The sequence below is a fragment of the Malania oleifera genome, chromosome 13 (genome assembly GCF_029873635.1).
Source record: "Malania oleifera isolate guangnan ecotype guangnan chromosome 13, ASM2987363v1, whole genome shotgun sequence".
NCBI lineage: Eukaryota > Viridiplantae > Streptophyta > Magnoliopsida > Santalales > Ximeniaceae > Malania > Malania oleifera.
Window position 1 is genome coordinate 82,734,587 of NC_080429.1, and position 72,089 is coordinate 82,806,675.

The 72,089-nt window shown below is 34.8% G+C and overlaps 1 protein-coding gene across 1 annotated transcript; it reads left to right on the forward strand.

Moving 5' to 3' along the window:
• The first annotated feature begins 30,550 nt into the window (after nucleotides 1–30,550).
• Nucleotides 30,551–55,798, forward strand: LOC131146559 (agamous-like MADS-box protein MADS2). The gene is made up of 8 exons (XM_058096228.1): nucleotides 30,551–31,757; nucleotides 40,293–40,371; nucleotides 41,309–41,370; nucleotides 41,450–41,549; nucleotides 53,951–53,992; nucleotides 54,082–54,123; nucleotides 55,085–55,227; nucleotides 55,441–55,798. Exons 1-8 carry the CDS (start codon nucleotides 31,573–31,575, stop codon nucleotides 55,523–55,525), a joined length of 738 nt encoding a protein of 245 aa, XP_057952211.1. The 5' UTR covers nucleotides 30,551–31,572; the 3' UTR covers nucleotides 55,526–55,798.
• Nucleotides 55,799–72,089: the final 16,291 nt, after the last annotated feature.

Consider the following 72,089-nt stretch of genomic DNA (forward strand, 5'->3'; position numbering starts at 1 on the left):
CCTGAATTTATTTACTTTCGGTGAATATGCTAACAATTTCCTTAACACTGTTGTTTAAAGATTTTTTGTTAACTTGGTGCCTTAGCTTGCCACTCTATTTACAATTATTTCTATCAGCCTTTTCATCCACAACAAGGAAGTAAGAAAAACAGTCGCTATAGACATGATGATTGTTTGAGAATGGGTTCACGAGCCTTCGTGTGGTTATTTTCAAACATTCAACTCGGAATCTTTCCAAATCCCTGATATTAATTAGCTAAGATACAAAGACAGTTTCTTTCACAGTTGTGATCGATAGAGGATGCCAAGTTTAAATTCTCCTCATCAAAATCATCCCCAAAGATTTTGCTAGAGTTTAAAGCGGGCACACCTGAATGTATGTAAGAATAATGCAGCAGTCCAGTCGATGTTGGGTTCTATCAGAAGGACTCCCATGGAACAGTGTTCATATTATTTAGTCGATGGTGTTCTTTGGGGGACATCCAATTTCCACGGGTTCTTAGGATTGCACAGCTTGCAGGCTCTCTCAGATTGACGCGTGACGACACTGTCAGATCATTTTTAGAAGAGCAGAAGGGCGGCCGGCGTTTGAACGGGGTGGCCTTCGCAGTGGCAGAGGCAGTGTAAGAGTACTTCACTCACCTGAACAGTAAAGCATGTTTGCATAGACAGCACTTAATTAAAAGACGTCATCGTGCACCATTCGCTGCATATTTGACAAAACATACACCTTTATTTTATTTTTTTATTACCATATACTAACCCACTAAATATCAAATTTTTTTTTATTCACTATTTTATATATATATATATATATATATAAAATACAATACTCATAAAATAGTAAATAAATAAAGGGTAAAAAATACCAATCTTCCTTAAAATTTGACAAAAAATAACGACCCTCTTGAGATTTCAAAATTTTAGACTTACCATGTGATTTTAAAAATCTTAACGAACTTTCCTGAAGTTTGTTAAAAAGATATAAATATTTCTTTATATTTTATAAAAAGATAAATTTTTTAAGTGTCTTTTTTACGAACTTCAAGAGAAATCTTTGACATTTTTGAAATCTCATGGAGATCTCTATCTTTTTACCAAATCTTAGGAGATGTGAGTATTTTTTATCCTTATTTTTTTTATTATTGTACTTACTACTAAATATCATATTTTTTATTCATTATTTTATATAATTATATCATATATATTACAATACTCATAAAACATTGAATAAAAAAAATACTGATATTTAAAGTGTAGCATTTCTATTTGTACAAATATTAGTTACAATAATTTAGCTTCTATAAACTTATTTCGTACATTAATTTCCCAAGTAAAGAGAATTGTCTTTGAAGATGAGATTCTGCGAGCTAGTATCCTAATTGACTAGTTGTTCAATCCCATTACAAGAAGTTTTGGAATACTTATTATAAGTTTTTTTTAGATAAGTATATTTTTTTTTAAATATTCTTTCAAGAACGATTTATTGTCTAAAAAAGTATTTTAAAAGAAATTACATATTTAAGTATTGGCCAAATACTACTTATTGATACAAGTATTTAATTTAAGTACTTCTCATAAGAAACACTTATCTTTTAAGACATTGCAATAGGAGGACAAAATCATTTGGAACCACTTATAGAGAAAGTACGTTTTTGAAAAGAAAGTACTTATCTAAAATAGTATTTATCTAAAAGTAGTATGAAATTACTTATAATAAGTACCTTTTCAAAAAAAGTATTTTTTTTTAAAGTCTTTTAAAAAATACTTGTTTTTGTTAAAGATAAAGTAGTTTGGAAACGTATTTTTAAAAATGATTACTTATTCAAGTGTAAACCAACCATAAGTTATTGCGACAAAGACTTATATCTTTTATTTGAAAGACAATTACCTTTTATTTACCTATATATTTAAATGTTTTTTTTTTTTATAAATATTTTAAATGGAGACTTAGTCCATATATCTCCTTAGGACTTCTTAATAGAACATATTTTGGTTAATTTTCCAACCTGATCATCTCTTCTATTAATGCTCTTTATTGGTTATTTGGTGTCACTCTAAAAAATTATAGAAATGAAATAAAAAATAAAAAATAAAAAGTAAAATAAAAAATCAGTGTAAGAACCCGAATCGTGATATATGGGTTTAATTAATGAAGAGAGGGGTAAAATGGTAATTAAACAGGCTTCCTTGACGAAGTCAGAGTTCGTCGACGAATGCCTCATATTTCTTGTTGACGAGGAGTAGATGTTCGTCGATAAGGAGATGTTGAGAGGTATTGTGAAGTGCGACGAAATTCAGGGTTCGTCGACGAGGAGAAGCCGAGGGGTTTCGGAAAATCATAAATCCTAGACTCGTCGACGAGGTCACGGTCTCGTCGACGAGAAGACTATAAGGCCTTGTCGACGAGGTCGTAATTCGTCGACGAGAGTTGCTGAGTCAATGGTACTATAAATATCCATTTTCATTACTTATCAGCTAAGAAATCTCACTTTCTCTCTCTATCTCTCTAGAAACTCTTCCTACTCTCAATCTCTCTAGATTTCTTGGTCATTCGTCGCGAGAATCGTTAATTTGAAGTTACCATGAGGATCGTGGAAGGATTCTCTACAAGTTCTATGGATCGGGTTTTCGGTTCGGCCATTTTCGGGTTTTGTTCTGATTCGGTAGTTTTGTAGAGAACAGTGTTGTGAGTATTTTATGTACTGTCGGTTGTAGGTTTTGGAACTCGGTTCGCTGTTTAGGGGCCTTAGAGTTCGGGATTTGCCATTTTGGGGAAAGTTAAGGGGAATCTGTTTATGTCAATTATTTTCGAAATCAGAGTCGATAAAATTGTGGTTCACAGTCTTGTGTATGTTTTGGCTGCTCATTTGGGGGGATCTAACAGGGAAAACTATAGATTTTTCATGATTACAGTTTTAGGAAAAAGGGGGCGACGGGCTACATCCTTGATTTTGTTGAAAACCGAATGTATATGTTGATTTATATTGTGTTATAGGGATAGTTGTGCTTTGACTTGTTTAAACTGTATAAGTTTGGAAAACCATAATTTAGATTACCAAATGAGTATGGTTTGTTTGGTTATATGAGCATGCATGTTTATGTTGTATTGAAATGCGAGTAGGAACGCGATTCTGAATTTGTTGCACGTACTGAGAGTGTCCGACTCTATATTTGAGGGCGTGAGCCTTATCGGCTGATCACCGAAGGGTGTGGATCCACCAGTTTAGCGCCGGTACGATGCCATGGAATTATGGGACTAGCCATGTGTCGGTGGCATCGTGTTTCGTCGGTTGGCTACGTGCCAACGCCGTATGTTGCTGGCCAGGTTCGAGCCAAAGGATGTGACGACATCAGGATTTCTTTATCATGTGTGTGTGCATATATACACTGTTGTGAAATTAGTACTGGAACTGCATTTAACTGTACATGTATTGCATCATGATAATACTCAAATGTCACACACAGATATAACCTGCATTCTTCCTTAGTAAGAGGTGTCTCACCCATACTGTTCGTACATATTTTTCAGGTCCTTCGTGTAACCGGAACTAGCATTCTTGTGTCGTGAGCATAGTGGCCAGTATACTGCGAGTAGCGCTTGGGTAAGTGCTAGGACTTGTGTTTTGTGGGTTACCATTTTGAGATATGTTGGGCGCCTGGTTGAATGTCGTATGATAAAGCCTTGTTTCTGCTTTGTATAGACTCTGGTATGGTACTATGCTTGTATAGAAAGACCTTATTTCCGCTGGATATCTTTGGTTGTGTATAGGGTACCTGGTAACCCCACGGGATTGGACCCTCATTTATTGTATTGTATCTTGGATGATTTGTATGGCATAGGGACAAGTTAGAATACATTTTGACCCCTGGATTCCATTATCGGGTCCAGGGCGTGATAATCAGTCACCAATTTGGTTAATATTTATAAAATTAATATATTAAAAAATTATTTAAAAAGATATTCATTTTCATCTTTAAATCAAATAATTTTATAAAATATGATTAAAATAATTAAATTACAAATAATACACATTAAAGAAATAGTCTAATAAGAAAAATTATTATAACTATTGTACTCAATTGTTATACTTTCAAATTTTACATTTTAATAAAAATTTAATAGGATATGACAATAAAAATATAAAAATATGCTATTTATTTTTCAAACCGTCACTAATAATAGAAAGTCATCACTAATACTTATTAGTGACAACTTAGTGATGCTTACGGAGTAGTGACTATAACGGCGGTCTCAACTGACTATTAGTGATGGTTTTGAAAAATCGTCACTAATAATGGACTATTAGTTACAATTTTCCCCTATTAGTTATGGTTTTCCCCTGCCACTAAAAGAGTAAGATCATCACTATACACTACGAAAAAATTGGTATTTAGTGACGAATTAAATTTCGTTGATAAAAAGTGGGCATCAGTGACAGTTTTAGCAACCGTGACTAATACAACACTATTTGTGACGGATTTGTGTCCATCACTAATAATTTCGTCACTAAACCCCAGAAAAAATTGTGGGAAAATATTTTTGGTGCGGTAATAATCTCAGGAAAGTATTAGCAACGATTTGTGTGGTATTAGTCACGGATCTGGGACCGTCACTACTGCTCCTTTATTTAAAAAAAAATAAAAAAAATTTGGAGGGCGAGTATTCGTGATGAATGAGCAGATTCATCACTACTAGGTCGTTATTAGTGACAAATATGAGACCGTCACTACTACCTTTTTATTTTTTTAAAATAAGAAAAAATTAGAAGGAGAGTATTAGTGACAGATGTTTGATCGTCAATACCGCGCTTTTATTTAAAAAAAAAATAAAAAAATTTAGAGGGTGAGTATTAGTGACAAAACTGATCATTTGTTACTATTAGATTGTTATTAGTGACAGACATGGGACCATCACTACTGCTCTTTTATTTTAAAAAAAATTAAAAAATTTAGAAGTAGAGTATTAGTGACGAATCTGGTCATTCGTCACTTCTAGGTTGTTATTAGTGACGGATATGAGGCCGTCACTTCTGCCCTTTTATTTAAAAAAAAAAAATTGAAGGAGAGTATTAGTGACGAATGTTTGACCGTCACTACTGCACTTTTATTTAAAAATAAAAATAAAAAAATTTAGAAGGTGAGTATTAGTGACGGAACTGATCATTCGTCACTACTAGATTGTTTTATTGGTGATGGATGTGAGACCATCACTACTGCTCTTTTATTTAAAAAAAATTAAAAAAAATTTAGAAGTAGAGTATTAGTGATGAATCTAGTCATTCGTCACTACTAGATCGTTATAAGTGACGGATATGGGACTGTCACTACTGCCCTTTATTTTTTAAAAAAATAAATAAATTTAAATGGTGAGTATCAGTGACGAATTTTGACATTCGTCACTACTAGGCCGTTATTAGCGACAGATTTGAGACCGTTACTACCGTCCTTTTATTTTAAAAAAATAAAAAAATTTAGAAGGCGAGTATTAGTGATGAATCTAGACATTCGTTACTATTAGGCCATTATTAGTAACGAATTAGGGACCGTCACTGTTGCTATATTATTTAAAAAAAAAAAGTAGAAGGAGAGTATTAGTGACGGTTTTGAAACTGTCACTAATGCCCAAAAACTCAAATCCCTTTTCCGCGGCATATTTTCCCACACTTTCCCAAATCCCCTCCTACTCCTCGCTTCTCCTCCTCCCTCCTGCTCCGGGCTACTCCTCCTCCCTGCACACATCGTCCTCCTCCTGCCATTGACTTTTGAGCAATCACTACATGTGTCCCCCGTCGCAGCGTCGCTGCATTGCAGCCCATCGCCGCGTCGCACCGTCGCCACTCGTCACTGTGTGTTTCCCTCTTGCCAATGTCGCCTCCGCCGCTCTTAGGTAAGACTTCCTCCTCCTCCTCCTCCTCCTCCTCCTCCTCCTCCTTGTCTTCTTCCTCTTCTTCTTCTTCTTCTTCTTCTTCTCTTCAAATTTAATTTTAGGTACCTCTAATTTTTATACATTTTCTCTTACTTTCCCTAATCCTCTAAAGAGTTTTCTTCATCCTCACTCCTTGCACTCTCTTTCTAGAACTAGGGTTTGATTGGAAATTGCTGGTGGAATTGGAATATTTCAATCATGGAGGTATTCTTCCATTAGTTTTATTTGTTATTTATTGTAAAAACAATTAGAAAAGAAAATGACTTATATAATAATTTATGTTAAAATTTAGGAAGAGGAATTTGAGAATGATTATTGCTTACTATGAGTTTATTAGAAATATATATTAATATTATTTGCTCTATAGATAATAACACAAAATCTACCAAAATTTTTTATTGTAAACGTTCCAATCTTATAAATAGATATTCCATTAACAAAACGTCGCTTAAATATCTTGAATAGTCCATCTAATTATAAAGCATATATTAACTATAAATAAAGTAAAATAATAAGTTAATATCTATTTTAGATCTTATATTCTTATTTAATATAATTAAAAACTATACATGTTAATTTTATTCAATTAAAATTAACACCTAGAATAATTTAAAATTATTTACAAATTAGAGGATGGCAATTTAAAAACTCTTTCGGCTTGCAGATCAGTGGGGCCTTGAAAAGGATTTTTTTCTAATTATATATTACTTAAAAATATAGTCATAATTAGAAGTTGTAATCACTTCACAATTAAAATTATTTTTGAGGATCGGCTTCTAGCAACTACTGACTATACAACATATTCCGATAGTTTGATATTTTGTATATGCTTTAACGAAATTCATAAACATGGTTAGACTTAATTAATATGACAAGTATACTACACGAAATCAATAATTACAAGTTAGCAATTGTACCAAAAAAAGATATATGTAAATTGAAATAAATTCTTATTAATAGTAAAGAAATTATGTATTGTGCTCTATAAAATATAAATGGAACAAAACGTCTAGAAATTATTATATATAGAGCAGTGATCCACCTCCATGAATTATAGTACTATAGTATCAAAAACTTACTAAATATACAAAAACATCCGCCTTATGTTTGGAGAAATCTTGAATTTAAATTTGCAGTAGATTTAAATAAGATACGTAATATAAAAATAGACTAAAATTTATACTAATCTATCGTGATCTAAATCTAAAGCTTGAAATTCATCGTCTCAATGTTTAAGAAACCCTAATTTTGAAAGGTCGACACATTTATGGTTTTATATTTGCTTTTTTATTTTTTGAAGAAAAAAGTAAAAACAAAAATAAAAAAGTGTTTCTAAATGATGATAAATTGTCCTATACATATCCTAAGCTCCATAAATCTTATGAGAGGGAGGGGGGGAATTAAAGAAAGAGAATTGGAGTTAGATGGGAATGAAAAAGAAAAACCCAAGCATGTGCATTGTGCACATTGCTTACAATCCCAAGGGGTTTAAATTCCAATTGAGAGGGATGGACAGGTGAGGTGGAAGGTCTAAACTCTTTTTTTTCCTTGAGATATTATTTGGTACTTTGCCTTAAAAATGTTAAAAATAAGTCGTGGAAGGTCTTGATTGCATCTATTAATAAATGCAATTTATGAACTGCTAAATAGAAATTTCCAAATTCCAAATAGATTTTGAGCATTCTTCCTTATCGAGTATATATGCACGTAGGAATATTATTTGCTGGTACCACCACACCATCATCATTCAACTAATGTTAGTATTTTAGTGACACATTTAATTTTTAAATGATGAGAGTGTTGGCTTTCTTTTCATTGAGACCAACCACTTTGTGTTTGATTCCCTATTAAGTAGGCAACTTGGCATTTCATCCTAAATCCAGCGACTTATAACTCCTACAAATAAAAGGACCCTAGTATTGATGCAAGAAGTATGCCTCACCTATAAAAGGGATTCCTAGGGAAGGTAAGGGAAAAAAAACACATAATGTATCTTTTTATTCCCATCGAAATTAACTAGTTATCAAATTTAATCAAAATGAATACTTAAATGTTGGAAATCTTGTCTTGATGGATGGTGTTATGTGATATGAATTGCAAATTGAACTACTGAAATACATGCTTGTATTGAACGCCAACTAGATGACTGATGCAGTATATTGTGAATTGCATGCTAGTAGTGGATTTAGGTTCTTGCATGCTCAAACTCACTGGTATTTGCATGATGCGTATTATTGTGATTTGTTTGTTTGAATCTATCATGTGTTTAGAGTATGAATTTTTTGGAAAATGGCCAATTTATAGACGACATGCTGTCGAAATTTCGTTATAAGTTTTCCATAATAAAACTATGTACAAAGAAACGTATGCATGATCAGTTAAAACTTAAAGTCATTCTAACTCGCGCCTCTCACGTGTTGAAATTCATAAGAAAAGAAGTGATCTTAGGCTTATCATTCAAAATCTAAAACACTTGGCTAATAACAACAATGTATAGAATACAGTGAAAGGTCAAGAACTAATTGAAATATGAAGTAAAATTCCAAATTAATTACTTTCATTTCATGTATTCATTGAAGCTTAGACCCGTCCAAGAACGATTACCATACATTCATACCTAATCGTACATGTGAGACAAATGAATTGTTCTAATTCAATTGATTATTAGTCATACTATGTTGACTAATAATCAATTGAACGTGTTAATTATTTGTTTCACTTACTATTAGTAATGTTTCTATTTCAACCATTCTTACATTGTCCAATTTGGATAGTCCAGGAAGTTGTATTTACATTATTGTCATTGTTCACACATTGTGAATTGTCATTATATATTTCGAGCGCGTCTCTACTTGTGATCTCTAGGTGCATAGTGGAGTGTCGTGACAATTTGTTAATGATGGAAAACTAGCAACATGTTTACTGCCCCTATCTCGTGTACTTGGAGAGCCATGGGGAGATGCTGCCGAAATTTATAATGACTACGACGAAGGAATTTGAGCGATTGATCGCAATGTAAATGCAACATTCCTAAATGGGATAGGATCCATACCCTTTAGAGTATGATGGTTGATTATATGATTCATGATGCATGCGTTATAAACATTATGAGAATGTAATGAACAACATTTACTTGAACATGTTATTGGGTAATTAATGAACATGGATAAGAGTTGGATGAACGCTCGGGGTAGGGTTTTTCCAAAATACGTGAAAGGCGTACATGATTTCATAGAGTTCGCACGTCCTCGTGCAGACAAATCTAGTAGAATAATGTGTCCTTGCAAGAAATGCCAAAGTATAACATTCAAACACATTGATTTGGTCCATTCACATTTATTAAATTTTGGAATAGAGAAATGGTATACAAGATGGGTGTTCCACAGTGAAGATTACACAGTTCAGAGCGATGATAAAATGACGAAGATGAGGGGGCAAATATAGTAGGTGGTGATACATGTTTGGAAGGGTTAATTGAAATGTTAAGTGACTTGCAAAAGGGGATTATAGTGGACACAAGCGATGTCGGTGTGTCGCGTACTGGTGATAAATCTACTTTAGCAGGTACCATACCTTGCGATCCTAGTACGTTGAATCAACTCGGTAAACCATTTTCTAATATCATGAGGGATGCACGGGTGCCCCTATATCCAAACTGTAAAAAGTTCTCAAAATTAGAGTTTCTGATAAAGTTGCTTCATGCAAGGACAATGTATGGGTTATCTCAGAGCACATTCAACATGCATTTAAGCCTTATTAAGGCAGCATTGCCTGATGGTGAAACACTTCCATATTCTTTTTATGAGGCGAAGACATACATGCGTGAATTGGGTCTCAGTTACACTCTAATACATGCGTGTAGGTATGATTGTGCACTCTTTTATGGTGAACATGAAAATGCAAACGAGTGCCCATAATGTAGTGAATTGAGGTCTACAACTAATTAGAAGAAGGGTAAAAAGATCCCCAAAAAAGTTTTGCGATATTTTCCATTAATTCAGTGGTTGCAATGATTGTATATGTGCAAAAAGGCTACTACAGATATGAGATGACATCAAGAGAAATGTCTTCAAGATGGAAACAACCTTAACCATCCAACGGACCCCGAAGCTTGGGCTAATTTTGATAAAATGCATCTATGGTTTGCTAGTGATCCTCGCAACATCAGACTCTGCCTTAGTTCAGATGGGTTTAATCCTTTCGGTAACATGAATAACCTGTATAGCATGTGGCCTGTTATGATGATGCTATACAATATGCTGCCATGGCGATGTATGAAAGAACCTTTCATTTATATGTCTCCGCTCATTCCCGGACCGAGGGCACCTGGTAATGATATTGATGTTTACCTGCGTCCGTTAATTGACGAGTTGAAAGAACTATGGGAAAAATGAGTGGAGACATTCGATGTGAAAACCGGGACAACATTTCGGATGCATGCTGCAGTGTTGTGGATAATTAATGATTTCCCCTCTTACGGCAACCTGTCAGGTTGGAGCACAAAAGGTTACTTGGCATGTTCACTATGTAATAGGGATGTTGGGTCCTTATTCTTGAAGCATGACCGCAAGTTATGCTTTATGTGTCATCATTGTTTTCTACGAACTGGACATCTTTGGAGGATGCATGGTGTCAGAAGCTTTAATAAAAAACCTGAATGAAGGTCGCAACCAAAGCGATTAAATGGGGAAGAAATATTAAATCAGCTCAGGTTGATCGGAGATGTGAAATTTGGGAAACCGCCGACCAGTAGAAAAAGAAAACACGTTGAGTGGGAGTTGAATTAGACAAAGAGAAGCATCTTCTTTGAGTTATCATACTGGAAAGATCTTCCCCTACGCCACAACTTGAATGTCATGCACATCGAAAAGAACATTTGTAAGAATGTCATTTGTACATTACTGGATATAAATGGGAAGACAAAGGATACTGCAAATGCTCGCCAGGATGTGGAAGATATGGGAATACGGTCTGAGTTGCACATGTTTCGTGATGGGGACAAAATTCTAATGCCATTAGCTTGTTACATATTTTCGAAGGATGAGAATAATAAATTCTTAGAATGGTTGAAAGTAGTGAAGTTCCTTGATTAATATGCATCGAACATATCTCGATGCATAAACACGAAAGAAGGGAAGATGTTAGGAATGAAAAGTCATGACTGCCACATCCTTCTACAACGGGTTCTACTCGTTTTCCTTCGTTGACACTTGACTGAAATGTTCGCTCGGTGCTGATTGAGCTGGGGATCTTTTATTGACAATTGTCTCCAAAAATTGGGCATAAACGTACTTGAACAGTTAGAGGATGACGTCGTGATCATACTATGCAAGCTGGAGAAAATATTTCCGCCAGCATTCTTTGATGTAATGGTCCACCTAGCCGTCTATTTACCAAGGGAGACCATAATTGGAGGATCGGTTCAATATCGTTGGATGTATCCTATTGAAAGGTAAATTATAAAGTCCTTGTATATTGGTCACGTGATTTCCTTTTTTTTTTTTTTTTTTTTCTACAAGTCTATAATGCTATGTAGCACGTGTCTTCCTCACTTGTTTGGAGAGATCCGACCCAACCAGCAACCTAGAACCCAAATCCGCGACCCGGAACTAGGATCCGTATCCGAGACCCGACCCGCTTCCGAACCACGCCCAGTCGCCGACACGCGGCACACACAGACACTGCCACGTAGCCTAACGATAAGCACTAACACCATTTAAACGGCCGTTAAGTTAAACCGACCCTGTTTTAAACCACCAGAACTTCCTATAGCCGGTTCAGTGATTTTTGGACCAGTTCTTTGCAACCCAAAATCGGTTCCTAATGTTTTTCGACCTTTTGAACATATTGCTGGCATCAGATTTGCCAAAATCAGTCCCCATATCTTTTTTTTGATATATTAAATTCGATGGCTAACGGTACTGCACAAACGGTCATTCCAAAATTGACGCGGGAGAAATATGACAACTGGTCTATTCAAATGAGAGCCCTTCCAGGTGCTCAGGATGTCATGGACATTGTTGAAGATGGGTACAAAGAAAGTCCATCAAAAGAAGCCGAAGCAGCTATGTCAGATGCTCAAAGAATGACCTTGCTAGCCGATCGAAAGAAGGATTGCAAGGCGAAGTCCATAATCTACCAAGGCCTTGATGAGACAACGTTTGAAATCATCACCTCCGCCAAGACATCCAAAGAAGTTTGGGACTCTCTCCATCGAACACACAAAGGTGCAGACAAAGTGAAGAAGATTCATCTTCAAACATTGCGAGGTGAGTTCAAATCTCTAAAAATGAAATCTATTGAATCTATTGCTGACTACTATACACGAGTTATGATAGTATCAAATAAATTGAGAAGCAATGGACAGACTCTCAATGACAAGAAAATTTGTGAGAAAATTTTGCGATCTCTAGATCTAAAATATGATTATAGAGTTATGACACTGGAAGAAACAAAAGATTTGGAAACCATGTCCGTAGAAGAACTTGTGGGCTCACTCTAAGCCCATGAGCAGAAAGTCAATAGAAGGAGTGATGATAAAGCACTGGAGCAAGCCCTCCAAACGAAGTTGTCCCTCACTGCAGATAGATACGAAAAAGGGGGGACATCACAGCAAGGAAGAGGACGAGGCCGATGATCCCGTGGAAGAAATTATGGAAACTTTGACTCCAGAAGAGGTGGCAGAGGCGGAAGATGTCCCACTAGAGAAGGACGCAATCAACAGGACTATGTTCCATGAGGAAGAGGACAAGGAAGAAAAGGAGGATACAATAATCGTCTGAACGTAGACAAAAGAAACATTCAGTGCTACAACTGCCTAAAGTACGGACACTACAGCAATGAGTGTTGGGGGCGACAACAAGAAAAGGTTAGCAAGGAGGCCAACCTTGTTGAAACTGAACATGCAGATGGAGAGTCGTTGATGCTGATGGCATACAATTCAACTCCCCAGGACCAAAGTGTTTAGTACCTTGATTCTGGAGCCAGCAACCATATGACTGGTAGAAAGAACCTATTCTTTGAACTTGATGAGAAAGTTCGGGGGATATCTCTTTTGACAATAATTCTAAAATCTCAGTCTGTGGGAGAGGATATGTTTTGATTAAATAGAAGTCCGGAGATCATGCTTACATTTCCAACGTCTATTAGGTGCCAGATATGAAGACTAACATCTTGAGTCTCGGACAGCTCGTGGAGAGAGGCTATCGAATTAGCCTTAGTGATAAGAAGATGGTGATTATAGATGTTCGAGGAAAGCTTGTTACTCGAGTTCAAATGGCAAAGAATCGAATGTTTTCGCTCGCCATCCAACATGATACGCCAAGGTGTTTGAGCGCTATCATCAGAGAAAAAGATTGGCTATGACATCTAAGGTATGGACATCTGAATTTTAGAAGTTTGAAACAATTGGAAAGCAAGAAGATGCTGAAAGGCTTACCCAATATCCACCATCCAAATGTAATATGTGAAAGCAGTATTCTGAGCAAGCAACACAGAAACAGTTTTGGAAAACAAGCCGACTGGAGATCTACCATGCCGCTCCAGCTAATATACACAGACGTGTGTGGTCCACTAAGACCATTTTTGAATGGACAGAATCGATACTTCCTAACCTTCATCGATGACTACAGCAGGAAGATCCCGGTCTACTTCCTAAAAAGGGAGTCGGAGGTGTTCAACAAGTTCAAAGAGTTCAAAGCTCTTGTGGAGAAACAGAGTGGCTACCGCACCAAGTCACTCTGGTCAGACCAAGGAGGAGAATACAAAGATGAAGCTTTCTTGGAATTCCTTAAGCATCAAGGGATTCAAACACATTTCACACCGACCTACACTCCCCAGTTGAATGGTGTAGCCGAAAGGAAGAACTGCATAATCCTTAACATGGCCAGGAGCATGTTAAAGGATAAGAATGTGCCCAAGAGTTTTTGTGCAGAAGCAGTGTTATGTGCAGTTTATCTGCTCAATCAATGTTCTACGAAGAGTCTTGATACAAAGACACCACATGAAGCCTGGAGTACTCACAAGCCCAGTGTGAGTCATCTTAGGGTGTTTGGCTCTATAGCCTACGCCAAGATCCCAGAAGCACACTACAAAAAATCAGGGTACTAGTGATAGATAAGATTCGTCACTAAAAGTCATAAATTCGTCACTAATAGTATTAGTGACGAATTTATGAGTATTAGTGATGATTTTAAAATAGTTGTTATATGTGACGTTACTACTAACTTTTAGTAACAAATTTAATTTTCGTCACTAATAATGGAGTATTAGTGACGGATTAAATCCGTCACTAAAACCCTAACACCGTCACTATATAGTATATTACGTCTCAACTCAAATTCGTCACTAATAGTAGGGGTATTAGTGACAAATTATAAATTTGTCACTACTAGTAGGGTATTAGTGATGAATCAGAAATTTGTCACTAATAGTAAGGTACTAGTGACGAATTTGAATCCTTTACTAATAATTAGAAAAATTAAACAACCTTTTATACTAATTTTATTTAACCATGAATTCTTATATAAAAATCTACAATTACATTTTCGAATATATAAACTGAAACCATAATTACTACAAAATTCGTAAATCATTCAAAATTTCAAATTTCAATACCAATTCAATTAAAATGAAGAAATAACATATGTTTAGATAACAAATTTTTTTAAAAAATGTTCAAAATTCAAATACAAATACTAATACAAATTCAAATTAAAATACAAAAAATCCATTTTTTCAAATAACAATAAAAATTATAAAGAAATAGTCAAAAGTTGCATGTGACGACTGTAGTGCATGCATGCATGGCATCATGCTGATGTTATGACAGCCGCGAATCCTACAAATTAAGAGTCATTAAAAAAATTTAGTATTCAAAAATCGAGGAGAGCTAACGTTAAGAATAATTAGGAAAAATAATTATATGATATAACAAATTGGCAAAGATTTCATAATCATGCATATTACATAATTTGTACAGTAGTTATATCAATAATGAAAAATGTAACGTTGCGTTTGAGAGCATAGATTTCGAACATTTGAATGGATTTAGACAAATTTTAATATAATTTAATATTACATTTTATTTAAATTCAATGTAAATTCAAGTCCAAAGTGTCTCGAAACACGAGGAGCATAATTTATATTGAAATTTATTAAAGTCTATTTGAATCTAAACTTAAGATGTAAAATGCATGCTTTCAAACACAGCATGAGATTAGTTTATGGGGGATTTGCACAATGACTCAATGAGGTATTAACATTGTGCAAGGAAGGGGATGCAGCGAATAAATCCAGTCGGGGACACGTGTCCAATTAGCATGCTTTACTGTTTCATAGACAAGCATTATTGCTATATTTGAAATAAAACTCTAAACAGTGATTGTGGGGTTTGCAGAGGAGGGAAATGGGAAAATTCATAGAGAAAAAGGTCATGAACTTGCAAGAGCAATTGTGTATCTTGTCAAGCCTTAATGAGAAAATATTATAATAAAATAAAATATGTGAGTCAAATGGACATGAAATTGGTCCTTTGTTTGGTGGCTGAGAAAATTATGGAAAATAAAATATGCCCTAGGCACTTTCATCGGTGATCTCGTGCATGGACCTTTTTTCTTCACTTTTTTTTTGTTCTTTTCCACAGTGACATTGCAACTCATATGTCCAGACGAATCCCTAATTATACCTTTTTCAAAAAATTATGAAAATGATGCTCCTTGTGAGTTATGTATATATTCAACTTATGTGTTTTTTAAATTTTCAAATCCTCAGCCAAGTGTATATAATATTTTCAATGATTTCGGCACGGCAATGAATGCTTTAAGCTTACCGGACCAAAAACATATCAATGAATGTCTGTTCTAAATGAACTAAGTCTACATTGCCTCATTTATTATGATTCCTAAGTTTCACTCATCCTTTCAAAAATATTTTAACATTAAACTAAGACTATCATTTCTTTAGGACTTTGGAAAATTTTAACAAAATTTCGGCAACATGCTGTCAGTAAATTGGATGTTTTCCCATAAAACCTGCACTTGATAGGTTAAAATAGATCATTTATAAGATGTTGAAAGCACACGAGAACCTATATCCACTACCAGCATGCAATACACATCAACTGCATCCGACATGCATGAGGCATCCTAGACTAGCATGCATTCATGTAACATATTTACGACAGTAATACATGTAACCATATCTTAAATTCAAAATACAAATAGCAGAGAACAGTGGATAATATTAGGTTCCGTGTAGTATTAATGTTATTCATCTAGAAATTTTGACATGAACGTTATGAGATGATGAGAGCATTTAATTTAAATAATTATGAAAATGATGCTCCCTGTGAGTTATGTATATATTCAACTTATGCGTTTTTCAAATTTTCAAATCCTCAGCCAAGTGTATATAATATTTTCAATGATTTCGGCACGGCAATGAATGCTTTAAGCTTACCGGACCAAAAACATATCAATGAATGTCCATTCTAAATGAAGTAATTCTACATTGCCTCATTTATTATGATTCCTAAGTTTCACTCATCCTTTCAAAAATATTTTAACATTAAACTAAGCGTATCTTTTCTTTAGGACTTTGGAAAATTTTAACGCAATTTCAACAGCATGTCGTCTGTAAATTGGAACGTTTCTCATAAAACCTGCACCTGATAGATTCAAATAGATCATTTATAAGAAGTTGAAGGCACACGAGAACTCATATCCACTACCAGCATGCAATACACATCAACTGCATCCGCTATGCAAGAGGCATCCTAGACTAGCATGCAATCATGTAGCATATTCACGACAGTAATACATGTAACCATATCTTAAATTTAGAATATAAATAGCATAGAACAGTGGATAGTATTGGGTTCAGTGTAGTATTAATGTTATTCATCTAAGCATTTGGACATAAACGTTATGAGATGATGAGAACATTTAATTTAAATAATTATGAAAATAATGCTCCCTTTGAGTTATGTATATATTCAACTTATGCGTTTTTCAAATTTTCAAATCCTCGGCCAAGTGTATATAATATTTTCAATGATTTCGCCATGGCAATGAATGCTTTAAGCTTAATGGACCAAAAACATATTAATGAATGTTCATTCTAAATAAACTAAGTCTACATTGCCTCATTTATTACGATTCCTAAGTTTCACTCATCCTTTCAAAAATATATTAACATTAAACTAAGCCTATCTTTTCTTTAGGACTTCGGAAAGTTTTAACGCAATTTCGACGGCATGTCATCTGTAAATTGGACGGTTTCCCATAAAACCTGCACCTGATAAATTCAAATAGATCATTTATAAGAAGTTGAAGGCACAAGAGAACCCATATCCACTACCAGCATGCAATACACTTCGACTGCATCCACCATGCAAGAGGCATCCTAGACTAGCATGCAATCATGTGGCATATTCACGACAGTAATACATGAAACCATATCTTAAATTCAAAATATAAATAGTAGAGAACAGTGGATAGTATTGGGATCAGTGTAGTATTAATGTTATTCATCTAGGCATTTGGACATGAACGTTATGAGATGATGAGAACATTTAATTTAAATAATTATGAAAATAATGCTCCCTGTGAGTTATGTATATATTCAACTTATGCGTTTTTCAAATTTTCAAATCCTCAGCCAAGTGTATATAATATTTTCAATGATTTCGGCGTGGTAATGAATGCTTTAAGCTTAATGGACCAAAAACATATCAACGAATGTTTGTTCTAAATAAACTAAGTCCACATGGCCTCATTTATTACGATTCCTAAGTTTCACTCATCCTTTCAAAAATATTTTAACATTAAACTAAGCCTATCTTTTCTTCAAGACTTTGGAAAGTTTTAATGCAATTTCGGTAGCATGTCATCTGTAAATTGGACGGTTTCCCATAAAACCTGCACCTGATAGGTTCAAATAGATCATTTATAAGAAGTTGAAGGCACACGAGAATCTATATCCACTATCAGCATGCAATACACATAAACTACATTCGCCATGCAGACGGCATCCTAGACCAGCATGCAATCATGTAGCATATTCACGACAGTAATACATGTAACCATATCTTAAATTCAGAATATAAATAGCAAAGAACAGTGGATAGTATTGAGTTCAGTGTAGTATTAATGTTATTCATCTAGGCATTTGGACATGAACGTTATGAGATGATGAGAACATTTAATTTAAATAATTATGAAAATGATGCTCCCTGTGAGTTATGTATATATTCAACTTATGCATTTTTCAAATTTTCAAATCCTCAGCCAAGTGTATATAATATTTTCAATGATTTCGGCACGACAATGAATGCTTTAAGTTTACCGGACTAAAAGCATATCAATGAATGTTCGTTCTAAATGACTTAAGTCTACATTGCCTCATTTATTATATATCCTAAATTTTGATCATCATTTCAAAAATATTTTAACATTAAACTAAGCCTATCTTTTATTTAGGACGTAAGTAAAATTTTAACGCGAATTCGGCAACATGCTGATTGTAAATTGGACATTTTTTCATAAAACCTGCACCTCATAGGTTCAAATAGATTATTTATAAGATGTTGAAGGCACACGAGAACCCATATCCACTACCAGCATGCAATACAAATCAACCACATCCGCCATGCAGGAGGCAACCTAGACTAGCATGCAATCATTTAGCATATTCATGACAGTAATACATACAACCATATCTTAAACTCTATATATAAATAGAAAAGAACAGTGGATAGTATTGGGTTCAGTGTAGTATTAATGTTATTTATGCAGGCATTTGGACATGAACGTTATGAGATGATGAGAGCATTTAATTTAAATAATTATGAAAATGATGCTCCCTGTGAGTTATGTATATATTCAACTTATGTGTTTTTCAAATTTTCAAATCCTCGGCCAAGTATATATAATATTTTCAATGATTTTGGCACAGCAATGAATGCTTTAAGCTTACCGGACCAAAAACATATCGATGAATGTCCGTTCTAAATGAACTAAGTCTACATTGCCTTATTTATTATGATTCCTAAGTTTCACCCATCCTTTCAAAACTATTTTAACATTAAACTAAGCTTATCTTTTCTTTAGGACTTTGGAAAATTTTAATGCAATTTCAGTAGCATGTCGTCAGTAAATTGGACGTTTTCCCATAAAACCTGCACCTGATAGGTTCCAATAGATCATTTACAAGAAGTTGAAGGCACACGAGAACCTATATCCACTACTAGCATGCAATACACATCAACTGCATTCGCCATGCAGGAGGCATCCTAGACTAGCATGCAATCATGTAACATATTCATCACAGTAATACATGTAACCATATCTTAAATTCAGAATACAAATAGCAGAGAACAGTGGATAGTATTGGGTTCAATATAGTATTAATGTTATTAATCCAAGCATTTGGACATGAACGTTATGAGATGATGAGAGCATTTAATTTAAATAATTATGAAAATGATGCTCCCTATAAGTTATGTATATATTCAACTTATGTGTTTTTCAAATTTTCAAATCCTCAGCCAAGTGTATATAACATTTTCAATGATTTCGGCACGGCAATGAATGCTTTAAGCTTACCGGACCAAAAACATATCGATGAATGTCCGTTCTAAATGAACTAAGTCTACATTGCCTCATTTATTATGATTCCTAAGTTTCACTCATCCAACTAAGCCTATCTTTTCTTTAGGACTTTAGAAAATTTTAACGCAACTTCGGTAACATGTCGTCTGTAAATTGGACGGTTTCCCACAAAACCTGCACCTAATAGGTTCAAATAGATCATTTATAAGAAGTTGAAGACACACGAGAACTAATATCCACTACCAGCATGTAATACACATCAATTGCATCCGCCATGCTGGAGGCTTCCTAGACTAGCACGCAATCATATAGCATATTCACGACAGTAATGCATGTAATCATATCTTAAATTCAGAATATAAATAGCAGAGAACAGTGGATAGTATTGGGTTTAGTAAAGTATTAATGTTTTTCGTCCAGGTATTTGGACATGAACGTTATGAGATTATGAGAGCATTTAATTTAAATGATTATGAAAATGATGCTCCCTGTGAGTTATGTATATATTCAACTTATGCGTTTTTCAAATTTTCAAAACCTCAGCCAAGTGTATATAATATTTTCAATAATTTCGACATGACAATAAATGCTTTAAGCTTACCAGACCAAAAACATATAAATGAATGTCCGTTTTAAATGAACTAAGTCTACATTGCCTCATTTATTATGATTCTTAAGTTTCACTCATCCTTTCAAAAATATTTTAACATTAAACTAAGGTTATCTTTTCTTTACGAATTTGGAAAATTTTAACACAATTTCGGCAGCATGTCGTCTATAAATTGGACGTTTTCCCATAAAACCTGCACCTGATTGGTTCAAGTAGATCATTTATAAGAAGTTGAAGGAACACGAGAACTTATATCCACCACCAGCATGCAATACATAGCAACTGCATCCGCCATGCAGGAGGCATCCTAGTCTAGCATGCAATCATGTAGCATATTCACGACAGTAATACATATAACCATATCTTAAATTCAGAATAAAAAAAAAATGGTTATCTCGAGTAATCCGATAATATGCTCGTTACAAAGCTTTTAAATGACCTAAACATATCCTGAAAAATCGATGTGAGACCCAAATAGAGCATGACAAGAACACATCTCATGTCAATCTCATCCACATAAGACATGAATCTGCTTTGCCATTATCATACTATATACAAAATAACATGCCTCCGAATCATCTGATTCACTCCTCTCGTATCATGTAAGATCTATACCCATATAAGTATAAAAACATAATTTAACATGAAACTTAATTTGTGATCATAATACCTTGTAATTAATCAGAGGAGCCACCCGCATCATCTAGTCCAGATTGGCACATCCTTTCCTCTAACCGCGTTTGCCTATCCATCATGGCTTGCATCTGGGCTCAAAATCTGGAGACCTCCGTTCTCAATTGTGCATTCTCCATTTCCATCATCTGCATCCGTCGAGCCATCTCCTATTTATCACACTCGGCCTCTCGACGCTATCGTTCCATCTCTACACGAGCCGCTGCACCCATGGATGATGATTCTGTTGGGGCAATGTATCCACTTCCAAGACCTTTCACCTAGGCCCCCGCTCGTTGCCCAAGCACTTGGGAAGTGATCTCGAAATCTGTCATGTGCTGACTCCCCTTTAAAACAGGTGCATCCCTCAGCTCGACCATCTGTGCCCAATGTTAATCATGAAAATGATAAAAAGGAATAACTAAGACTACAACTTTGATGTTTCGAATAAAGTAATAAACTAAATCTTTTACTTCACTTACATGTCTGTCCTGTGCACCTTCGCACCACTCCCCCGATCGCCGTTTGTGTGTTCTCTGATATAAATCCGACAGCGGCTCCTCTGCGCCAGTCTCGGGATCAGGCCACATTATCATATAAGACATCATTAGTATTATGTCATGTAATGGTCAGATAATTTTATATATAGTAATTACCTGGCAATGATTTACGAATAGCCTCGATCCACCGCAATGCGTCGTAGGGAGTTTGCTGCGGTGTGCAGCATTTGTTTCACATATGGCCTACAAGGAAGATGTAATGATGACTTATTAGTGACATCATTGTGAAAAATTGGTGATTATAATACAACCACATCACCTGATAGCGTGGGTCGCGGAAATGGTGACATACCACCTCCCAATCCTTTTGGGATATCTTATCGTACTGCCGCGCTTGTGCTTCATCTCCCATTGCTAAAAAATAGGAGCACATTTTTTAGCGATAGCTCTTAAATTTATTACACAATTGGACATCGACCACCCTTCTCACATGGTCATCCGTGAGGATGTCCATATCAAACTCCTCCTGCATATATAGGTAATACTATTACAATGTTAGACAGTTGTTAACTGGCTAGTATATCAAAAGTAAAAAAACATTTAAATTAAAAACAACTTCATAGGGTTTGGGAACTTACCAAAATGTGCATGTAAATAACCATGTGCTGCTCCTGAGTCACCTGGGGCTAACTGAATGCGGTGACTAGAGCATGCTGTCGGCATATAATGTTGAGCTCCCTCGTCCACGCGGTGTACTAATCGTTCAACGGGGCGGTGTATCCTAGATGAATGTAAATCCTAATCCACTATTTTTTCCTATCTAGGTGCTTCTTCAGCGACATAACTTGCGGCCATGCTTCAAGGATAAAGACCCAACGTCCTTATTACATACTGGACATGTTAAGTAACCTTTTGTGCTCCAACTTGACAGGTTTCCATATGCGAGGAAATCATTAATTGTCCACAAGACTGCAGCATGCATCCAAAATGTTGTCCTGGTTTCCACATCAAATGTATCCACTCCTTTTTCCCATAATTCTTTCAACTCGTCAATTAACGGACGCAGGTAAACATCAATATCATTACCAGGTGCTCTCGGTCCGGGAATCAGCAGAGACATATAAATGAAAGGTTCTTTCATACATCGCCATGGCGGCATATTGTATGGTATCATCATAACTGACCACATGCTATAGGGGTTGGTCATGTTACCGAAAGGATTGAACCCATCTGAAGCAAGGCCAAGTCTAATGTTACGAGGATCACTAGCAAATCACGGATGCATTTTATCAAATACGGCCCAAGCTTCAAAGTCCACTAGATGAGTAAGGGTGTTTCCATATTGAAGACGTTTCTCTTGATGTCATCTCATATCTGTAGCAGTCTTTTTGCGCATATACAATCGTTGCAATCGTGGGATTAATGGACAATATCGAAAAACTTTTTTCGGGATCTTTTTACACTTCTTCTTATTAGTTGTATACCTCGGTTCACCACATACTGGGCACTCGTTCGCATTTTCATGTTCACCATAAAAGAGTGCACAATCATACCTACACGCATATATTAGAGTGTAACCGAGACCTAATTCACGCATGTATGTCTTCGCCTCATAAAAAGACTTGGGAAGTGTTTCACCATCAGGCAGTGTTGCCTTAATGAGGTTTATATGCATGTTGAATGCGCTCTGAGATAACCCATGCATTTTCCTTGCATGAAGCAAATTTATCAGAAACTCTAATTTTGAGAACTTTTTACAGTTTGGATATAGGGGCACCCGTGCATCCCTTATAAGATAAGCGAATGGTTTACCTAGTCGATTCAACGTACTAGGATCGCAAGGTATGGTACCCGCTGAAGTAGTTTCATCACCAGTACGCGACACATTGACATCACCCGTGTCCACTGCAATCCCCCTTTTCAAGTTACCTAACATTTCGAATAACCCTTCCAAACGTGTATCACCACCTACTATATTTGTCCCCTCATCTTCATCATTATCATCATCGCTCTGAACTGCGTAATCTTCACCGTGGAACACCTATCTTGTGTACCTTTTCTCCATTCCAAAGTCTAATAAATGTAAATGGACCAAATCAATGTGTTTGAATGTTATGTTCTGACATTTCTTGTAAGGACACCTTATTCTGCTGCTTTGTCTACACGAAGACGCGCGAACTTTATGAAATCATGTACCCCTTTCACGTATTCTAGCAAAAACCTACCCTGAGCATTCATCCAACTCTTATCCATGTTCATTAATTACCCTATAATATGTTCAAGTAAATGGTGTTCATTATATTCTCATAATGTTTATCATGCATGCATCATGAATCCTATAATCAACCATCATACTCTAAAGGGTAGGGATCCTATTTCATTCAGGAATGTTGCATTTACATTGCGATCAATCGCTCAAATTCCTTCATCGTAGTCATTATAAATTTCGGTAGCATCTCCTCATGGCTCTCCAAGTACATGAGATGGGGGAAGTGAAAATTTTGCTAGTTTTCCATTACTAACAAATTGCCACGACACCCCACTATGCACCTAGAGAACACAAGTAGATACGCGCTCGAAATATATAATGACAATTAACAAAGCGTGAATGATGATAACAATGTAAATACAACTTCCTGAACTGTCCACATTGGACAATCGAAGAATGGTTGAAATACAAACATTACTAATCGTAAGTGAAACAAGTAATTAACATGTTCAAGTGATTATTAGTCAACATAGTATGACTAATAATCAATTGAAATACAACAATTGATTTGTCTCATATGTACGATTAGGAATGAATGTATAGTAACCGTTCTTGGACGGGTTTAAGTTTCAATGAATACATGAAATGGCAGTAATTAATTTGGCATTTTACTTCATATTCCATTTAGTTTTTGACCTTTCACTGTACACTTACGATTGTTGTTCTTAGCCAAGTCTTTTTTATTTTCAATTATAAGCCTAAGATCGTCTCTTTTCTTACAATTTTCAACACGTGAGAGACGCGAGTTAGAATGACTTTAAGTTTTAACTGATCATGCATATATTTCTTTGTACATAGTTTTATTATGGACAAACTTTAACGAAATTTCGGCAGCATGCCGTCTATAAATTGAATATTTTCCAAAAAATTCCTGCATTAAAACTTGATAGATTCAAGCAAACAAATCACAATAATACTCTCTTCTCACAAAGCAGCTACTTTCATTAAAACAAATTTCATTTTTCCTCAAGTTAGATTCAAACTCTTAGTGAGACACTTTCACTTGCAGAATAGCTTATACTTCATGTTCATGTGCATGGTTCGCCTCTAGAACTTAGATCCGCACAAAAATGGGAAATCTCATCCATGCTTTATAAGTTCATATTTAAAATAAGGGGAAATTTTGAAAATCAAATTAAGCATCAATGAAAATGTAGTTTATAATGCTAAATTTAGCAAAATATAATTCATTTCATAAGCCTTGGACTCCATCATTTCCACACCAAAAAAAAAAAATTGTGATGATCCAATTACTAATGTATATAATTCCACTTTTAGGCAAAAAAATTATAATAAAACAATAATTTTATTATATACATAATTAAGACAAATTATTGTTTATGATTTGTATTATAATATATACATATATAATGTAAATACTAATTATTTACGTTATAGTAATAATACATTATAATTTTTATCTGTTCTAAGTATTATTAATCTCGGGAACGAAAAGGGGCGAGCTTGAGCATTAGTTATGATTTGTACAAATTTTAAAAAAAAAAAAAAAACACACACACACACACACATACACATTACAAAGTTCAATTGTATTGAATTTATAAAAAACTAAATACATAATCTACACAAATTGAAAATTCAATATTTGAATTCAGTGTTCTCATATGTAAAGTACGAGTTAACTAGAAATCTAGAAAATACAAAAAAAAAAAATTATTTTTTAAAATTTATTTATAAATTTAAAAATTAAAAAACAAGGTGTTTTTTGCAATTATCTAAAATCAGAAATAAAAAATAACAATAGTTTCACAAGCAAATAAACAAGGTGTAATTTTTGTATATATTATATATTTCACACGTCAATTGAGAAATTTATAAAGTGAGCGAAGGGTGTTTGGAAAAATAGATATTATTAATTCTCAAATTTAGATATTTATGGATTCAAATAAAATTTAGTATAAGTTTGTATTATATTTTATTGAAACTCACACAAATCCATATTTAAAGTCTGAATTTTAAGCTTGCAAAAATGAATAAAAATTTTTTTATTGCAAAATTTAAACAATATAATGAAAAAGAAAAATAAATGAAAACTATGAGTTCAAAGTAATTAAAAAAAAAAAAAAAACATCGATGATTATACTAAAGATACAAACTTCAACGAATTTTTATTTATAAGACGACAACCATAAAAACTATAAATTATCATACTAGGAAGAAAATCTTCAACCAATTTTTATTGACAATACATATTTATAAGTTACAAATAATACTTAATATATTTTTCTGAATAAGAAAAATTAAAATTTTTATGAGTTATCTAATATTACAGTTAGCACAATAAACTATAAATTTCGAATATTGATTAATAATAATTTAAGCTATAAAATGAAATCCTACAAGTGGCTGACCTTCAAATACTACTGCACGAGGATATATATCCCTTTCTTATTACATGTTAAACGAAATAATTATAATATATAATAAACAAAAAAAAATTAAAATGTATTATTAAGCAAGGGCAGCTTATTTAAATATGCATAATTAAGACTAAGTCTTACTATTAAAAATTAAAAAATAAAGTGATAATGTATTTTTGAAAGCAAAAAATTTGAGTTTAAGTGTAGATTTCTATAGATTAAAATAACTCCATACAAAAACTAAATTCTGTCTAAATCTAAGCAAACCAATTAAAAATTTTCCATGCTCCCAAAAACATGGTTAGGGCTTGACTATTTTAAAAACAAGAGATAACCCATAATGGAGATCCTAGAAATTTAATATATTGTTGAGGTTCCAGTCAAAATAAAAATAAAAATAAAAATAAACAAAGAAAAAAGACAAGGGAACAAACCTAAGATGTCCGGCGAGAAGCTAAGGCCGTTAGTCAGCTGGGAACAGAGACTAGGAAAGGGGTTCGACGGGGGTCGCAGTGGGAGACTGGGAGAGGGCGTACCAGGCCGTCAGTCCGCTAGGGCTCTGACGAAGCCTGCGATGTTTAGCGAACAGGGCACACTAGGCCAAGAGAGAGCAGTAGGAGACTGGGAGAGACGATCGCAGGAGCAGGAGGGGATCAGAAGAGGAGGAGTCAGGAAAAGGAGGGAAAATATCCCGCAGATAGGGATAAGAGATTTTAAGCATTAGTGACGGTTTCAAAACCGTCACTATTATTCTCTGTCTATTTTTTTTTTTAAATGACATAACATTAGTGACGATCCACAATTCGTCACTAATAATGGCCTAATAGTGACGAATTTATAAATTCGTCACTAATATTGTGAACTTAATTTTTTTTATTATTATTTTTAAATAAATTAGTGACGAATCTAAAAATTTGTCACTATTGATCCCTTATTAGTGACGAATTTAAAACATCGTCACTAATACTTTGAACTAAATTTTTTTTTATTTTAAAAAAAAGAATTATTAGTGACGGTTCTCAAATCTGTCACTAATAATGACGAATTCATAAATTCGCCACTAATACTCTAAACTTAAAATTTTTAATTTTTTTAAAACAGGAAGTATTAGTGGCTGTTCTCAAATACGTCACTAATAAGAGGTCAATAGTGACGAATCTACAAATTCGTCACTAATACTCTGAACTTAAATTTTTTATTTTTATTTTTAAAAAAATGAAGTATTAGTGACGGTTGTCAAATCCGTCACTAATACTCTGAACTTAAAATTTTTTATTTTCTTTAAAAAAATAGTACTGACGGTTATTTAATCTTCACTAATGTTTATCTTTTAGTGACGGATTTAATTCGTCACTAATACCACAGAAATTGTCACTAATATATTTTCGGTTTAATTTATGAGCAAAAAATATTTTTACGCGATATTTTCTGATTTTTAGTGACGAACTCAATTTCGTCACTAATAGTGTCATATTAGTAACGGTTACTAAAACCGTCACTAATACCTTGATATTAGTGACGAATTTGAATCTTTCACTAATAATTTCGTCACTAAAAACCAGTTTTTTTTCTTAGTGGCAAGAAGGACAAAGTTGGACGATAAAGGAGAGAAGTGTATCCTTGTTGGATACGACGATAACACAATGGGATATCGACTCTACAATCCCATCAATAAAAAGTCTTTTACAATTGGGATGTCATTTTTGAAGAAAATGAATCTTGGAAATGGGACCAGGCTGAATGTTCCAAAGATGCGGGATTGACATTTGAATGAGAAGAACCTACACACACAAGAGAAGTGGCTATCGAGTCACAAGTTCCTGAGCTGCAGACACCTCCACATGGTTCATCACAGGGGAATGAAGCTCCATCACTAATAGAGCGTGAAATCTCAAACATAAGGCTTAGAGGAGCTCAAAATCTTGCTGATCTGTATGAAACTACAAAACCAATAGAAGAGTATGTTACTCTATACTGTCTGTTGTTGACCCGCGAGCCGGTTAGCTTTGAGGAAGCTAACGAAGAAGACAAATGGAGAAAAGCGATGGATGAGGAGATTCAATCCATCAAGAAGAACAAGACTTAGGAGTTGACAAATCTCCCGAAGGGCCGCAAAACCATTGGTGTGAAATGGGTCTACAAGACCAAGAAGAATGCTCAAGGAGAAGTTCAAAGATACAAAACAAGACTTGTCGCCAAAGGCTACAAGTATAAAGAAGGGATTGATTATGGAGAAATCTTTAACCCTGGTTGCTAGGCTTGAAACCATCAGATTACTAATTTCACTTTAAGCACAAAATAGATGGAAGATTTACCAACTGGACGTGAAATCAACATTTTTGAACAGTTTTCTAGAAGAAGAGATTTATATCGATCAACCACTTGGATATACGAAGAAGAGCAAAGAAGATAAAGTGTACAAGTTGAAGAAAGCACTCTATGGCTTGAAGCAGGCACCTCGTGCGTGGAACATGAGGATTGATGACTACTTCTAGAAGAATGGATTTGAGAAGTGTCCCTACGAGCATGCGCTATATATGAAGATGGAGATAGATGGAAACATGCTAATTGCCTACCTATATGTTGATAATCTTATCTTCATCAGCAAAAATCTAAAGATGTTTGCTTCTTTCAAGAGGAGCATGGTCAAATAATTCGAAATGACGGATATTGGCTAGATGGCTCACTTCCTTGGCATAGAAGTCCAGCAAAGCGAGAAGGGAATCTTCATCTCCTAGAGCCACTATACAAAAGAAGTACTAAAAAAGTTTGCGATGGACAAATGCAACCTTGTGACAACTCCGGTTGAAACGAGATTGGAATTAAGAAAGAATGAGGAAGGAGATGTTGACCCCACATATTTCAAGAGTTTGGTTGGAAGCTTGAGGTATTTAACGTGCGCACCAGACTAGACATACTCTATGGAGTTGGACTTGTCAGTAGGTACATGGATACTCCTGACCAGTCCCACCTAAATGCAACGAAAAGGATACTCCGATATGTCAAGGGTACCATCACCGATGATATGTTCTATTCATCAAGAGGTAATTGCAAACTTATCGGCTATTCAGATAGCGATTGGGGAAGAGATCTTGATGAAAGAAAAAGCACGACGGGATTCACATTTTTCATGAGAGATACAACGTTTACATGGTCTTCAAAGAAGCAACCCATCGTAACATTATCATCATGTGAAGTTGAGTATGTTGTCAGTTCAGCTGTTTGTCATGGTATATGGATTAGGAATAAACTGAAATTTCTGATATTTCTTCAAGATAACCCCACAGAAGTTTACATCGACAACCGATCAACGATTGCACTTGCGAAAAATCTAGTTTACCATGAAAGAAGCAAACATATTGATACCCGGTATCATTTTATCAGGGAGCATATAAAGAATAAAGAAGTGGAGTTAATATCTTGCAGAACATATGATCAGATTACTAATATTTTCATGAAGCCACTCAGGCATGATATTTTTGTAAGACTGAAGACAATACTCGGAATGACAAAGTTAAAAGAGTCAAGTTTAAGGGGAGATGTTGAAATAGTAAACTTGACGGTGGACGGTGAGAGCAATGGTTGACGACGGCTGCCGACTAGCCGCTTCTATTGAACGACGGTCACCAACCTCACCTGCTATAAATAGTTGTGTGTGTGCAATGTAAAATCGTGGTGTGTTGAGAGTGTAAAACCAGTGTGAGAGAGAGAGAGAGAGAGAGAGAGAGAGAGAGAGAGAGAGAGTTGTTCTTTGAAATTCTTCTGTATTTTTTTAGATTGAAATACATTGTTAATGTGTTGATTCTCACTGAATTTCAGTCACAACCAGTGACTGAGCGTTCCTCTCCACCCATCATGATCTAACCTAGGCTAACTTTTTCTAGCAATAAAAATGTTGAAATCAACCTAATTGCAGGATTGGAATTCACAATATGAATGTCTAGCACATTTCATTTATAACATTTATTTCATTTATCTTTATTATGAAAAGTTTTCTCTCCAATTCATTTTATATTAAAAGCAGACAATAAAAATAATTTCTATTTTTAAAACTATGGCATTGAGTTAAATATAACTTTTATTGAATCTGAAAAATTATATTCTTAATTATTCCTTGCCTTGCACTTAGTCTTTACTCAAATACAATAAATAATTTTTTAAATGAATTCAAGTGCAATCATATTTACAATGACAGGACAGCTCCTTTTTTTTTAGGCTACATCACCACATTTATTGCTCAAAATTTGTTATTGCTTTGAAATGACAACTCAAGTTAGTATTTTCAAATAAAGCCGCAATATTATCTATTTTGATGTTTTTTTATGCTTGCAACCAAATTTGAACGTCGTAACTTTTCAGAAGGTACCATATAGTGCATGCCCAATTTACTTGTAATGGGGTTTCATGTGAAGGAACGTGATGAACACCAAAACTGCAACGCAACGAATGGTACATCGTTTAACACCAAAGTGATGTTTGTTCGTTTATTGTTTACCGTTTCTAATCTCTAAATCTGTCTTAATCAAGCAAGAGTGCATGAGGATGTTGATTGATAATTACTAGGTCACCATTTCCCTTTGTGGCGAAGATTTTTTACGGCGAGAACCGATGTTGTATGTAGAGGTTTACAAAGTCATATGGAGCTAAAAGAAAATTTTGCCATTAGCCGCATTGAGTGGTTGGACTGTGGATGCATACATGCAGTCTGATTTCCTGAATTTGGCAATTAAGCAAGGCTGCAGGAAGGTAGTCAAAACCTATCCCCCGTTCTCTAATTAGAAAGCTTAGCTACTTCCATCCAAATTTCAGAGAAGACATATGCATAGCTACCTACTCTCTTTTCTCAAGGGAGATTATTTATTGTGTGTTTTTTAGGTATACTAAAACTAAAGATGGTTGAATTAAAATTTTGATTTGCTTTAAATTTTAGAACATGGTGAGGTAGACATGTATGTATTCGACAGTTAATGAAAGAGGTCGTTCATTAGTTGTGCTTGATCCAGGGAAAATATCGGATAGATCAAAATTAGTAGCCACTGTGAAGCTGACGCGTGGATGTCAGAAAGTGAGACTGACTTTTAAGATTAGCCTTGCGTCCGATAGACATTACAGAGAAGCTAGGAATGTAATACACAGAAGTAACTCCAACTCCATTTTTGACACATATATATTTATATATATGTATATATGTGTATATATATATATATATAGAGAGAGAGAGAGACAGACAGACAGACAGAGACAGAGAGAGAGTAGTGGTAGAAGCAGAAAAGAGATAGCCAAAGATGGATTAGGCAGGGTTTCCATTTCTCTTTTCTCTTTTATATATATATGATATATATATATATATATATATAAAGCTTTCTCTGTCTTTGCACTGTTCCTCTTTATCTCTTTCTGTTTTGGTGCCCTATATCACATGCCCACCCCCCTGAAAGATGTTCAATTCTTTACCAAGAGAAGAAGGGTGCTGCAGCTGGAGTTAGAGCTCTAGCTAGTGAGAGAGAGAGAGAGAGAGAGAGAGAGAGAGAGAGAGAGAGAGAGAGAGAGAATAGATATATATATATATATATATATATATATATATATATAGAAATAAAGATGGGGAGAGGAAGAGTGGAACTGAAGAGGATAGAGAACAAAATCAACAGGCAGGTGACATTTGCCAAGAGAAGGAATGGGCTTCTCAAGAAGGCTTACGAACTTTCTGTTCTCTGCGAGGCTGAAGTCGCCCTCATCATCTTCTCTAACCGCGGCAAGCTCTATGAGTTCTGCAGCAGCTCTAGGTCTCTCTCTCTCTCTCTCTCTCTCTCTCTCTCTCTCTCTCTCTCTCTCTCTCTCTCTCTGTATTTTAAGCTTGATCTGTTCCTGCTTTTGGGGTCTTCTGTGCTCACGAGTGTTTTACTCTTAATTTGCTTCCCACAAGATTTCGATTTGCTTTTTTTTTTTTCCTATTAAGCAAGCAGTTTATTTTGCGCTGTTTTTTTTTTTTTTTTTTTTAAATCATTTTATATTTCTTACTTTGTTGAATTGATATTGTATTATTCTTGTGCTCTGATCTGCTCCCTGTGTGTGATTCTGATGCTTTTTTGTTCGAAAGTAGCAGTTCAGCTTTTATAAATTTAAGATTTTATAAGGGATCTACAGATTTTCTCTCTGTTTGTTTATCCTCTTTCATTTTGTCAATCCTCCACACAAAAATTTACTTATAGCTGATAAACGTCTTCAGAAAGAACGAGATCCGATGTTACAATTGAAAAAAAAAAAAAAAAAACTGAAATTAAATGATATGGCTGCAGTTCCCTTTCTCTTTATTTCTGGCTTCCAGATTATTATTATTTTATTTTATTTTATTGGATTATGACGATTGCTCATGAAGTGCGGGTGTGCCACTAGAGATACATCACCACGTCGAAAATTGAAACCATTACGTCAACCAAAAAAAAAAGAAATCAGAAAAATCGCATCATATGCTGATTTTAATCTACCACTCCATGAAGGGGGGAGGGGTTAATTTTTTTTTTTCTTTTTTTTTTTTTTTCTGTTCTTGTTTTATTTTGTTTTTGTTTTTTCTAAACTAAAAAAATTAATATTAATCTATTCTATGGCTATAATGGAATCTTAAAGGCAAAACCCCAGAGGGTACTGAACTGGATGCATGCTAAGATGAGTTCTGAGATTTAATTTGAAAACTACTGAGTCTTTCAACACATTACATGCATGGTAGCGTTTTTGAAGAAATGTGGAAGTATTTTCAAAGCTTTTATACCAAATCAAATCACAATTTTTCTCAAAGCTTCAAAGCTGCTGCACCAAGTGTGCTAGCCAGCCAGCATATGCTCTCTTTTGGTCGTTGAGAAGAGTTTATATGCTTAATACTTAAAAGACATTCCACCATTAGCTATATATGGATCTATATATATATATATATATATATACACACACACACACACATATTTTTTTTTTTTTTTTGAATCACAGCCTTCAACAAGTTAGTGTATCAGCATTGTTTAGCTCAGAATTGAGTTTAATTTGAGTTTGAAATCATATACATTTGAATAAAGTTTGATATAGCTGTAGTATGTTCGAATATATATACATAGACACATGGAGAATTAGGATAGCATCTAACTAAGATCTAATTTTAAACAATTCCAAGATCAAGATTATGTTCTATATGTGTGTGTTGCACATTGATCATTTTATTTCACGTGGCTTACGGATCAGTAGAATGTTCATTAGAATTCCAAAAAATATTTATCTAAGATGAAGCTGAAGAGAAGGTTGGACAGAAGCTCATCTATGGTTTCTTTACGCTTTGAAAGCCATATTACACGGTGAAAGTTGATTGCTATAAGTGATGAAAATATTTAGGCTTTCAAAAACGAATTCAAGTTCATTATGGGACTCTTGTGACAATTTAAAAGTAGTTATACAATATAAAATTTACTTTTACAGTGAAGTGTCAAGATTTAACTAGAAAAATATTTTTGAACTTAAATCAATTGTAAAAAGGTTTTTGACAACCAACCTTATATTGTAAACTAGTTTTCCACTCCAAAATGTGATTTAGTAACCAAATTACTAAAACATAACTTAAAAATAATTTGCAGTTCATAATTAATTTTGCTGAAAATTTTGCAAATGAGTACTATGCAATATAACGAAGAAAGATTATAGAAAATCACTTATAAGATCGCCTTCGACATTGTAGTTGGAAAGGGATGTTTATTGTGATGAAATAATTCCTTCTTCTTCTTTTTTTTCAAAGATGTATAATTGAAATAATCTTTAAACAAAGCTTTAACAACTAATTGTGTCTTAAAGTGCTTTATGTTTAAAATCAACTTTTAACTTCTCAAGTAAATGAGCTAATCAGAATGTTAAAGACTAACAAAAGAAATTTTACACAATAATTTTTTTTCCTTTCAAATGTTCCCACCAAGTACTATATAAACTAGCAAATAAATTTTTATTGAACCAAGCGCAAAGAAATTGTAATTCTTAAAAGTTCTCTTGTCCTATGTTCGGAGAAGTCTTGGATTTGGACTTTGTATTGCATTTGGATAAAATGTAATATAAAAATTATAATGAAATTTGTTCAAATCCACCCAAATCTTAATATAAGGTTTGAAATTCATGCTCCCAATCGGAGTATTAGAGTAAAACCTTAACAATGGTGTGTTGATTTGTAGTACTTATTATTGAAGGTATTTAGTTTTCATTTATTTGCATCATGATTATCTAAGAATTGTTATTCATATTTTTGGTTGTTTTGATTAATTATACTAATAAATAAGACACATAATTTAATGAAATTGTACGGCTTTGAATTAAGTTGGATAAAGTAAGTGAGGAAGAAGAGTTTAGTTTAATTTAAAGTTGCAAATACTTTATTTTAATTGCCATTTATAATTTTTTAATCAATAACTTTTATTTAATTGGAGAAGAATTCAATGTTATTGATAAAATTTATTTTACGAGCTAACTCTAATTTGATATACTATTTTTCAAAAATGAAAAATTTGTAGGTTAATTGATTCTTTTGATTTCACTAAGTGTACCTATTTAAGCACCTTGAGAGCATTGCTGAAAATTGGACTATTCCAACTCTTGCAATGATTTTTTTTTTTATAAATAAAACCTTTTACTCAACTTTTGATAACTTCAGGCATTTTATTATTGTTGAGTTCAATTTTATCTTTAGTTTGAGATCCGAACTTTGATGGTTTTTTCTTATATTTCTATTGTATTTAATGCTAGTAAGTAAATTATTGTTGGTCTTCTTATTGGTTTGCATAATATCATTTTGTTGATTGTGTCATCCATTTTCTTTTCTTTTCTTTTCTTTTTTTATTTTTTATTTTTGAAGTCATAATTTTGATCCATAAAATATTATGAAAAGATGTTAATAAAGTGGCACATAGTAAAATTGTATTATTTAATCATTATATTAGTTTATCATTCACTTGTGTGTGTGAGCATGTTGTTTGGAAATTATTTGTTTTGGTTGCATGCCCCCATCTATGTATTATTCTCTATATTCAGGTAATGTGCAAGGTATTATTTGATGCATTAAATTGAAATAAAGTCTCTCAAACTTAACTCTTTAAAAAGAATGTTTTATTTTAAAATAGAAGGACGTGTTAAAACTCAAAATGATTTGCACTATTTACAATTTTACATCTATATATACAAAGAAAATTATTAGAGATAACTTGAAGTTTGTATCATCTTTACATCACTTGATTTTTTCTTATTCCATAGAAAAAAGTCATGAAAACATAAATGCAAGTTAAAACATGGTAAAAGTTAGGGTTAGAGCCATTGTGAGTATATGTGGATGTGGATAGCCAACAAATCATATCTCTCTCTCTCTCTCTCTCTCTCTCTCTCTCTCTCTCTCTCTCTCTCTCTCTCACACACACACACACACATTCAAGTTAATCCCAAGCTTTCATTTTACTTTCTTGAGAGCTTGGAATGATCAAATTTATTACTATTTTGAGAGTCGAAAAAATGAGAACTCTCTATAGTGATTCATAATTTATAATCGCATGCACCAAGTTTTATTCTCCTCAATTATTAAACAATGAAAAACATATCTCAATAGCAATATCATTCTTGTCGTTTTCAAATCGAAGCAAATATTTGACTTCATCACAAAATAATATAAAAAAAATTTATTGAAATTAATTTGTAAAAGATTTTGATATGAATATAGGCACTAATTAGCCTTCTAACAAATCCACTTCTACATTTTCTTCACTCCTGATTCTACTTTAATTTCTTTCTTAACCCTTCAAAAATTTAAAAAAAAATGAAAAATTGGGAATGAATGCTAGCATATAGGTAAGAAAACTAAATTAATGAAGTATATATATACTGATTTACATACATATATATACCATAATTTATAAAGTAGTGTCCACAGTTAAAAAAATAAACATCTTAGTAGAGAATGAGAAATTTGAGGAAGGTAAGGCAATTTATACACTTTCTTTAATACCAAATTCTTAAAACTATGAGGCCCTTTCACTTGCGGAAAACATTTTTATTTTTCATTTTGTGGGCTTAAAAATAAATATCTTAATTGAGCAGATTAGCCAAGGATTGGCCACTCAAATGGGCTAAGCCTACCTTCTTGGCCAATCCTATCTTACTATATTTCACCAAATTGGAATGAAGGATCTTTAGCCTAGTCTAGCCTAACCTAACCGCTAAACCAAAACATACCCTATGTTGCAAACAATATTAACGTAGAGTGAATGGTGTACTATGCACAACCAAATCTCTTTTGAAAACATCCAAGATTGTAACTTTAATAACGTATGATTTATATGATGACAGGAGAGGGTCTTCTTTGCTCTGTCTTGGTGGATCTTAAAAATAAGGAAGGATAGGCACCTCTAAGAACAATCGACAAGGAGATCAAACTAATTGGGTGTGCATACATATTTTCCTCAACATTGTGCTAAGCTATTTCTATGAGTTTCATTATACTACATACAGAAGTAAATGAAATTAGAATTCATCATACAAGAAGTTTAAAATTGGGAATTTTAGATGCGAAAATTGGCTACATGAATCTTTTTGCATTTCAAGATATTTGATATTAGGGATGCGCGATTCATATTAGTGAATATCATAAACTAATGAATGATATGAAAAAATGATCATATCATCCTTTCTCATGCCTTTTTGGGTGGGAGCTTGACTAAAAACCTACTTAAGTGATGGAATGCCTAAAAACAACAACTGAAACATCAGAGGAAACATGTCCTTAGAGGGTATTTCTATGCACATGCATCATTGTGAAGACAAGAATAGACTTCATATCAAGGCTATAAAAGCCAAGAAGCAACCCTCAAGCCTTATTAGTCGAATATAAGTCTAAACATTAGAACAAGAACTTCAAACACCGAAACAACTAGAATAAATCTACTTCAAACCAAAACTAACAATCGAGACTCAAGAAGAAAGGAAGTTTTTTTCATATGCACAATATTGCGGGAATCACGCTTCGCAATCTAGGGGAAGATGACTGACAAGCAACAACCTTGCCAAACTAAACACAAACCTAGTTGAAGCAAATATCACAAGCATAGTTGTTTCTTAAGTGAACATGGTCACGAACAAGGATTGTGTGGTAGATTGATGCAATGCAGCATGTTTATGGTGGAGAAAAAAATGTTCTTCTCAAGCTTCTAGAAAATTTCTTTGCTTGAGAAACATCCTCCTTGTCCCTAATATGTGAGGGAATTTTGTGTTAGGACTCTTCTTACAAATGTTATATGGAAGGAGTCATTGGATTTCGATAAGATTGCAATAACTATTTAGGAATAATGTTTCTATGGGAAGGGGTATTATAGTCAATGTTATTTCATATTGAATGTAATGAAACTATTAAAGAAACAAGTGTGCTTATTTGATCTTTCTATTAATTTATGTCATTGTAGATTGAGATGTGTTAGCATAACGTAAATTGATAAAGGATATGTAATTTTTTTTTTTCTTTTTTCTTTTTAAGAAATTTCAACTGACACTAAAAGAACTTAAAGGACAAATAAGCAGATAGAGTAATCGAATTGTTGAATCTAATTTAAATTGATTTAGGTGGCATAAAAAAAATAGTTTGTTATATTTGTCGATGAAAAGCATAGATACAATAGAGCATGTGCTTGAGAAACAAATATAAAGTAGTTGTAATATTCAAAAAATTAAAAAAAAAAAAATGAAGTTGAGAACCAACTAAATAAGAAAATTTATATGTTTGATATACAAATCATGAAAGTGTTAATTTGGACCTTGTAATGATATATGTGAAAACAAAGACGGATTCATGAAGTTGCACTATTACATTCACTTGATTTTGATGAAATGAAATCTACTGGTATTTATGTTTTTCACTCTTAGAGGAGGTGGTAAATTTGTTTAAGTAAACTGTCATAGCATAATTTGCTATGAAATATGAGTTTATGTCCCTACTTGTATGTAGTAGGATGGAAGCCAAGTACTTGAACTATTTCTTAGCAAATATTCCTTTATAATTACTACAACCAATTACATCTATGTTCATGCATTGTGATTACTAGGCTTTGATATCTTGTGCAAACAATTTAACTTAAATTAGATCATAAAAAAAAAGTGTATGAACCTAAGACAATGTTGTAAAGCAATCACTTATATATGGGTAGTATCCTTATATCATGTGAAGTTAGAGAAGAATTGGTGGATTGTTTGACTGAACCTCTAGGAATAAATTATCCACGTAGATTATATCCTTCTTAATTGACCTAGACATCCTTTATTCTTTCAAAATTTACACAAGATGAATTTTTGAGTGTTTGTTTCATAGTTCAAAAGCTTAAACTCATTGGCATCTATGATTCACATAACCCATGGTGCTTTGCTCATTGGTTTGTTTCAAGCTAGCTCTTATCTTACATTCTTTGCTTACCCGCCAATGGACATCCTTATATATGGGAGCATTATTTGTGTCTTATGAATAAACAAGCACCAAGAGCCCTCAATATGCCAAAACATGACAAGTCATTAACCATTTTATCTTGAGGGAGTTCAATTCGGCAATAAGGTGTGATGGAGCCTTCTTGAGGCCTATGTCCAGCCTAATTTTCTTTTCTTGGTTTATGATACATCCAAAATATTTTCCATCTTGATTTGCTCTTCTTTTAGCAATTACTTGACAATTTTTTGTAATATAAGTGACTCATTAAATGTTATTAATTCATTTCTAGTTAGCATTTTATCTACATATACATTGTTCTAATCTTTGAAACAAATATACTTCAACTACAATTAAACCCTACTACATAATCAAAAAACCCATTCCCCTGAATTATCTCTATTATATGTGTTAATCAAGTCCTAAATTGTTCGAATATACTTCAACTACAATTAAACCCTACTACATAATGAAAAAACCCACTCCCCTAAATTATCACTATTATATGTGTTAATCAAGGCTTATGTCTAGCCTAATTTTCTTTTTTTGGCTTCTAATACATCCAAAATATTTTCCATCTTGATTTGCTCTTCTTTCAGCAATTACTTGACAATTTTTTTAATATAAGTGACTCGTTAAATGTTATTATTTTACTTTCTAGTTAGAATTTTATCTACATATACATTGTTCCAATCTTTACAATGAATATACTTCAACTACAATTAAACCCAACTACATAATCAAAAAACTCATTCCTCTGAATTATACTATAAGACTTGTTGTATTTCGGGTGATCACCACAAACCTTCCACACTAGATGAGAAATGAAATATAACTATAAACAATTGGTGATAAGCCCCTGTTATGACAATTCTCACTAATGACTAATATTGCCATATTAGTTTTGTTCTCTACATTCATATTCCTTATATTCAAACACAGTTCACATTCAAGGTTGGGTCTTGTTACTCTAGTAATCATCTAATTTTCTCTCTCCTCCCTCCTCCTTCCATCTCAAGTTTAGTCTACAACAACCAAGTTGTTTGCATATTTTGAGATGTAAATGATGTTTGGGCTTTCAAGTAGTAGGTTATGAATCTCAACTCAAAACCCACAAATAAAATGAGTTTTTGTGACCTCATATTTAAGATTAATTCAAGCCTCCTGAATTTGAAGCACTCATGTAGGGGAGAGTGCATATGCTCATCTGCATAGAGAATGATAAAAAGAGTATGTGAGAGCAAGGGAGGGAAGGGAAAGAAGATTATATTTTTTAAAAAGAAAAAGTGTCACTTCTCAAGGAACCTAGAAGGGCTTTTAGGAATAAAAAAAATAGATATTAGTATAATCACCTTAGAATATGATACTCATTCCCTTTCTCACTTTGTCACAACATGTTTTGGAAATATGTCTCTTTCATACAATTTAGTTAAATACATCAAAATGAGTTATAGTTAAGGAATGTGAAACATTCTATTTGCAAATCTTAAATACCTAGAAATTTGTATTCCTTTTATCTTCATTGCATTATAGGGGACTATCGTGTGTATCAATAAATAAATAGAGGTCCCGCCCTTCTTAAAAAAAAAAAAAAAAAGACTATTGTGTGTAAATGTGATAATGATTGTGCTTGTGCTTATGTTATGATTTCCAAAGATTATATTATATAGATCTTGTTTAATTATGAGTATCATCTCTTCTAATTAACATTATTATTATTATTATTATTATTATTATTATTTTTATTATTATTATTACTTCACAAGAAGTTATATATGCATTTAGTGATTTCTTTCACTGGGTCACCATACGTATGTAGAATCTCATTATGGTGGCATTGTTTCTTCTATCTTAGCATGGTGGAAACACTTGAGAGGTACCAAAAGTGCAGTTATGGTGCCTTGGAAGCTAGCAGACCAATCAATGAGACACAGGTATCGCTTTCTATTATATCCTTGGTAATTAAGCGTATTTTTATCCATCACAAGGCCACTACTTAAGGCTAGGTGTATCAAAATTCAACACACTTATGAAAATTATGGTGCACAAATTGAAGGAAATTAACATGAAATTTTCAAATCCTATGATAAAATAAAAATAGAGAAAACACAACCACGCCAAAGAAAAATAATCACACGCACAAAACAGTATTTATGTGGTACGACAATTTTGGCTACGTCAACGGAGTTGTAGGGATTTCATTATAATCAAGAAGAAAATACAGAGAGTGCGACAGTACAATAGTTTTCTCTCTCGCTCTCTCAAGAAGTGCGACGACTAATTAATCCTAATCACCATAATAGAGATTTTATATCCTGTGCACAGCAATGAGCTACAAAACAGGCCAAAAAAATATTTCCCGCCTCGCATTGCCCTTGGACCCCCACAAGTATGGCTTGGGCCACTTAGTCCATGGAGCGAAGGCTTGGGCCGTAGAAATCTCTAATTAAAAAAAAAGTCAGGTTATCATTTAGATCAAATGCAACTAGACTACACAAAACCCAACACAAACTGCACACCACCTTTGTTTTTTTTGAATGATGTTTAATAACTTTAATGACTTTTTTATAACTAGTCCATCACAAGTATTGATCAATGTAAACTAAGAAAAGTCAATGATTATTAACATTTAACCATGCAAGTAAAAAATTTTGTACTTTCTTCCTTTTTGATCATTTTCCTTGATAATCAAATAAGAAAAATTTAGTTCCTTTTAAATTTTTCTTTCTTTTTCTTTCATGCTTTCAAAGTTCCAAACAAAGTCTTGAGAAATCTATTCTCTTAGCTCCTTCCATCAAAATATGTTTTGGTTCGACTTTGCAATATTGATTTACTTGTAACAATTTCAATGATGACTATTGCACCAAACAGAGCAGCTACCAGGAGTATTTGAAGTTGAAGGCAAGAGTTGAGGCCCTACAACGATCTCAAAGGTAAACTTTACATTGCTAACCAAAGAAAATGAAGGGGCATGTTTTCTCATCTTTCATCGTTAACTGAATAATGTTATAGAAACCTTCTCGGGGAAGACTTAGGACCTCTGAACACAAAGGAGCTTGAGCAGCTTGAGCATCAACTTGAATCATCCTTAAAGCAAATTAGGTCTACAAAGGTAAAGCTTTATCACAAGATCAATATCAAAATCAATCAGTAAAGCTATTATCACATTTTGGGTCTCCATACGTATGTTGCCATTTTCCAATATATATATGGGTGTTGGATGAGTGATAACTATAATGTGAAATTATATATGTTGAGAAGCCTGGCTGTTGTGACATTCAGTCCTCAATTTTTTCTTTGCATTTTTTTTTTTTTTTTTTGTTTGCTGAGAAGATTGATAAGAATTTGATTTTTTCTGTGGTTTGTTCTACCTGATATATACTGAAGCTGTGAGCTTGATGAGTGGCTGATAGCAATTTTACATTTTGATTCTAACTGCATGTTTGGAAGAAAGGAAAGGAATGGAATTTGAGGGAATGTAATCAAATTTATCATTGGAATTCATCATGTACTTCATTTAAATTTTCATTTCATTCGTTTTCTATCTCATTATATTTCACAAATCAAACATGACATGAAAAGACAAAAAATTTCATTTTCTTGCTCAAGTATTGGTACCATACATTGCTACAGGCATCTCATTTTTTGGAGATAAATACCTCCGCTATACTGGCTGAATAGGCCAAAAAAAAATTTACCTAATATTATAATACACGAAATTATAAGAATAAATTATTAAAGATAAAAAATAATGAAAATAGAATGAAATTTATTATTATGATATAAGTACATCGTGCTATATTGTATTTCTAATCATATAGTATTTTTTTTATTATATTCATAAAAATAATGTAATAATGTACTTTATATCATATTAGTGTCATGGACTATGGTATCTACATTTTTTTAAAAGGAATTAATTGAGCTTTATTAAAGTGATAGATGTTAGGAATATACGAACAAATTCCGAAACCTGTGAGAAACAAATAGAGAAAGAATAACGTCAAAGAAAAAATTCAATCACACGCACAAGACAATATTTACGTGGTTCGGCAATTTTGCCTACGTCCACGGAGTTGCAGGGATTTCAATATTATCAGGAAGAAAGCACAGAGAGTGTGGCGATACAATTCTCTCGCTCTCGTTCCCTCTCACGGATACAACCACTAAAAACCCTAATCACCCGAAAGCGCCCTTTTATATGTTGCGCCTAGGGTTCTGTTCCGAATGGGCTCCAAAAATTTTCCCCGGGGGCAACGCACGAGTACTGCTTCACGGCCCAAGCCTTCGCTCCATGGAGTAAGCCTTAGGATAGAAATCTCTAATTAAATAAAGGTCGGGTCGTCATCCAAATCAAAACATAACTAAGCTCCACAAAAGCCCAACAGTAGAAAGGAGGAACAAGCATGGAGCTTGGTCTTCCATGAAGATACAACTCAACAAAATAAGAAGGCAAGGAGAGGCTAGCCAAGCAAGGACTTGCCTCTCGTACTCAAAACGAAGAGCAACTAAAATAACACCAAAAATTGTATACAACTCAGCCCCCCAGGTTAGAGAAAAGAATCAAAATCTTTCTGGTCCAACAATTTTAAGTTTGCATTTAGCCTACTTCATTGATGAAGATTTTACAAGAATTTTTTTAAAACCAAAGAGGCATTGGAATAGCTTTCCTGAAAGATTCTTCCAGTCCTTTCCTTCTAAATTTCCGAACATATGGCCACCAAAATTGCAAGTTTGAAACTTCTGAGAAAGCCTTTGCTTCTCGTAAAATTTCAGACGTCAACTCCTTAGGCATAATCCAATGAAGATTCATTTGATGTCAAACTGAAGCCCAAATCCGCTTGCCAAAAGAACAACGTAGGAGTAGATGGTTCACTTCTTCATTTTCCTTCATACAAAGAATACACATGGATGCAAAAGGTCACCCTCTTTTATGCAAGTTATTAGTTGTAAGAATTTTATTTTTCACCATCACCATCAAAATACATTGATTTTTGAGGGGATGTAGGGGTTCCACAATGTCTTGAGGGTTACATTTAACTCAATATGATGGGCCTTATGAGAAAAGTGATTCTATAGACTAGCCATTGAGAATATTTGTGAACTGGAGAGGTCCCATGCACACCTATCTAACTCCTCCATATTGATATTAATCTCATATAAAACTTTAAGGAATTTGATCATTGTGGTTAACCTCCTTGCTTCTAACTTGCCTGAAAAAAGGATACATCCCAAAAAATATTATTGTTGGAGATACTACTCCTAAACTAAGACACCTTGGCTTCCTTTTGACTAGCCAAACAAAATAGGTTTGGAAATTTTTTTTTGAAACAAAGACTTTGCAGTTGTGCCTAAACAAATTTTCTTTTTTCCCATCTCCAATATTAATCATTATGTGATCCTAAATATATGCTTTCATCTTAACAAAGTTTTTTCCACAATCCCCAACCTTGGCTACCAGGGTAAAGCTGGAACCTAGTCGTCCTTATTGATTGCACTACATTAATAAGTTATAATATTAGAAATATAAAGCAAAAGTAAGTTATATAATAATACAATGTTGTTATATGAAACTATGAAGCATAATTGATTGTACTACCATATAATATTTTAAATACTATAATACTTAATAAAATTATATAATATTAAATTAATATAACTATTGTCATTAATTTTGAAAAAAAAAAAAAATGATTGTTCTTCATGCTATTACATACACAAGGGTATATTTGTACGCGTGATGGAATTATTATATCAAACATAAAACATGGTATCCTGCACGCACTCTCATGAATAATATAATGCAAGCCAAATACTCATATGATAAAAAGGCCTCTTATTTCTATGAATGCCTAAGAATGCTATTCTAGGGTACATCAAGAATCCCAATAAACCAAATGACATGATAGGATGCACTAAAAGGATTTGACTACTATTGCAAAGAAGCATTATTAACTCCAAGTATCTTCAACCAACACTATATATATTCACCATTGAGCTCTCTATTTATCCACATGTATCAAGTTTTGGATGGATTATTTTTTGAAGGGAAGTCCTCTTTCCATCCACTTTCATTTCTTTCTACCCCTACGAAATGAAAGGAAAAGAAATTTTACACACTTCTTCTTCCTCCCCTATTCCTCTCTACAAAATGCAATTTCAATGCACACATTAGATTCAAAGTATTATGCTAATATCCTTTCTAGATTTCATATAGTAGTTTCCTGTCATTGTTTATCTCGGGACTTTGGCATTTCTTCTACTAGATTTTCTAGTTTGTCCTTGTTAGATGGAGAATGTACAATTTAGAATCATATTCGAGTAGCCTAGGGAGCTTAGGTGGCAAGTGCAATTTAGGCTCCTATCCAAGCAACCTACATGTTCTAAGGTAGATGATCAGGTGTTGCATGCCTACCTGCCCTAATCAACACCTCCTTTGAGTATAGCTTCCAAAGGGCAACATAATCGTTCATTAGATATTGCACCCCTAAGACAACTCAATGGTAAGAATTAAGTTTGGGGTCCCTCGTTTACCTATGTCTAAGAGTTGAGATTCATTATTTTGTTCAACTTAATGGGTCAAGCTAGTTCACCCTTCAACCTTATGGCCCAATTTAAGACCAGCTCACTAAAATGGCTCAAACCTAGACTACAAGGTTATTGAAGTCAAGTGACATCACGATAGATGATCTAGTGACCACAACAATGCTCCTATTGAATCCCCTCTATAAACTTAAAGCTAGAAACTAGGGAATGTAATGTCCACTAGCTCATCTTCTCCTTGTATTGCTGCTTATTCCTCTAACTTTAGTGTCAAATAAATAACCTAGAGTCAACTCAAAGCCTCCTTGGGCATTTTTCTTAATGGTGATGTGCAAGACCTAATTGCAAGTGTAAAAGATGATGTTGTGCAATAATGAAATTGGCAAGTACACTAGGCATGGTTGACTAGTTTCATTGTGGTTACCTCTAATCATATCATTGTTAAAGATGCAAAACGTCATCTCTAATGGATCAAATTAACAACTACAGAGATGCTTTGAAATAAAAATCACTACCTCGATAGATTGACTTCCCAATCCTCCAAAAATTGTCATGACTCACCAATTCGCATCCTTATTAGCAAAAGATTGAAGGCATGCTTGATGAATTTGGTTAAAATAAAGAAACATAGTATTGCAATATTATTAATTGCCTATCAATAGTGTTTTATAGGTGTGAGGCTATGTCTAGCCCACTAAAAGCACCACTATGAACCCATGAATAGAAGATGAAGGCATACTTCATCAAGCGAAGCACCATCATTGATCAATTCTCTCGTTGATGAAAAGTTTAAATATATTAATGTCAAGTCTTAGAAAATAATGCAAAAAATGCTATAGACTAATCTAGTACACTCATGGTTTTAAATAACGGCCACCACTGTTACGTAACACCATTACGTAATGGTTTTTTGGGTTACCGATACTATTACACACCGCAAAATGGTGGGAAGGAAAACCACAGTTGTAGCAGCCATTACAGACTGCGACTGTTATGTAAAGGCTGTTATGGCAGTTACTTAACGGCTACAAAACTGTTACACCAAAAAATCATTTTATTTTTTACTTTTTCTTCTCACTTTTTCGCTCTCCTTCATATATCATTCTCAATATACCAAGTGGAAAGAGGGGGGAAAAGATTATAATGAGGATGACAATGATACAAAATTTACTATTTCTTTAAATTCTTACAATAGGTGCATTTTTTTTTTTTTTTTTTTTTTTGGTAAAAGAGGGCGGTACCTCCATTTATTTATTAATAAACCCTCATTTTTAGCTGAGGAGTACCGTGGTTACAAGTTAATGCCAATCAACCAAATTAGGATAAACAAAATTAAACATAACTAACAAAGGAGAAAAAACATAAAAACAACCAAAAACAAAACGAAATACACTAAACGAAACTCTAGAGATGAACTAACGATAAACGGAAACAAGACCCCACATATCCATCCGAAGGATACCTTTCAGATAATGTGGTAGAAGGTGTTGTTCTTAGGAAAATATTTTATTTTGATAATATTAGTAATGTGATATTTATCTTCTATATTTTTTAGTTTAAACCTTTCTTTTCTAACTATTTTATATTTGTATTATTTGTATGTCTTATGTGTCTAGTAGATTAATGGAGTGTATAATGTATTTTGTTTTATTTATTAATTTAGCACACATAAGAATTTGTCACAGATAAGAACAATGAGAAGTGTAAATATACACATAATTTTTCTATCAATGATGGTTGAAAACAAATGTAAACATGTTGCCCTTACCAAATAACTTAGTTACTCAAACTAAAGAATCCAAAATATACAAAAACTATTTCTAAGAATGGCTAAAAGTTTAAAACATGCAAGTATGCCAATATGTACAACGGTGTGTGTGTTTCAAAAAAAATTCATGGTCATTACACCCGCTTTCCGTTATCTAACATCTGCTACTTTCGCTTCCCGCTACACCCATTACCGTTACATTACGCTACCTGCTACCGCGATTTAAAATCATGAGTACACTATTGCAAACTAGACATAGGGCTCTAACTTGTCATTCATCGAGAAGCTGATGATAGCTCCCCTACTCTTGAAGTTTAAGGTTCATCAAGTAGACATTTACAACCAAAGCACTATTCCAATGGACCATCTAGACATGTTCAAGATCCAAATGTCATTGTAAAGTCCCTTTATAGAATCACAGGCAAAATTTTGTGGTAATGTTGAGCCTGTCAAGTCTTTCTTGGTGCCAAACATAGGTTGAAGCCTCTGTCGATTGGAACCTTTAATGAGCCCTAGGTACTTTGCAAGTCATTTCATTACTTGAGAAATGTTGGAACATACCTTGGGTAGCTTGATGAGCTTCAAATAGATAAAAGGGTGTCTTTGAAGGATTTTATGATTCACTTTACTAGCACAACTTTGAAGATGAGGAATTTGTATTACATGATTGCTGGCTACCTTTGAAAATACCTATTGGCCTAGGAAGTTTTTGTAATTTTTTATGAAATGGGCGCGAGCATTGGTTAAATGCCCAAATCCTAAGGCTATATAAACCTAATAAAGCTGATGATGGCTTGAAAGATTGTAGCATGCTTGAAAAGAAAGGTCAAGGCAATGTAGAGTAACTTTGGGATGATGCACCACCATTATACCTAATTAAATATATCTTGCAGAAAAGTTCCATTTAGATTAAGGACGAAGATTATTTTAGTGACCTAGCCCTTTAAGGTCACCATCCCAAATGAGAGCTTAGTCTAATTTTGATCGCTTCCATAAAGATAATGGGCATGATATTAAAAAGTGCATTCACTTAAAGAAAAAGATAAAGGCTTTGATCTGTAAGGGTTAGTTTGGAAGGGTTATAAAAAGACAAATATTGGAAGAGACAAAAACCGAAGGTGTTAGAAAAATGAATGGCTAGTAGGACATTGTTGCTTTGTTTGGCAGAGTTGTAGAGGAGGTGAATGTAACTTTAGAAGAGGTCACAATTGATCACTCAAACTCAAGCACTGAGGTGGAGCAAGAGATCTTTTACTTAGATGATGACCTAAAAAGAATCTAAGAGTCACATTTCTAATCAGTTCAGTTATCGCCAAGTTTAAATTGAAAAACATGTTGATTGACAATTGGGCTCGAATGACATGCACTTTGCTCTAATTAGTTAAGATCCTCTAGGTTTTCTGTGGCTGTATTATGTAAAAATGATTATCCAAATGTCATTTATTAATCAATACTTATAACTAACAAACCAACCAACACTTGTTAATAGTGTAATTATTTAGTAAATTAACATTTCCAATTATTATTGCCCATATTATGCTAATAATATCATCATTAGTTAAATTATTTCAATTCTAGAGATTTAAGGTGCCGAACCAATGCGAAAACTAACTTCAATAAGATACTGATCTCACTGTTTTACATGTCTACTAGTTGAGCTAAAGCTAGGTAAAGAAGAAATTTACAAATGAAGCTATGAATATTATATTATATTTCTTTCACAACATGATCAACAAGAAGAGGGTACAATATGTATTTAAAGTAATTATGCAATGGCTGAAAGACCTTGTGCAGAAGAGGAAAATAAGAGAATATCATGGACTATAATTAGTGACAGAATTTGATTGAAGATGCAAGAGTATAAAAGGACACTTTGACTGTTTTCCCTTGATTTTAGGTAAGGATCTTCATGCAGTGATCGGGTTAGATTAAGCCTTGGCTATGAATGAGCTGTACTCAACTCAATCGTGTCATCCAAAATTATATCCACAAATTACTGCTGATCATGAGGATGTCGTTGTGCAGAAGTATCCTCGTGCTCTTTTTGTGCTATGTTAATATCCTCCCACAAACTTGGCCAAGATTGGAGGCGAAGCTTGATGCGAAATAGAGCAAGGGTGGCTTTGGACATAGGTTTGGTAAAGATGTCCGCAACCTTACGTGTAGTGGAGATATGTCGAGTGACAAGAAGACCAAGCGCAATCCGTTCACGCACAAAATGATGATAATCTAGCTCGATGTGGTTGCTGTGGGCATGGAAAATCGGATTGATAGTCATATGTAGTGCACTGAGGTTGTCACAAAACAACACTGGAGGATGAGGTTGAGGAACGCCAAGGTCTTTGAGGAAGAATATTAACCACGTAACTTTAGCAACTATATGAGCTATGGCGCGATAATCGCCTCAGTGCTGGAGCAAGAAACAGTGAGTTGCTTCTTTGCACACCAAGAAATGCAATTGTGACCAAGGAAGGTGACACGACCAATCGCGGACCGTCGAGTAGTAGGACAACCTTCCCAATCGGTATCAAAAAATGCACAAAGATCAAGTGTAGTGTAAGAAGTTAAATCAAGACTAATATGAATAGTGCCTTTGATGTGCCGCAAGATCCAACGAACCATTTTAGGATGTGAAAGAGGTGGGTGCATACATGAATTAAGAGACAAAATTAACATTATATGAAAGATCGGGTAGAGTGAGTGTGAGATATTGTAAAGCTCCAACGAGCCCACGATAGAAGCTGGGATCATCAAGCAAAACATCACTATCAAGGCCTTTAGTCTTTGCCTCTAGAGGTGTGCTCATAAGCCTACAATCTACCATCTGCATTTTCTCAATAATGGTAAGCGCATAGTGAGCTTGAGAGAGATGCAACCCTTCAGATGTGTGTGTGATCTGAATACCAAGAAAGTGATGGACAGGATCGAGATTCTTTATGGCAAACTCTATGTGTAAAAGTTGGATAAAATGGTTCAGAAGCTGAGGGGTGGAACTTGTAAGAAGCATATCATTAACATATAATAGGAGAATTAAAGTACCATGAGAAGAATGTAGGATAAATAAAGATGGATCAGCTAGACTACAAAAGAAACCATGTTGGAGGAGAAAGGCACTGAAACGGTCAAACCAGGCGCGGGGAGCTTGTTTAAGCCGTAAAGTACTCGTTGGAGCTTGCACACGTAATTAGGGAACATTGGATCAGCCATGCCTAGGGGTTGTTCCATATAGATATCTTCAGAGAGAATTCCATGGAGGAATGCATTTTTTTACATCTAACTATCTAATATCCCAATGTCAAACTAAGGCAAGGCTGAGAACAAAGCGAATTGTGTCGGGTTTGATAATAGGAGAGAATGTGTCAACATAGTCGATTCCATCAAATCGATGATAGCCCTTGGCAAATACATGGGCTTTGAGTCGATTGAGTGTGCCATCTGGGTCAAGTTTTGACTTGAGGACCCACTTGGAACCAATGACATGCATGGTAGGATTGCGAGGAACAAGCTACCAGGTGTTGTTATGATGAAGGGCATCCATTTCCTCCTGCATTGCTACCCTCCAACCAACATGACTAAGAGCAGCTTTAACTTAATGAGGCACTCTTGGAATTTCTTGACTGACAACAGTGAGAGCATACTTGGGGTTGGGTTTGTGAATGCCATGTTGAGAGCGAGTCACCATTCGCTGATTGGAAGTCGCAGGTGGCTCAAGTAATTCAGGTAGCTCAAATGGCTCAAGGGAATCATGACGTGCTTCATGTTGAGGCTCAACGTGCTTTGAAATTTGGAGAGGTGACATAGGTGTTGTGTCCAAAACTTGATCCGGATAAGCAAAAGGAGAAGGTGTCAATTGTGGGGCAGCCATCAAGTCTGAAGTGGCCGTAGAAGGATTAAGAACAGGTGTTGATGCTGAATCTGAAGAAGTGGATGGGATGGAGGTTGGTGGTTCAACAATGGCATCAAGTGAAGTGCTTGGATGTGGTAGATTAGGTGGTGCAAAAAGTGAATCACAAGAACCTGAAAATGGTATAGGAGAATGAGTTTGAGAAATAGGAAAACTAGTCCATGAGTCAAAAATACTCATCCATTGATTAGAAGGAATGGCAAGTTTACTACCTTGAGGTTCCTTGAAGGGAAAACTGGTCTCATCAAGGACCATATGTCAAGAAATAAACTTTTTTTGTGTAGATGGATGGAAGCACTTAGAGCCTTTGTGCCGATCACTATATCCAAGAAAGACACATGGTACTGTCTTGGGATCAAATTTGTGTTTTTGAGTATCCAAAGTATATGGAAAACATTTAGATCCAAATACCCGTAAAAAGGAGTAATTCGGATGCACCCCATGCAATTTGAAGTCAGGTGTATCTAGATTAGCAGCAGTAGATGGTAGACGGTTAAGCTTCAACCCATAAGTATAAAGGAGCACCACAGTGAAACAACATTGCCATACCTAGTTCACGAATTATCTTATGTCGGTGCTCAACAATACCTACTTGTTCTGGAGTGTGAAGGCAAGAAATTTGGTGAATGATTCCCTGTGCTTGGAAGTGAGAATTGAGTCTTGAATTGATGAATTCACGACCACCATCCAAGTGAAAGATTTTGATTTTTGTATCAAATTGTCTTGCTACATATTGCCCAAAGGCCAAAAAAGTATCAACAAATTCAGATTTTTTTTTTTAGAGGAATAAGCCAAGTATATCGGGAGAATCATCAACCAAGCATGCAAAATAACGATATTTTCCAAGAGACAAAATAGGCAATGGACCCCATAAATCACAGTGGATTTTATTAAAAATAGCTGAACTGGAATTGTCAGAACAAGAAAATGGCAATTTGCTAAGCTTGCCTAATTGACAACTATCGCAAATAGATTGTAGCTTATTAGATCCTTGAACATTAATTAACCCTTTTCTCTGAAGCAACTTTAGAGCGAATGCTTGAGGGTGTCCTAACCACTGATGCCACATTCTGCAGTACCTGATTTGAACCTATGGGAGTAGTATAATTCATGGGGGCAGGAAATAACGTACAGATCACCCTTGCGCGTCCTGTCATCACCTTGTGACCTGTCTCCCATTCCTTAACACAGAAATCCACAGTAGAAAATTCACAATTCAAGGGATAATGATCAGTAAGTTGGCTTACAAATAGTAAATTCCGTTTTAAGTGAGGAACATGCAAGACATTATTGAGGGGTAAGACTTTAGTTCCATTTTTAACAATAGCATCACCAACAGATTTAATTGCTAGTGATGTACCATCTCCAATCAAAATAGAGTAAGTATCTATATAGGGACGTATATTTTTCAACATACCAGTGTTACCTGTAATTTGATTTGATGCCCCGGTGTCTGATGTCCATTCAGTGTCAAAGACTGTGCTGTCAAGGGTGAGAGTAGACAAAGCCTGTGGGACTTCATCATGTTTGAGAGAGTGTTTTGGTAAATTCCAGCATATCTTTGCAATGTGGCCCATGACACCATAAATTTGACAAGAATCATTGCGATATATTTCTTGTTCGGCTGGTGTCATTCGTCGCTGTCCTGGAGGAGGTGGACGCTGAGACATGGAACCTTGTTTGTTGTTGTTGTGGGTTGTCTGTCGAGTGAAATTGGTGAAACCTTGATTGTTGAATTTCTGATTGTGGGAGTTGGTATGTCCTTGGTTGTTGAAAATATGATTGGTGGAGTTCTGATTGTGAGCTTGAAAACCATGACCATTTGAATTGAAATGATTTTGTGGTCCTCAGTTTGTGGAAGTATATTGTTGAGGATGTTGCTTTTGGCCATAAAAGGCCAATTGGTGAGTTGAAGTATTGGTGGTGAACCAATTTTGACGCTGGTCATACCCTTGCAGCAGGGACACCAATTCAGTATAGTTTGGATGTGGTGGCTTTAACATAGTTGTGGTGAAGGACTCATACTTTGGCCCTAAACTCTTGAGAAGGGAAAATACCTTGACTTTTTTAGTTACAGAGCTTCCTATGGCTGCTACATTGTCGTAGATGCCCTTGAAATTGCGAATATGCTCGCCAATGGTGGTGTTGTCAACTTTGCACAGGTAAGTCAATTGTTGACAAAGAGTGAACTCTCTTTCTTGTGAGTCTTGCCCATATGCTTCCTTAAGAGCATCCCAAACAGATTTGGCAGTGTCTAGGCCAATAACAAGTCCAAGTGCTTCTTCAGCAAGTGTGCCAATAAGCCATCCGCGAAGAAGCCGATTTGATTTCCGCCACGTGATGATCTCATCTGTAGTCTTGTCTGCAGGCTTGTCTGTGGTTGATATGGAGGACATGGTCGGTTTGATTGTTTCTCTAGTGAGATGACCAACCATGTCCTGGCTTTCGGCAAGAGCGAGAGCTTGCTCACGCCATAGAGGGTAGTTGTCTTGTTTTAGTTTGAGAGTGATGAAATTGCTAACATTGTGAGAAAGAGAGGCCATTGAAAAAAAAAAAAAACTTGTTGCTCACACCGGCTCTGATACCAAGAAGAAATTTAGAATTGAAGCTGTGAATATTATATTATATTTCTTTCACAACGTGAGCAACAAGAAGTTGGTACAATTTGTATTTAAAGTAATTATCCAATGGCTGAAAGACCTTGTGCAGAACTAGAACGGGAGAGAATATCGTGGACTATAATTAGTGACAGGATTTGATTGAAGATGCAGAAGTATAAAAGGATACTTTGATTGTTTTGCCTTGATTTTAGGCAAGCATCTTCACGCAGTGATCGGGATTAAGCCTTGGCTATGAATGAGTTGTACTCAAGTCAACTGTGTCATCCAAAATTATTTCCACAAATTGCTGCTGATCATGAGGATGCTATTGTGCAGAAGTATCCTCAACGTGCTCTATTTGTGCTATGTTAATAGGTTTGTTTGAAACCAACTTCTTGATGGGCCAACTTGGGTTTGTGTATTTTTATTGGGTCTGGGCTTGGGTAGCCAAGTTAAACTTCAAAGCTTCAAACTTACTTTTGCATTTTTTATCTCTTTCTGCAGTAGTCTATGACCCTTTGAATTAGTATGTATAAATTTCGGAGACCCTTTATTTGAAGGCATTAGTTATTTGGGTGGATGCATGGGTTTCTTATCTTTTAAAAGATGATTTTGGGATATCCACTTGGTGAGCTTACTGTAAAATGTTTAAGAGGTTTTCTTTTCTGACTGAAATATACATGATGCATGATTTACAGACTCAATGCATGCTTGATCAGCTTGCTGACCTTCAGAGGAGGGTATGTATATAACCCTATATATATATATATACCCATCTAAGTACTTTTAATACACATAACATATACTCACCAATATCATTTCCTTGCAGATGCAAATGCTTGTTGAAACTAACAGGGCATTGAGAAGCAAGGTACGTACACATTTTCTACCAGCTGACAAAACATTTACATTATATATTTGGTTCATTCCAAATGTCTATACTTAGAAATATATATAACAATTATACTACAAGAATTTGATGATAAAGATGCGTCGTCATCAAAGTAATAAAAGACAATGAAAAAAAACCTTTACTAATCTATAACATGAATAGATAAGAAAATATTTTTTCTAATTTTTACCATTAGCTAGAGTCATTCTATTCGAGTCCTATTTCATGTCGAAAAATAAAAATTTATACATAAGTGATTTTTTTTTCAAATTAGTGCATTCTTTGTTATATATCTATTTATTCTATCCTATTCAATCTTAGAAATAGTTGTTCTACAAATCAACTCTTTTACCTTTTATGTATACTCCAAATCCGGTATCTTGTAAAAGAGTGATAACTTGATAAACTATTGGTTACAATTAATTAATTGTTGACCTAGATATCCACAAGGTTGTGCCATTTCATCTCTTCTTGTTTCCTGCTTTGCAAGGTTCTGCCAATGCCAAAGATGCGTACTCCACATGGTGAAACCATGAGTTTCCATTATGCTGCTTTTTTTTTGGCGAAGGGTAATTAGATGAATTTTATATTTAAAAATGGATTGTTCAAGATTTAATATACCCCAAAAAATATGAAAAATACCTTTAAGAAGCAAAAGATGACAAGGATAGTAAGAAATCTGTCCAGCTTCCAAGGGAAAAGTCTATTGAATTGAAGGACTAATCCAGGAGCAAACGCTACTCAAATATGAAAGAAAGATAACTAAATTCCTCCATCAAATTATTTGCACCTAAATGCTGTAGCAATCATATTTTGACCCAGCGCAAATATGCAATTTTAGTCTCCTTTTGGAACATAAAGTACTTTTTGCAAGTACTTGTGTCAACGTACTACAATCTATTTTATGCATGTGATTGCGGTGACACTTTCTGCTCCTCAGTTGGAAGAAAGCAGCCCAGGAATTCCCCTGCAACCATCGTGGGACATCAGAGGACAGAACAGTATCCCCTACAGCCGCCTTCCTGTTCACTCTGAGGGTTTCTTTCAGCCTTTAGGAGGGTGCACTTCTGCATTGCAAATTGGGTATGTGCCTGCATTTTACTTCTCTCATGCATTGCAATTCGTGTCTGGGAGTTTGAATTTTGAATTTGTGTGAATTTCAATTAATGTAGTTTAGAATCACATTGAGTTTTATCAGTATCCAAACAAATGCAAATATGTGACCTCTCACAGACAATCTTTTTCTACTAATTTATTTAGTTTCCTTATTGGCTTCATTACTGTTGTTACGTGCAGATTCAATCCTATTAGTTCAGATGAGATGAATGTTGCAGCGCCACCGCAAAATGTTAATGGGTACGTTCATGGGTGGATGCTTTGAATTTGAAGCTCACAAAGATCAATGTCTGCATATGGGTATCGCTGGCTTTTCTTTTTTTTTTTTGTGCGTGCAATTTGCAATTATTATCATATATCGATATGTTAGAAACAATAAATGTGATTGTATAGGTTGAATGTGTGTCTATTATTAACTTCCACATAGGGACCATATACTTAAACTCCTAGGGTAACCATGCAAGAACTTTGTGGTGTGTATTATAAGGAACACACAATTGTAATATTTTTGGATAATTATGATTGATTTATTGTATAATTCTATTATTTTCATGTATTTTTATAGCTGCATTATTATCCATGGAATTGAAGCTAGGGTTTTTGCTACTCTAGTGTGCACGTGTAATTAGTTGGGATGCGAAGTTTGAGTTATCTGTGCATGTGTAATGAGTTGGGATGCAAAGTTGGAGTTATTTGCACAATAAAAATTCTTGATTACCCAAAGCCTATTACTTGCACATGCTCGATCATGCATTTGAAATTTTTCCATTCATTATTAAGTACTTGATACCGAAGGTTGATGATGTAGAAATTTGATGAGAAATTACTAGATTCATCGGGTGAAATCATAGTAGTTTTTTGCATATGAAGAAATCATATTAGATGTGATGTATGCACCCAGTATATCTCATAATTTCTCTAATTTGATAGGTCATCTTGAGCATGCCTTTACATGACTTACGAAAAAAAAACCAACCAAATTTGATCAAGTGTCGATTTCAATTCGGGTTAGTAGTACCACATTAGTTCCTTCAATAAAATTGTCCCCCTATTAACCTTGCTAGTTTTTTTAATATCTTTGTACTTCTGTTTCATCCTCTATGTATATTATTGTCGAGCCATCCACGGGATTGTTTAGGCTAATCCAAAACTTTGACAAAGTAGCTTGTATGCCTAAAATGAATGCAAAAGGATGTGGCAAAAATTAACAATGTTAGTCACATCAGTTATGAAACCAAAAGGGGGAATTAAGAGCTTTATTAATCCTAAAAAACAATGCAAAGTTTTAGGCTTCTAAGATGCTCCTAGGATTAATACCGCTATTTCATCTCTTACTACATATCTAATCAACAAGGAGTAACCATGAAATGACATGCAAAAGACGAATGGATGAAAATGAAGGATGAAGATTCTATCTCAACCCGAGTGGGTATAGTGATCATAAGTCGTCTCTAAGGCTTTATACTATGAAAGGAGATAAGGTTTTAATTTGTGAAGTTTAAGTTCTATTCCTACTAACAAGAGATCCCTAGAATGTCTCCAATTCCTCCCTCCCCCCCCCCCCCCCCCTTCCCCGGAATGAGTTTGGACAAGGTACAAAGTAAGGAAAGTCATTCGTGCACCCCTGAAGATTCATGATTCACAAGAGCTAACGTTGTTACACCCTTATCTAAACCAAGGAGGGTAGATCCCAAGTATAAGGCTTGTGAACACGTGTGCTTATTAAAGGTTGAAAACCTGAACCCACATTCCATCACATCATTATACATTGCATACATTCATCCATTATTGCATATACATAAAGCAATGTTTGAAAATATATAAAAAAAAAATTGCATACACAAATAATCAAACAATTCATCAACATTTTTTCACATATATAGATAAAGTAAATGTTAAAACTATGGAAAAATCAAAGGATAATTTAATTTAATTTTGATACAATTCATAGTTAATTTATGGTTTGCCTCTCTTCTATCAATAGTGGGGTTATTAAGTTGTTGCAATGTCCTAGAGGGCTGACCTAGGAAAGGGGATAGGATTGAATCTCCATATCGCCTTGACTGAGTGGCAAACTCGATATTATGTGAAGTTTAATGTAATATATGGGACTAAGCAATGGGTTACTTAAAGGTCAACAATGTCGCCCCTAACATATTTATTCTAGGTGTGGTCAGAGCACCTATTTAACATCCCAATAGTTCATTAGTCACTAAACTACATCTAGGTTCAAGGAAATCAATAGTCCATGATCCGCATCACTAGGTTTGGATTCGAGAATATGCCTATGCAAAGGGAAGGTATTAGCACCCCTTCACACCTATCCAATGGATTGTACCTAATTAACTATGGATTACCTTAAATTGATTCAGATGATCTCTAACTAACTCTATAGTTACCAAATAAATAGCAAAACTTTTAAATGAAAATGCAAACGTAGTGTGATTTATAAATATCTATAAGACATCCCAAAGTGGGTCTTACTAGATAATTCTCCCTTTGAATTAATACAGGTGATGTTTGAAATACCTCTTTACTACCCTTTGTTTAATCCTCCAATCACACACGCACACACACATACAAATATAAAGCATACAATAATTAAGCACGCAAAATGATCATGAAAATACATCAATTTTTTTAATAAAATAAAAAAAAATAGTCCCAATTTGATCTCCTAATTTTTATGAAAATTTCTAGAATTTTTTGGGATTTTTCTACCATTTTCAAAAATATTTAAAGGAATTTTCCCATTCTTATTATTTTTTAATTTTTTAAAAATTTTGGCCCCTATGTCAAAAAGACTAAAATAATTTTTTCTGATTTTTTTCTCGATTTTTTCTATGATTTTTCTGCAATTTTCTCAAATTTTTCAAATTAAAAAAAGTACTATTTTTTTAAATAATAAAAACAAGGGTGGTTCATGGAGATCAACCACGTCAAACCGAGTTGACCTAATCAAAGGAGAGAAGGCGAGAAAGGATTGGACTCCACCACGAGTCACCCATCTATGGTGACACATGGCAGCATATAAATGGCAAGATCTTTTTATTTATTTTTTATTTTTGAAAAAATAATGAGATGGCACGTGGTACCACACTACTAGCTTAGAAATAAAGATACGAATTGCTAATGCAATAGAAATCTAGTCATCCAAAAAAAAATGCAACATAGGTCGCCCCAGATTGTGCCACGCCACTAGATGATGTCGTGCTGATGTCACACAGAATGCATGGACCAGGATTCACCATATGTCACTGCCCGATGGGTGACACATGGCCCACTCTAGGAAAATAGTTTTTAATAATTTTTTATATATAGATTTTTTTTCTTTCTCTCGATCTCTCTTTGCCTTTCTTCTTTCAGTCCCTCTCTATCACTTTTTACCCCACTTTCAGTTCTCTACCTTCGAACTCCCACCACTCTGTCTACCATGGTTGCCACTGTAGGTGCCTTTGCCACCACTGGTCGACCTCACCTAAGGTAAAACCCACACTTCACTCTTCTTCTCCTTTTTTTTTTTTTAAAAAAAAATCTCTTTAAATCTCCTTCTTCTTAATCTCTCAGATCTCTTTCTCATTTTTACCTTCACTCTCTCTCTAAGTATCTATCTAACCCTGACCATGGTTTCCCCTTTCGCAAGTCATGATTAAAAACAAAGCAAAGAACTTTGAGCTTGCTACCTCTTCTATTAGATTGATTCAAAGGTAACCCCCCATCCTCTCTTTGATCTTCTTCCTTTCTGTCTTTGATCTCTCTTACTCTTTTATCCTCTTTTGAATTTTCTTATTGTAGAGACCCAAAAAATTTATTTATGGAAAATAATGAAGGAATGAAAAAGGGGAATTTTTTTTTTAGAAACAGTAGGCTTCATCGACGAATCCCCTATTTTCATCGATGAACGTCCTTCAGTGGTTCGTCGAGGAAGTTCAGGTGTCATCAATGAAGAGATCCTGAACGATAGATATTTCAAATTTTTGGCTTCATCGACGAAGACCTTCTTTTGTCGACGAACATCCTTCAGTAACTCGTCGACAAAGACGTCATTTCGTCTACGAGGTTGGCCGAGTCAACGACTTATAAAAAGGATTTTTTATTTCTTCATTGTTAAGAAACCTAATTCCTCACTTTCTCTCTCTAAAAACAACGTTCCTTACCTTTCTCTTTGATTTTCTTCTCGTTCATTGCCTGTTTCGACTATCGGAAGCCGCTACGAGGATCCAGGGGAAATACTCTACAAGTTTAGCGGAGTGGATTCTCGAATGGGGTCGTTCTAGGCTTTTACCCAAAGTTAAGATAAGGGTAGAAATGAGTCGTTAGTCTAGTATATGATTATTTTTGAAGGCGTATATGGGCTTAGGGATGTTTAATAGTTGTTGATCTAGGATTTGAATTGATAAACTAAGGTTTTTGAATCATGGTTCGGATGAGTGCCGCAGGCATCATTTTGGGGTCCCTGCTGGCGTAGTTCAGGAAACCAGGTAAGGGAAATAGATTAAGCTAGTTGAGTTGAAATTTCACCAGTTAAAATGAAAATTATTTGTATATTTATATGATTATCCTATGAGTATTGAAAGCTAACCATTTAAAATGAGATTTTTGAGCCTAGGGCTATAATTATTATTTGCGAAAATCAAATGATTAAAGTAATGGGTTTTCTAAAATTGTGGAGATAATTTTATGTGTATTTTCAGTAAAACAAATGATGAACATGGGTTAGCTTTTGTTATTTCTAATAACATAATTATGAGTATTATTTAAATTGTGTGGCATAAGTAAAATGAAATTACTGTTTTGAAGTATAATATATTTATGAGATGTTGGAAATACTAAAATGTGATGAAAATATATATTGCATGTGAATTGTTTAATCAGAGTAGGATGTGAATATTAAATTGCAATGTATGATTTGAGAACTCCGGTGGACCATAATGAGGCACAGTACCGTTGCGCGTGATTTCAACAGAGCTTAGTGCACCTACACAACTTAGAAAGAGTGTGGAGACGGGATGGTCAATTAGGCTAAGAAGGGTTGTGTCCCCCCTAGAGTATAGATCAGTATGGGAATAGCTAATATGACTTACAGACTGAAGAGATTGTTACTAATTTAACTCTGGTGGGCTAACTAGGGTTAAGTCCAACTTTCTAACCGCACAACCCGTCATGGGGGGAAGCATGACAGTGATTATCCATCTGGCATTGAGTTCTAAATGCAAAACTGTTAATTTAACCAACGTATAATATGAGAACAGTGAAATGTGAATGTGAAATGTGGAAGTCAAATTTATGGAATGTGTGATATTATGAAAGGTCTCGGGGGATGGTGATATGTAACGCCCTGATAATGATTAATGTGTAAGGCTAGACTGAGGGATGGTGATACATAACTCCTCAATCTCAGCAAATGTGAATTGTAGTATTAAATGTATTATATATTGTAGCATTATATTTATTTTAGCCGAGGTAAACTCTCCGGCCAAGGGCTTGCTGAGAAAGGTGAGTGCCCTAATAGGTTTCAGATTTAACCATACCAAGCTGCATAACGTATTAGGGTAGAGAGAAACTTCTTGTATAGGCGGGTAATCTTCCCTACTCTCGGGAACCTTCACTGGTAAACATTTGTGTAAATGTGTGTGAATACGAAATAAACTATCCACCTAAGGGCTTACCAAGTAAGGTAAGTGCCCTGATATGCTTCAGTTGTAGCTATAGGTTGCATAAGGCATTAAAGCAGAGGGGTGCTACTTGTATGGGCGAGTAATCACCCCAATTTTCGGGGACTCTCGTTAGTAAAATATGTTGCATGTGTGTGAGTAAGGATAGAGAATGATTTTATAATTGTGGATTAATTTGTAAATGATGATTATATATTTTGTACACAAACCTCATGATAGCTACACACTAGTGTTAATCGATTCTGTCTTACTAAGATGTGTCTCACCCGACATGAAATTTTATCTTTTTCAGGACCTCCGCATGATCGAGCTCAGTGAGCTCGGGGCTAGCCTACTGGCGTAGTATTTTTGTGTGAGAGAGAGTATAGACTTTTTATGCATATTTTTCAATTTTATTTAAGTTATTTGAGATTTATAAATTTGAATATTGGATGTTGGAGGATGCTATCTTTTGGGTTATGTATATAGAACTCTGGTATGTTATAAAGGATATTAGTTTATTTTTCCGCTGCGTAATTGATGTAATAGTATGAGATACAGGTAAATTGAAATACGTGGTACCCGAGCCCCTTTGGGCGGGTTCAAGGTTTCACAAGGTGGTATAAGAGGATTAGGTTTTAAGTTTTGCGAACTTAGGGATGATAAATACCAGAGTATAGGAGCAGATGACAATGAGGATAGGAAATAGGTAGGTTATGTATTGAGAGTTAAAGGATTTTGTTTTATAGCCTAGAGGCAGAAGTACGTCGATGGCTTTCTGTGATTCTGCAGACACAAGGATGATTAATACCATAATATAGGAATAAGTGATAATGAGGATAGGAAATGGGTAGGTTAGGTATTAAGAAGTATAGGATTTTTTCTTATAGCGTGGAGGCGAAAATACATCGACGATTTCTTGTGATTTTTCTAAAGCAGTTAATGGCCTCAGAAAAGTCACGGTGAATCTGAGATGATTTCATTTCTAAGCTGTGATACAGGTCCTAAATTGATAAGTTGGGTATATATTGGGATTTAGATTAATGATTTTATTGACAAGGTTATGATAATGGAATTCTTCTCCTTTCTGTCTAATTTTTAGGATGGATCCTAGGGGTGAGGATGTAGAGGTTGAAGGAAGAGATGACTCGGAGACTTCAAGTGAAGAGGATATTGATACCTCCATGATGCTACGGGGTATAGTCCGTCAGGTCAGGGTAGAGATAAGGCAGGATACTAAAGAACAGAACTGACCACCTGCAAGTCAAGGCTGCAACATCAAGGATTTTAAGAGACTAAACCCTCCAACTTTTGTGGGAGGACCGAATTCAATGGTTGCAGAGAACTAAGTACAAAAGATTGAGGTGATCATGACTGTACTCGGCTGCATGGATGAGCAAAAAGTCCTATACGCCGCATTCAAGATGACAGGGGATGCAAAATGCTGGTGGCTTTCTGTGAAGCTTCTAGAGGAACATAGGTTAGTAAAGATAGATCTGACGTGAGATTGATTCAAGGAGCTATTCTTCGATAAGTATTTCCCTTTATCAATCAGAGAGGAAAAGATTGAGGAATTCACTAACCTAACACAGGGGAGTATGACTGTCTGGAAATATATGGTTAAGTTCGTTGAACTGTTATGTTTTGCTTCGTTCCTAATTCTAAATGAGCTGAGGAAGGCTGGAAAGTTTGAAAAAGGCCTGAGACGAAGGGTTTGTGAGCTTGTAGTAGGGTTCCAAGTCCACAACTTCTCTGACTTAGTGGATAAGGCTTCGGTGCTGGAGAAGAGTATTCAGGACGATACAGAGCCGGCAGAGTAGAGGAAGAGGCCTGCACCTCCTAGTTTTCAAGCTGAGGGTAGTCAGGGATCGTGGAAAAGGGAGAAGGATGTTGTGGGCCCAATGAAGGAGATGGAAGATCAAGTTATTCTGGTTATTAGGATAATCTGTCTTACTCTTTATGTCAAAGATGTAATAAGAAGCATAGGGGTGAACTCCGGATTGGGACTCCTAACTACTATAGGTGCGGTAAACCAGGGCACATTAGAAGGAACTGTCATGAATTGTTGCCTATTGCACCTGCACCAAACCAGATTCGAGGAAATCAATAAGTACCCCGAGGTGGAGGTGGTCCAGCACGTGTGTATACGATGACCCTAGACGAGGCATATATTGCCAAGAGGGCGGGTATAAGTTTATGTCTAAGATAATGAAGGTTTAATTTAGTTATAGATGATGCAAAAGTTTATTTGGTGATATATACTAAACTATATGAGATATAGTGAGTTAGTAAATTGTAGAAATGTAAAAGGATGAATGATTAGAAAAATTTCGAGGAAGAAATTTTCTAATGGAGGGGAGAATGTAAAGAATCGTAAAATTATAATGATTAAAATAATTATGAAAGATAATAAATAGAATAAATAAATAAATAATAAAAGGAAAAGGGAAAATTTTAAAGGAAAAGATAGTAGACTTCGTCAACGAATATCCTGTCTTCATCGACGAGTGTCCTTCTAGGGGTCGTCGACAAAGTTCAATCTCTCATTGATGAAGATATCCCGAGAGAGTGAATTTCATATTTTAGGTTTCGTTGACGAATCCTCTTGTCGATAAATTCCCTTCTATGGTTCATCGACAAACCCCGTCTTCTCATCGATGAATTCATGTGGCAACATCATGTATAAATTGATTTGAGGTTACTTCTCCATGAAGAAATTCATTCTCCTTCACTTTTCTCTCTCTAAAATGTTTCTCTCTACCTTCTCTCTAAGATTCTGGCCCGAATTCAGCCCAAATCGACAAACGAAAACCGCTACAGTGTTCTAAGGGAGATTCTCTGCACATCTAGTAGAGTAGATTTCTAAACTGGACTTTTCAGGCATCGCTCTAAAGTTTAGGTAAGGGTTAGGATTCTTAGTTTGGGGGTTTAAAACAGTTATTTGAAGTTTTCAGGTTGAGAAAATGTTGAAATAGTAGGTTATTTGGAGTTTATTTAATTAAACTAGGATTTTTGATTCAGGGTTCGAGTGAGTGCCACAGGCATCATTTTGGGTTCCCTACTGGCGTAGTTCAGGAAATTAGGTAAGGAGAGTATATTAAATGAGGATTTTTGAGGAAATAATTGGCGAAAAATGGAAATTTATGTATATATATATGACTTTCATGTGGGTTCTGAAAATCTGACTGTTTGAATTATAATTTCTGAACCTAGGGCTGTGCTACTGGATATTATTTGCGAAAATGGAAAGTTAAAATGATAGATTTTCTAGATAATTGTGTAAGAAATTAAATATATATTTTTTAGTATATGAATGATGAATGTGGGTTGGCTTATTTAACAGTGAACGTATGAAATATGTTGTTAAATTGTGTGACATGAGTAAAATGAAGTTTCTATGTTGAACTATGATATATGTATAAGATGCAGGAAATACTAGAAAGGAATTAAAAATTAAAATGTGTTATGATTTATTCTGCATGTGTTTGATAATATTAAATTACAATATATGGTTTGAGAACTCCGCTGGACCAGAATAGACACAATACTATTGCGGATATGTATGGTAGCACTAGTGCATCCACACATCTTAGAGAGAAAGAGTGTGGAGATGGGATGGTCGATTGTGCTGGGAAGGGTAGGGCCCCCCTGGAGTCTAGACTAGTATGGGAAGCATGACTATGATTTTTCACTGGTATAGAGAGTTCTAAACGCATAATTGTTATTTTCACCATTGATAATATGAGAACAACATATATCAAATGGTAGATATGGGAACAACGGATATAAAAACGGTAGACGAGAATGATATGAAAACAGAATATGTGAAAGCAGACATGAATATACGAATGAGAAAGTAGAATATGAATGTGAATGTGAAAAGTGAAATGTGAGATGTGAAACGTTGGTGGCACTAACTTGGGAATGATTCAAGGAGCTATTCTTTGACAGGTACTTCCTTTCGTCCACTAGAGAAGAAAAGGTTGAGGAGTTTACTAATCTAACCCAGGGGAATATGACTGTTGGGGAGTATACAGCAAAATTTGTGGCGTTATCTCGCTTCGCATATCATTTATGATTCTGAATGAGGTGAGAAAGGACAGAATGTTCAAAATAGGTCTGAGATGAAAGATCTTTGAGCTTGTGGTGGGGTTCTAGATCCAGAATTTCTCAGACTTGGTGGATAAGGCCTCGGTACTGTAGAAGAACTTTCAAGGCAGTACAGAGCCGACAGAGCATAGAAAGAGGCCTACACCTCCCAGTTTTCAAGTTGAGACTTGTTAGGGATCATGGAAGAGAGAAAGGGATACTGTGGGCCTGAGGCAGGAGATGAGGGATCGAGGTTATCGGGATGATTCATCTTACTCAATATGCCATAGATGTAACAGGAGGCATAGGGGTGACAGCCGAACTGGGGGTCCTAGCAGCTATAGGTGCGCTAAACCAGGGCACATTATGAGGAATTGCCATGAACTACTGCCTATTGCACCTGCACTGAATCAAATCAGGGGAAACCAACATGTACCCCGAGGTGGAGGTGGTCCAGCACGTGTGTACAAGATTGTCCCGACCGAGGCAGATATTGCCATGGGGGCAGGTACGAGTTTATGTTTAAGATAATGAAGATTTTATTTATTTGTAGTTAATATAGAAATGCAGATAGTGGTATATACTGAATTGTGTGAGATATAGATAGATAATAAATTGTAGAAATATGGAGATGATCAAGTTGCGAATTTCAAGGACGAAATTTTATAAGGGGGGAGAATGTAAAGATCTGAAAAATTTATTCATGGAAAATAATGAAGGAATGAAAAAGGGAAATATTTTTTTAGAAACAGTAGGCGTCGTCGACAAATTTCCTATTTTTTTCGACGAAGGTCCTTTAGTGGTTCGTCGATGAAGTTCATGCATCATCGACAAAGAGATCCCAAACGACAGAAATTTCAGGATTTAGGCTCATCGATGAAGTCCTTTCGTCGATGAACATCCTTCATTAACTCATCGATGAAGATGTCATTTCTTCGATGAGGTTGGCCAAGTCAACGACTTATAAAAAGGATTTTTCATTTCTTCATTATTAAGAAACCTAATTCCTCACTTTCCCTCACTAGAAGGTTCCACGTGAAATTCTCTACAAGTCTAGTGGAATGGATTCTCGAACGAGGTATTTCCAAGCTTTTATCCAAAATTGAGATAAGGGTAGAAATGGTTGTTAGTCTAGTATATTATTATTTAAAAGGGGTGTATGGGCTTAGGTTTGGGATGTTTAATGGTTGTTAATCTGGGATTTGAGTTGATAAACTAAGGTTTTTGAATCATGGTTTGGGTGAGCATCGCAGGCATCATTTTGGGGTCCCTGTTAGCGTAGTTCATGAAACCATGTAAGGGGAATAGATTAAGCTAGTTGATTTGAAATTTCACCAGTTAAAATAAAAATTATTTGCATATTTATATGATTATCCTACAAGTATTGAAAGCCAACCATTTAAATTGAGATTTTTTAGCCCAGGGCTATAATTATTATTTTCGAAAATGGAATGATTAAAGTAATGGGTTTTCTGAAATTGTGGAGATAATTTAATGTGTATTTTCAATAAAACTGGTGATGAACATGGGTTGGTGTTTGTTATTTATGATGATAAAATTATGAGTATTATTTAAATTGTGTGGCATGAGCAAATGAAATTACTGTGTTGAAGTATGATATATTTATGAGATGTTGGAAATACTAAAATGTGATAAAAATATATACTGCATGTGAATTGTTTAATCAAAGCAGAATGTGAATGTTAAATTGCAATGTATGATTTGAGAACTCTGGTGGACCATAGTGAGGCACAGTTATCATTGTGCATGATTTCTATAGAGCTTAGTGCACCCACACGTCTTAGAAAAAGTGTGGAGACGGGATGGTTGATTGGGCTGAGAAGGGTTGAGTCCGTCCTAGAGTCTAGACCAGTATGGGAATAGTCAATCTAACTTACAAACTGAAGAGGTTGTTACTGATTTAACTCTGGTGGGCCGACCAGGGTTAAGTCCAACCTTCAAGCCACACAACATGTCATGGGGGGAAGCATAACAGTGATTATCTATTAGGCAGTGAGTTCTAAATGCATAACTGTTAATTTAACCAGCGTATAATATGAGAACAGTGAAATGTGAATGTGAAATGTGGAAGTGAGGTTTATGTTATGTGTGATTATTGTGAAAGGTCTCGAGGGACGGCGATACGTAACGCCCTGATGACGATTAATGTATAAGGCTGGATTGGGACGGTGATACACAACGCCTCAATCTTAGTGAATGTGAATTGTAGTATTAAATGTATTATATATTGTAGCATTATATTTATTTCAACCAAGGTAAACTCTCCGCCCAAGGGCTTGCTGTAAAGGACGAGTGCCTTGATAGGTATTAGATGTAGTCATACTAGGCTGCATAACGTATTAGGGCAGAGGGAAGCTACTTGTATAGGTGGGTAATCTTCTCTATTCTCGGGAACCTTCGCTAGTAAACATTTGTGTGAATGTGTGTAAATACGAGATAAACTATTCACCAAAGGGCTTACCAAGTAAGGTAAGTTCCCTGATATGCTTCAATTGTAGCTATAGGTTGCATAAGGTATCAAAGCAGAGGGGTGCTACTTGTATGGGCGGGTGATCACCGCAATCTTTAGGAACTCTCGTTAGTAAAATATGTTGCATATGTGTGAGTAGGGATAGAGAATGATTTTATAATTGTGGATTAATTTGTAAGTGATGATTATATATTTTGTACACAAACCTCATGATAGCTACACACTGGTGTTAATCTATTCCATCTTACTGAGATGTGTCTCACCCGACATGAAATTTTATCTTTTTCAGGACCTTCGTGTGATCGAGCTCAGTGAGCTTAGGGCTGGCCTACTGGCATAGCATTTTTGTGAGAGAGAGAGGGTATAGACTTTTTATGTATATTTTTGGGTTTTGTTTAAGTTTTCTAAGATTTATATATTTGAATACTGGATGTTGGAGGATCCTATCTTTTGGGATATGTATATAAAACTCTGGTATGTTATAAAGGATGTTAGTTTATTTTTTCGCTACGTAATGGATGTTATAGTATTAGATACGAGTAAATGGAAACACATGGCACCCGGGCCCCTTTGGGCAGATTTGGGACATCACACTTATATTTTCTATTGGTTTCGCGGAAGTCAAACAATAAAAAACTAAAGGTTAGGGGTATCGGGTTTGGGTTGAGTGATATGGGTTGGTTAGGTTAATTTGGGTTCTAGTCCTAGGCTAGGTTTAGGATTTGGGCTTAGTTTGGGTTGGGTTTGGTTTTGGGTTAGGTTTAGGATTTAGGCTTTGATTAGGTTAGGCTAGGTTTTAGGGAGTTAGGTTGTTGGGTTGTAGGTGTTTAGGCTTGGTGCATTTCAGGCTTTAGGTTCAGGTTGAGCTTTTAAGTGGGTTGGGTATATTTTAAGACTTAAGTTGAGCCCTAAATAGTTGAACTAGGAAAACGGTTTTAGTTTTAGGTGGAGCTAGCCCTGAGGCTTTTTGGTTTGAGTAAGGGTAAGATGAGCGAGCTCAAGCCTTAAGTCAATTGACTAGGTCGGGTCAACAGGTGATTGGGTTAGCTGACTCGGGTTCAGTGAACTAGAGTCAGTGTTGTCAAGTCAATTGGGTTACATGGATTTGACTCGAGTTAGTTGATTTGAGTCAAGTTGACTTGGGTCGATGGGTTGATTTAAATTAGGCTATTTAGGTAGGCTTGAGTCAAGTTTTTGGGTCTTTTGACCTACGTCATGGGTAGTTTGACCCAAGTATTTAGATCAGGTTGACTATAATTTTGGGTCAAATTTTTGGGATCTATTTAAGGTTTTGCAAAGGACATTGTGTTGAATTTCTAAATTCTGTTTGGGGTACTTCAAGTTTTGTTTGAGGCATTTTGGTTCAATTAGGGGCTTCAGGGTGAGCCCCTTTTAGTTTTGATTTTGGGTTCTAACTAGGGCTTTTGACATTTTTTATTTTGGATTCTTGTCAGGATTTTCAGGCAAGATTTTAGGTTCAAGCAAATATAAATCAAGGCAACATGCAAAACAATTTGTGAATTTTCAAAAATCAAATGCCCTGATAAACTTGATCAAACATTCATTAAAACTTTTAGCAAATAAAATAGAAATAAGAAGCAGGGTACCTACCTCCCAAGTCTTTTCTCCCTTTCTTTCTTCACACCCTTAACTTAAGTTCCTTTTTGCAGCCCCCTAAATTTGCTCCCTTCTTCTTAATTCAATTTGTTTACTCTCTTCTTCTATCTGCAATTTGTTTTCTCCGCCTTATTTTTTACTCTCTGAATGTCCTTCATCTGCTTCCTTTCTCCCTCTTTCCATTTTATGGATGTCTACCAAAAGTCTCACCAAATTCTGCTTTTTTCCAACCTATGCTGGTTTCTTACTTTCTCTATCACTTTTAAAATTTTTTCAAATTCTTTCTCAATATTCCCTTTTCCAGTCCCCTTGAATTTTGATCCCCTGGCCCTATTTATAGGTAGGTTGGCATAAGAACCAGCGCCAAGGGAAAATTTTGAATGTAGTTGGCCATGGGAACCAACCACATCAGTAAGTGAAGCATGGGGAAGGAGAAGGCAAGCATGCCTCAGTTTCTTATAGGTAATAGCAGTGAGAAGGGCTGGCAGCTCCAACTAGAGGCCGTCAAATTGGGCCCTTGCTACCCCTAGCCCAAGATATATTAGGCTTCAATTCAAAATCTAGGCCCACAATTGGCCTTAATTCACTCAAAATAAACCCATAAGGGCTACCACTTCAAAATAAGGCCCGTAGTGGGCCCCAATTACCAATTAGCCCAAATTGGGCCACAATGTAAGTAATAGGCCCACAATGACTTTAAATCACAAAATCAGCCCAAAATGCCTTGATATGGTGAAACTAACATTGAAAATCTTTTCTACATGCACATGACAAAAAAGGCCCAATCGAAGCACCAAGAATAAAGATCCATTTTCCACTTTGTATTTTTCCTTTTGATGATGTACTTGTAAAGCACACACATATAAATGAATGTAAAACAGTTTGTTCCATTAATGAAATTTCAACTCCAACGAGAGATCCAACTAGGTGAAGACCTTAAATGAAACCTCTAACTTATTGGTTAAAAAAATAAAATTAAAGAATCAAAAATATCTAAAGTTTTGCTATACAATGGTCAGACAATATGGGGTATCTACAATGGTGATTGTGGAGCATGTTGGTAACTTTCTTAAGTTGTTTGATCAACACAAAAAGTTTCAATTTGGCATTAAATGTTTACTAGTATCTTACCTAAATCAATTTCATTTACTACACTTGATATAGAGTCATACTTGCTAGTTGCTGCCAATATTCTCAGATTGTTTATTACTCTATTTGAAATCACATTGACCTTAATTTTTTGCATAGTGTTTTGTCAGTTAGCAAAACGTAAGGGACAATCGATTTATCGACATTCACTTAGATTTGCTTTACTAGATTTAAGTTTTATCATCATCATAAGTTGTCACCTACTATCAACTCCAACTTATTCAAGTTGGACATGAAAGTAATAAGATCTTCCCTTCACTTGTGTCTTGTGTATCTAGAAATTTTAAAGTTCAAGAGGTGAGAGGATGAGGATTGCTTGATTCATTTATAGTGCCACTTTGAATTTCAACGCAAATCAATTTTCGATACCTTGTGCCCTTTCCTAATCGAAAACCATTAGTGTAGAGATCTTGACCATTTGTGCATACATGCTTATTTTTGGTTGTTGAATATGTTCATATTTAAATGTGCCTTATGTTAGTTTTTTTTTTTCTTACTTTTCTTGTTTTAATACTCCTTCAAGTGCCATTGAATCCCTTTATAATTCATATGGTTTTGATTTTGTCAAAATTAAAATTAAATTGAAAATATTTCATACTTGTCTTGCATAAAAGAAATAGGGAGAGAGCTTCTTGCATTTGTACAGTATAACAAACTAGAATATGTATATTCTAGAGATAGCTAGGCTAGAGCATAAGCCTCAAGTAAGCCTATAGCTTAATTGGATTTACGACATGTTTGGTTTGTAGAATGAAATGGGTAAGAAAGTAATACAATGAAAATTTGCACAGAAAATATAACAAAATCAAGTAAAAAATTTGATTTCATTCCCTTCAATTTCATTTAATTCCTATGTGCCAAAGATGTAGTTAATGTAAATGAAAGATACTAGTTTTGGATTACTTTCAATGCAAAGCTAGTATTCCAAATAGGCTTGGTGCTCATGAAATGAGATTTTAATTCCATTTTTGGGCTTATTGTGATTGCCAATTGCAAATGAGCAAGTGCATATCTCTTAATTAATAAGACTTAGTGTAGATCCTAATTGATATAAATGAAGTGTTATTGTCCTTTTGGTGTGTATTGGTCACAGTGAGCTTTTTTATGTTTGTTACATTTTATTGTGGCTTACCTATCGCTATAATATTATAATTAATATAAATGAAGTGTTATTGTCCTTTTGGTGTGTATTGGTCACAGTGAGCTTTTTCATGTTTGTTACATTTTATTGTGGCTTACCTATCGCTAGAATATTATAAATAAGTGTATAATTTATCTTGTAATCATCTCTTAACTAATTTACGCACATTATACAACTAGCTAGCCTAGTGCTAAACAAGCTCTAGTACATTTTATCCCTCTCTTTCTCTCTCTCTCTCTCTCTCTCTCTCTCTCTCTCTCACACACTTCTTCTTCCCTTAATCTATTCATTCTCTATCTTCCCTTGTATTGTAGTCTAAGCCTTTCCACATGTCTCATTTTTACTTTTATGATTTCTACGACTTCTACAATTCACATAATCTCTATCCTTACACCTCTTATAGGAGTTGACATGATAAGTCCATTCACAACCAATCCACCATCCCCCTATCTCAATTCACACCATACTTAAAAAGGTGCTTGATTTTTTATCAACAAGTTTTGATCGGGCCGAAGCATTTATGAGAATTAATGAGAAATGAGTATTCTTCCACATTGTGTATAGAAGTTATTGAACTTACTTTTGCTACCAAGTATTGGGATTCTTCGTCATGGGGCAAATGAGTTTGCATTGGTGAGGGGGCCCTGTGACCAAGTTATGCCGGTAAGAGGGCCTTGAATAAGCTCTT

Excerpts from the sequence above, each read along its gene's own strand:
- LOC131146559 (XM_058096228.1), top strand. The coding sequence starts at position 31,573 with ATGGGGAGAGGAAGAGTGGAACTGAAGAGGATAGAGAACAAAATCAAC. Across the intron at positions 40,372-41,308 it reads GACCAATCAATGAGACACAG|AGCAGCTACCAGGAGTATTT; the intron begins GTATCGCTTTCT and ends TGCACCAAACAG. Across the intron at positions 41,550-53,950 it reads AGCAAATTAGGTCTACAAAG|ACTCAATGCATGCTTGATCA; the intron begins GTAAAGCTTTAT and ends CATGATTTACAG.